General features: G+C 35.5%; 4 protein-coding genes across 8 annotated transcripts in view; 2 read left to right on the plus strand and 2 right to left on the minus strand.

The window, feature by feature from the left end:
- Positions 1 to 5110, minus strand: part of AP-2alpha (adaptor protein complex 2, subunit alpha) — a 10627-nt gene extending 5517 nt beyond the window's left edge. For both annotated transcript variants that reach the window (XM_077429110.1, XM_077429109.1), the window contains exons 1-7: positions 4998 to 5110; positions 2469 to 2545; positions 2171 to 2382; positions 1908 to 2101; positions 1559 to 1790; positions 1218 to 1483; positions 976 to 1144 (exon numbers count right to left, since the gene is read on the minus strand). In XM_077429110.1, the coding sequence (XP_077285236.1) occupies positions 976 to 1144; positions 1218 to 1483; positions 1559 to 1790; positions 1908 to 2101; positions 2171 to 2382; positions 2469 to 2532 (1137 nt within the window). In that variant the 5' untranslated portion in view covers positions 2533 to 2545; positions 4998 to 5110. The remainder of the gene's footprint in view (positions 1 to 975; positions 1145 to 1217; positions 1484 to 1558; positions 1791 to 1907; positions 2102 to 2170; positions 2383 to 2468; positions 2546 to 4997) is intronic.
- Positions 5111 to 15335: 10225 nt separating this feature from the next.
- LOC143910385 (kelch-like protein 25) lies at positions 15336 to 18020 on the plus strand. 2 transcript variants are annotated; one of them, XM_077428831.1, is made up of 10 exons: positions 15336 to 15626; positions 15705 to 15844; positions 15914 to 16089; positions 16204 to 16401; positions 16471 to 16632; positions 16710 to 16865; positions 16948 to 17105; positions 17174 to 17369; positions 17479 to 17665; positions 17739 to 18020. In XM_077428831.1, exons 1-10 carry the CDS (start codon positions 15514 to 15516, stop codon positions 17876 to 17878), a joined length of 1626 nt encoding a protein of 541 aa, XP_077284957.1. In that variant the 5' UTR covers positions 15336 to 15513; the 3' UTR covers positions 17879 to 18020. The 2 variants fall into 2 exon arrangements, with proteins under 2 accessions (XP_077284957.1, XP_077284956.1); XM_077428830.1 differs by having other exon boundaries at positions 15410 to 15626; positions 17174 to 17387.
- A 4667-nt stretch (positions 18021 to 22687) lies between these two features.
- LOC143910524 (nischarin-like) lies at positions 22688 to 25017 on the plus strand. The gene is made up of 4 exons (XM_077429032.1): positions 22688 to 23311; positions 23390 to 23636; positions 23716 to 23837; positions 24223 to 25017. The coding sequence occupies exons 1-4, from the start codon at positions 22868 to 22870 to the stop codon at positions 24829 to 24831; spliced, it is 1422 nt and encodes a 473-aa protein (XP_077285158.1). The 5' UTR covers positions 22688 to 22867; the 3' UTR covers positions 24832 to 25017.
- Positions 25018 to 26950: 1933 nt separating this feature from the next.
- Positions 26951 to 38955, minus strand: LOC143910702 (FHIP family protein GK23746-like). Of its 3 annotated transcripts, XM_077429291.1 has the most exons (15): positions 38595 to 38952; positions 36677 to 36894; positions 36441 to 36595; positions 34995 to 35106; positions 34750 to 34913; positions 34528 to 34673; positions 34356 to 34442; positions 33091 to 33258; positions 32661 to 33017; positions 32067 to 32586; positions 31813 to 31991; positions 31505 to 31736; positions 31280 to 31429; positions 30678 to 30716; positions 26957 to 28734 (listed from the first exon to the last, which is right to left on the minus strand). In XM_077429291.1, exons 1-15 carry the CDS (start codon positions 38745 to 38747, stop codon positions 28457 to 28459), a joined length of 2958 nt encoding a protein of 985 aa, XP_077285417.1. In that variant the 5' UTR covers positions 38748 to 38952; the 3' UTR covers positions 26957 to 28456. The 3 variants fall into 3 exon arrangements, with proteins under 3 accessions (XP_077285416.1, XP_077285418.1, XP_077285417.1); XM_077429290.1 differs by lacking the exon at positions 30678 to 30716 and having other exon boundaries at positions 26951 to 28734; positions 33091 to 33300; positions 38595 to 38955; XM_077429292.1 differs by lacking the exon at positions 30678 to 30716 and having other exon boundaries at positions 26951 to 28734.
- Positions 38956 to 72089: the final 33134 nt, after the last annotated feature.

Consider the following 72089-nt stretch of genomic DNA (forward strand, 5'->3'; position numbering starts at 1 on the left):
TTTATATATAGATAGATAGGTAGGTGGTTTTTACCATTTTTTTTTCATATTAAACAATTAAATATATTTAAAAGGTATTTGAAAAAAATTCTACCGAGTGGGAATCAAACACATGACCGACGACACATTTCTTTTCATTTTTTTTTATTTAATAACTTAAAATGCTGACACCCATGCGATGATATGTCATTGGGTACAACACTAGTTATTATATATATAAAGACGCTATTCTGTGTGTGTGCGGGGGATATTATGTGTGTAACGCTAGCCGAACATAATAAATCGATAAAAAGCCTAAACTTTGTATAAATTCATTCGTCGAGACATTTCCGCGGTGTCAAACCCTGCGAAACCACAAATATCCTCTTATAGGTATATCTGAGCTCAACAGGGTTCAACCACTAAGCCAACGTCGATTCTTCATTTGGGCTTTTTTTTTTATCAATATTAATCGAAATTGCTTACTTCACGTCATAATAATTGTATTTAGCGAGGTTTTGAACCATTTTTTTGTTTTCATATTAAACAATTAAATATAAATATTTTAATTTAAATTAATTATATTTTAACGATATTTGAAAAATAAAATGAAATCGAAATCGCGGGTGTCGAAACCAGATACTTCTCAGTCATTAGGTTATTGCCTTCACCATAACTAGACATACATAACTCCTGAACATATTTATCCATTTAATTGAATATTATATATAGGAATACAGCTTCTTTACGGTTGTCTTCAGAACTCTGCCTTCTTTTTGTCAATATTAATCGAAATTGCTGAAGTCACGCGATATAAAAAAATACGTAACGGTAGTTTTGTTTAGCGAAGTTTTAAACCATTTCTTTTCATATTATCCGATTCCGATTTCGACTTCGATTTTGACTTTGGGTTTTATTATTTCACTATTTTTTTTATTGCATAATTTGTTAGGCATAATCCATGCGATGATATTTCGTCGGGCATGTCACTAGTACCTTCATAGACAGTATAACAACATCCTCATGTTTCTTTACAGCCTCGTGAGAAAACTCCGAAGTTGCAAGGTGACACATTGATTCTAGAGCCAAGTAGCGAAGATTCGTTTCACGGTTACTCAAAAATTGTCCCAGTTGATTGCAGGCACGAACCAGTAGATTGGCTTCGCTGTAACAGAAAATGAAAATTATCAAAATAACACAATAGAACTGAACTAATTAAGTCATAGAATGACACTTACCTGTCGTTATGTATGATTAAGCTAATGGCTTCGAACAACACGGCATTCTTAGCGTTGCTATGCTGAACTTTTTTAGACTTGGGCGGTTCTTGAGCTTTGTTCAGTATCGTTTCTAGACATTCGGACAATCTACCCCTGACGCCGGGTTCATCGGCAGCCGGCGGCGAATAGTTCTGCAAAAGCCTCAACAGTTTAACGGAGAGCCACGGCGCCGGCACGAAGTAATAAGTATAGTCCTGCAAATCGGTATAGCTCGCAGTCACAATCTGAAATAAAATCAAACATTCAATAAATAGAACATAACGACTTTGACGTGTGTTAGTTTTGCGCATTTAATTTACCCGGCTCAGCCTGGAGACGGCCAGATTCACACATCCTTTATATTCGTCTGGATTTTTCTTAACGAGTGCATCGATTAAGGACGTAGCTGCCGTGACGACGCCCATATGTTGATCGTTCAGCAGATGGATGATGCGAGACGTCCATTCCTCTCCCGGTATGATTTCAGGACACGTACGGAACAATCGAAGGAAGCAAAGGGCGGCCGATTGCTTGACAACGTCCATCGTATCTCTACGAATATGATCAAAATACTAAATAGTAATATTTTATAAAAATTTGACATAATAATTCACAAAACGTAAACCTTTGATTATTATAAATAAATATTTTATGTTTCGTTTGACGTACCCTGAAACGAGCAACTTGGGTATTTCAGTGCCGAAAGCTTCAGCCATATCTTTGCTGCCGATATTAGCGATGCACTGAAGAGCAAGATTGACGTGGATCGGATTGCGGGATTGAAGATCATTTTTGATGTTTTGAATGATCAAATATATTAAATCGCTGTTTGTGTTGACGAGGACCGATATGAATAAATATCCCTAAAATACAAAAATTCAAAGTAGACGTTCTGATGAATAAAATAGTGTGAAATTGAAAACCAAACGTACAATTTGCTTTTCAGAATATTTATTCGACGACAGAAGATTCACGGCTTCCATATGTCCAAAGTCGATGTCGTGTCCGAGCAGAAATATGAACAGCAATTTGCAGACATATTTCTTTTTCTGGTATCCGTCGAGGGTTTTATCGCCTTTGAATTTGCTGCGGATGTTGGCGAGCTCCTTATTGATACGTTTGATCTCCGCCTCTTTGCTTTTGCCTATAAAAACACACGGAAAATTTAAACACATCACAGTCGGCTTCAAACATATCAATCGCTAGACGATAATCGTAAATCCCACTTACAATTTCTTATGTCGGATATGAACACAGCCAAACCTCGCATTCCATCTCCCCGGACAGCCGGCATGTTGCCCCTTGACCTGCAAATCGACACATGTAGAAAATTTGTACAAAAAAATTAAACATAATTATATCACGCCCACATCAGTGTGGACCAGTTATAAATTTCTTATCACGCAACACACCTAGTGATAATAATAATAGTGTATTCAATACTTTCGCGCAACGAATAAACGTTTTTGAAATAAAATTGTGCTTATGATCGTGTAATTGTTAATCGTCAGTTTGTAGAGCTCGCGAAATGCTATCAAGAGAAAGCATGAATGATGAAATATATATATATATATATATATATATATATATATAGTTTGCAATGAACAGGATATGTACGTATAAACTGTTATATGTATGTATGTCAATTCATTCTAATGAAACATTAAAATAAAATTTATAATCAGTTTGGTATTTTTAAAACATTTAATATAAAATGAATTTCAGATATGATAGTTAACCAAAAACCAATTATGACTGATTTGAGTCATCATCGAATAAGGATATTATATTAAATTTCAGAATCATAATAAATATGAATCCACTGATGTGTAAAATGTTACCTCACGTTTCAAACACACTCATTCCCATACATATATGTAGATAGTGAAAACTAATACAGTACACTTCGATTTATCAAAATAGATAAGTGAAATCCAAGAAAATCGATTCGATTACTGGCGAATATATGTTTAAATGTATGTAAATGATTTTCATGAACGATTTGGATTAGAAACAAGATGATTTGCTTTCAGGTTAACAGGTTAACCCACATATTGAACAGTTTTTCTTAACCTTTAAAGTATAATCAATATGCTAAAGCAAATGCTAACCAGGGCTGTAGAGTCAAAATTTACTGACTCTGACTCCGATATTAACCTTAACGATTTTAATAAGAACGACTTTTCTTGCCAACGTATGAAATCATTAGTAATAAGAAGAGGTATGTAAAAATGGTAACGATTTTTAAATACAAAAAATTAAAGGAATTTTAAAAAAATCATTAAAAATTGACCCAATTTGTTGAAATATTGGTAATGAATTAAAAGAAATTACATTAATAGTGTATGTGTATGAATTTCATACACAAATCAATGAGAATAAAAAAAGTATGAGAAATAATCGGTTTTGTTCACAAAATATCAAAATACCTACAATTCGATTTTATTTGTAGTGTACTTTTAAAATCATGATTTTCATAAAAAAAATTGGTGGATTTACTTCAGTAAAATTTGAGACTTTAGTTGACACATACTGTAATACTATTACTTGAAGAAAATATTAGAACGGAGTCGGAGTAAGTTGCCTTTTTTTGTGACTCTGACTCTGCTTGAAATGCTCCGACTCCACAGATCTGATGATAATTGAAGATATGTATATGTAATACTAATATTAGATTTTTCCTTTAAAACAAATCGGACAATTATTCCTGAATCGGTGACTAAAAATAGAAGCAGATAAGAAAATGGCATAACATATTACGTTAGAAAAATATATCAAAATATGGTTCATTTATACATGCGATTCTTTTCATTACGAAGAAACTATGCACATATTTCAAATCAAATAAAGAAAAGGCAACTAAAAATCCATAGCAATAGGAAAGTAATACATTTCACTCAATGTTTAATATCAGAAATGTAACGTTTTTTAATATGTGCATGTCTAAATGTGCCAACAGGTGTTCTAATTTTATTTCCGATTTGGCACATTCAGCCGACTACTTGCTCGACTGAAAGGAAATGAAATCAAAAAATTGTACTCAGTAAAACTGACGATATTAAAATATACTGCATTGAAAGTGTATTGATTTTACTTATGTATGTACTGTCATAAGATTTACAATGTCTCTCTGTAGGAAATGGTACTTATTGATTATGACGCGCGGGTGAATTGTTTAGCAATTTTCATCATTCGAAGAACGAGATTGATACAGAGTGCTAATTCAATCATAGAGCAGCCCCGCTTATGTAAAATCGAACGGAAAAACCGTCGATAGGATCCGTGACAGAAAGAAACGTCAAATGGAAAGGGCAGGGTCCTCATTAACCATCTAAGGTGCGAGGTGAGAAAATTGAATAGCGCCACATAGGACGTGCACCGTGCTAGTCGGTATTGTCGAATTTTGAATGACATTTGCCGCGGAACAATGGGCGTTACGGACGAGGGCAATAAGGCGCATAATCGAGTGTCGATCTGGAGTGGTGTGTTGGTGTGTTGGTGGTGTTGGTGTCGGTGTCGGTGTCGGTGTTGGTGGTGGTGGTGGTGGTGGCAGTGGGCGGCCGGCGTTTCCCCGCGGTTGGCGAATTTGTTGGTGATAAGGGGCGAACCGGCGCGCACACACACACGCGCGCACGCAGATAAGGTGCGTGCGGGGCGGAGGGGCGCGAGGGCGGGTGGGGGCGCAGCGGGTGGGGGCGCGGGCGCTGCGCCCTCTGCCACTGTAAGAAATGAGGGGCGATGACAGCGACGAGGACTCACCCGCTCGCCGATTCGGCGACAGCGACAGCGGCAGTGGCAGCGGCGACGGCAGCGGCAGCAGCGGCGACTGTCACCGACACGAACACGGCCACCAACACAACCGTTGGCTCGCGAACTCCGTTGTCTCTTTCGGTGACAGGTGCCTGAAACCTTTGAGCAAGGCGTTGTGCAATCGAACGGCTCAACGGCTCAACGACTCAACAGCTCGACGACTGAATGGTTCAACGGCGGGTCTACCTCACGGCGCCGAAAGTGAAAAAGTCGAAAAAGCAAATATCGGAAGGCAAACATCGAAAATCGAAAGATTTTAAGTCGAAAGATGAAAAAGGTGCATGGTAAGCGGTACTATATATATACCAGTAGCGGCTCGTGAAAATTCATAGTGGTGGGGCTGATCAAATTAAAACAAAAATAGCATGTGTAGGCGGGGTAGCGATGTGTTGACCGTATCCCGGCCTAACGAAACACTGTTGTGTGGTTCAAAGATGGGGTCACCAATGTAGGCGGGGTACGATGTGTTGACCGTGCTGTTGAATGATCAGAAGGTTGCGTAGATCACGTCGGGGTAGTACCAATGTAGGCGGGGTAGCGATGTGTTGACCGCTTCGAAGGCTGCGTGGCTCTTAGTCGGGGGTCACCAGTTATGGTGAGGTTGGAAGTTGACTGCACTGTGGGCTGCTTTGTTGACTGCTTTGAAGGCTGCGTGGCTCTTAGTCGGGGGTCACCAGTTATGGTGAGGTTGGAAGTTGACTGCACTGTGGGCTGCTTTGTTGACTGCTTTGAAGGCTGCGTGGCTCTTAGTCGGGGGTCACCAGTTATGGTGAGGTTGGAAGTTGACTGCTTTGAAGGCTGCGTGGCTCTTAGTCGGGGGTCACCAGTTATGGGGATCTAGTCTTATTGTGAAGGTCTTCTTCACCACCAGTCCGCCATGTATTTTAATGGTGGCGGCGTGTTTCGACCGTTTTGGTTCCACTCGACTGGTAGGGGCGTTCCGCCTGAGTTTAATATAATGACTGCAGGTGCATGTCGTCTGGGTTTCGGGAATGTAGTTTGTTGTTGCGGAATATTCTCGAAGGTTTCGATGACGATGACGACGACGAGATTCCTACACACGCATATGTACTATACTGGGAGGTCTGCAGCCCGCAGCCTATGTAAACGACAAAAATAGCATGCATTTGTACTGTACTGGGGGGGGGGGGGGGACTGCAGCCCCGCAGCCCATATGGACGAGCCGCCACTGATATATACTATGGTAAACGGACTACTAGTCATATGTAAACCAGTCACAGGACAACCGGTCGTTCTAGATCAGTCACACGTGATCACTCGCACACTAAAACTAGTCACGAGAAAACTGGTTGACCGATTTTAGGGTGTGAGCAGTTTTCTCGTGACCAATTTTAGGGTGTGACCAGTTTTCTCGTGACTAGTTTTAGTGTGACGGGTGATCACGTGTGACCGATCTAGAGCGACCGGTTCACATTTGACTAGTAATCACCGAACCATATAATATATATCAGTGGCGGGTCTACCTCACGGGCCCGAATGTGAAACGCCCGAAAACGCAAGTATCGGAAGGCAACGATCGAAAATCGAAAGATCTTAAGTCGAAAGATATAAAAAAGAATGCATGGTAAACGTGACCAATCAGTGGCATGCGGTGAAATTATCTCTCTTTTTGTCATACAGCCTTATTTAATGTGCGCGCGCAGGATACGGGAGAAAAAGCCTGTTCCTCTTGTATCCTGCTCGCGCAAACAAAGTGAGGATATACGACGGGGGGAGAGAGAGAGTTCTTCCGCACGCCACTGATATACATATATACTAACCGTTTTTCATATGTATGCATGGTAAACGAACATTTTCGACTTTTTGACGGTCTCCCCTCAACGGCTCAACGACTGAATGGCTGTCTCATTTGTCGCAGCCAATTTCACTCTCATTATATATCCTATCCTTGAACAATCTTGTACAGACTCCAGGGATGTTCAACTCGAGAGCACCCCGGAAGTCGGTTTCGTAGAAGCTCGTGGTAAGCGTGGGCGGGGCTGGTTTCCTCCAAGGGATCTACAGGTCGTCGTCTGCGGTCTGGTCTCTGCTGCTGTCGGCTCGGCTCGATGTATATCTCTCTCTCTCTCGTACAGTGTGCGTAAGTGAGGGTGATACGGGACAAAGGCGGGAAATTGAATAGTAATGAAAACAGGTTATAATTCTGTTTGTAAGGTAACTGTATTTTATCTATATATATATATATATATATACCCAGAGATCAAGCAGGGGGCAAAAAAGGGGGGGGGGGAGTCCGACTTGAAATTAGCGCGCACGTGTTCAAGAGGTTATGATAACCTCACTCAACCACGTGGCTACGTGATCTGACTTCGACGAAGAGAGACCAGGAATTCCTCACTTCTCACCGGACGTATACTGAAGCTGTACTTCCAGTATCGTCTGCCGATCAAGGCTGAGCTGATCGGGACTCGGTGGTGGGAACCAACTCGGTAGCGAACAGAGATGTTCACTCGACCGACGCGGAAAACGAATAGGAGGCGTGGACGCGCGCTCTGCGCCGATCTCCCTCCAAAACGGCTCCTTTGGTCGTAACGCCACGAAAGCTGACCATGAAGACTTGGTCGGAACATACTCCCCCCGTTGGAAGTCAGAGGATCGAATTCCAAAACAAATAAGAATTAATGGTGCACAAGCGACTAATGAAATACACAAAAACCAAGCAAATAAGCAAAAAAATAACAAAAAAACAAAAAACAACACAACAAATAACCCAGTCAGCAAACAAAATAACATTAGTCCATCGTCAATTTCCCATCCTACATAAGCAGCTGACTAAGCCGGCAAGAAACAAACAAAAAATAGACAAACAAACAACCAAAACACCAACAAATAACCAACACCAATGCTAGGTAACAATATTGTTCAATCGTTATATGTCCCAATCTATCCTGATAGCTCTATTACAAAGCACCAATCAAACCAACAAGAGAAGCATAAAAGAAAAGCAACTCAAAAACTTAAGTTAAAACACATAAACTGAATCCACAACACAGATACAAACAACGCGCCAACTTTAATGTGGGACGTTATGAACGTTCGCCACACCGTTGCACAAATTCACTGAGTGCTGCTCGACTGGCAGTCGAGCTACTCGCCGGACTGCTCGCTTGGTGTTGCTGATGGAGGAGTAGTAGGACCTACTCCTGTGCCCCTGTCTGCCAGGGGCCGCTGCTGCATGTGCTGGTGTGGTAGCACCCTCGCTCCGGGTTGATCGACCAGATCCTCCTGCTGTTGCGCAACTAGTGGTGCGCCAACTAGGAACTGGCCAGGAGTTATGGGAGCTGGGTTGGGAAGGTCGAAAGATGTGAGGGTTAAAGGGCGCGGGTACATTGCGCTTCGGCAAGCGGAATCTTCGTTCCGCGTAAATACGCGATTCGTCCAGGGGACGCGTAACTGTCTTGACTGGACGTCTCGCGCCAAAACAAGATAACGGATCACGACCCGTTGTGTGATGGCAATTCCGAGAATCGCTTGAAACTGTGGGCGCTTCTAGAGAGCCGCCCAATATCCAGCCGAAAGCTGTATTCATCATCGCGATGCGTCCTCCTCTGTCACCGCGTGACTTGGAGGGAACTAAAATGGTATGTTTGCCATTGCGTAACATCGCATGATAGGCGTCGCTGCCTATCACCATATCCACTGTACCGGGAATATCGAATGACGGATCGGCAAGGGGGAGATGAAGCGGCAAATGGCTCCGAATCTCGGACACGTTGCGCGATGGAAGTTGATTCGCGATCTCGGGCATGATTGCGCAATCGAGATCAACACTGGAGCCCTGATTGGGGATGTGCGGTAGAATTCGAATTACCGCGCCACTAGTAATGGACGTCCTATTTGAACCTATTCCTACCAGGTTGACGTCCATCCTTTTCGACTTTAAGGCGAGTCGCCTTCTTAAGTCTTCAGAGATGAGGTTGAGTTCGGAGCCGTTATCTAACAATGCTCGAACCTTGTGCGAACGCCCATCTCCGCCGCGAACTTGTACTTCCACGGTGGATAACAGGACAGTTCGGGCGTGAGAAGGCGATACGCGTCTCACCGAGTGTAAAACCAACGATGATTTTACGGGTTTGGCGTTCTCTGATTTCTTTGGGCTCCGATAATGTTTGGCCTTATTTGAAGGCGAAGTTTGGTATGGAGTTGAGTCATGTAACATGGTGTGATGGGCATGACCGCATTTGAAGCATCTCTGCTTTGTTTGGCACGCGTGAACTATGTGCCCTGGCCTCAAGCAGTTGAGACATAGTCGACGTTTTATGGCGTTCGACCTACGCTCATCACCGCTCATTTGGCGGAATGATGGACAGGCTAGCAGAGAATGACTTCCGCTGCAGTGGATGCAGGAGGGGCTTTCCCCTCCCACATGTAAAGCGGCCGCCCTTTGGCCAGTAGCGGTTCTTGGTCGAAGATTTGACTCGCCTTTTAAGACGTAGTCGGCATTTGCCATCGACTGGCAATGGAGCGTCAAAAATTCGATGAGTTTGTGGTAAGTGCAATCCTCATATTTTGGCGCTTGAAGCTCCCATTGTCGAACCGTGTATCGATCGAGCTTCCTCGTGATGCACATGACCAAAATGTCGTCCCACGTTTCGACCGGGACGCCTAAGTTGGCCAGTGCACGGACATGCATGTTCGCATCGTCTATGCAACGATGCAAACTTGCGTAACTATTAGACGCAACTTGTTCCGCGTCTAATATTGCTCTAATATGGGACTGAACAACAATTTTTTTATTGTTGTAGCGCTGCTCCAGAATGGACCAAGCGCGGGAAAAGGAATCATCAGCTAACTCTAAGCCACTGACTACACGATTGGGTTCTCCCTTTAGGACTGCCAACAAGTATTGGAAACGGGCGATTTGAGAAGTTTCGCCGGCCATCGCGACCAAGAAGCGTTGCGAAAAAAGGGGCCAATTTTGGATGTTGCCCTCAAACGTGGGCAACTCCAACCGGGGCAATTTGATTGCTATATTTGATTGCGGTATGGGTGATTGCGGCACAGGTGTAATGGCGGATGCAGCGACATCTACCGGCGGAATGCCCAATTGCGGCTCCCGCACTCTGAGCATCTCCATACATCGCTCGAGGGCGATAAAATAGTCCGTTTCAAATTTGTCGATGACGGACTCAGAGGCCCGAGCCTCCGCTTCGTCCAGCTCGTCAAGCTGAGCTTGGACCGATTCGAACTCGGACAACAACGGTTTAATTAACTCAAGTCTGATTTTGAGCATGGAAATGCTCAGATCTCCCTCCAATTTGTTTGCATTTTTTGTTAAGCGTGAGCGAATACCTTTACGCGTTTTCCGATGCTCATCAGCCATCTTGTACGCGGTGAAAAGGGTAAACAAAGGACAATGGACACGGAAAACACAAAATGGACGCTGGCGACCAAAAATCACAGCAACAACAGAAAAATGCTAATTACGACCAACCTGGCTTAGACGACGTTGACAGACCAGCTCTGGAGGATTCGGCTATCGAAGGACCAAATGTACAGACTCCAGGGATGTTCAACTCGAGAGCACCCCGGAAGTCGGTTTCGTAGAAGCTCGTGGTAAGCGTGGGCGGGGCTGGTTTCCTCCAAGGGATCTACAGGTCGTCGTCTGCGGTCTGGTCTCTGCTGCTGTCGGCTCGGCTCGATGTATATCTCTCTCTCTCTCGTACAGTGTGCGTAAGTGAGGGTGATACGGGACAAAGGCGGGAAATTGAATAGTAATGAAAACAGGTTATAATTCTGTTTGTAAGGTAACTGTATTTTATCTATATATATATATATATATATATATATACCCAGAGATCAAGCAGGGGGCAAAAAAGGGGGGGGGGGGGAGTCCGACTTGAAATTAGCGCGCACGTGTTCAAGAGGTTATGATAACCTCACTCAACCACGTGGCTACGTGATCTGACTTCGACGAAGAGAGACCAGGAATTCCTCACTTCTCACCGGACGTATACTGAAGCTGTACTTCCAGTATCGTCTGCCGATCAAGGCTGAGCTGATCGGGACTCGGTGGTGGGAACCAACTCGGTAGCGAACAGAGATGTTCACTCGACCGACGCGGAAAACGAATAGGAGGCGTGGACGCGCGCTCTGCGCCGATCTCCCTCCAAAACGGCTCCTTTGGTCGTAACGCCACGAAAGCTGACCATGAAGACTTGGTCGGAACAAATCTTTCTGTCAGGCAGGCGACGACTCACTGATGCTACATTATTTTTTAAATCACCTAAATCAGAGAAATGTTATAATAATAGAAGGGTAAAAGTCGGAATTCTCGACAGGGCGGACCCTTTAAGCTCGGAAGCGAGGCTCGGTCGACCCGCTCCTTCTTGTCATTGGTTGCTCTTTGCGAGTACTTCAGTATTGCCGTGCTATGAATTAACTCCTTTTACGTGATGAAATACTCCGACATATACTGCCTGGTTCGCAACCACTGACTGGTTCAACTGACATATACTGACTGGTTCAACCGTCCGAAATCATATGCGAACCAGGCAGTATACTTTAGAGTATTTCATAAGGTAAACGTCGAATTTTGGGTATTGGGTATTGGGATCCTAATGCAGGCCTTTAAACATATAGAAAGATGTTAATAATCTCATGGATGGCGCGTAGAACCAAAGCTGAGGCACTGGCCCTGATGGAAAAACATGTCGAACACACGAATATTTTTCATATTGCTTTAGACAGAACTTTTATGTGATTTTAGCTCTTACCACACTGTAAAGGATAATGAGTGTCCAGAACTTATATTTTATTTTATTTTTCCAAATATACTTGAATGCATGCAGGCTCTTATTATTTTATGTATTGTTCATCAAAACCTCTATAATTCGAATTATGTCATTACGAAACAAAAAAAAAAACGATCAATATCAACAGAAATATTTATTTTATATAAGACCCTTGTAATCGTGCTTCATAGATACGATTGAGAGATGGGGAATTAATTTATTCATTAATTCACTTGAATTTGGCCAGCGATCACATTGATATTTTCAATATTTTACCATGAAGTAATCAATATTGTTTCTTCGACTTTGATTTCAAACCAGGCGAGGTTGTTAATCTGTTATTTTAACACTACCATTCTCTGGTCGTCAAATAAAATGGTACTTTGACAATCAAACAGTTAAAACACATGGCTGTAAATTGCTTTTAGTTTAGACCATATCTCTGATGTGGCGTCGGACGTTCCTTTGACACTTCAAATGGTCCGAGTAGTGTTTTTCGGGAAGGAGACTGTCATCAATGTCCGGTTCATCTTCAGCTGAGCTTTCCGTCTCCATCCACGACAGTCCTCATCCACTGGTGCAACACATTTGAACCCGCCGTCAGTTATAACTATTTACAAGTTTCACTAAATGGTTGCCTGATACGATTTGTCTTTCTCGTGTGACACTTCTGAAATTGTTCAACGGGATTCGAAACGTCGAAACTGGAGTTAAATGGAAATTTGGAGGTGAAGATAGAAGTTTTACTGGATGATTTAATTTGGGAGAGTGAAACAACTGTTAACTCGCTTCCAAAAGCGTGAGACTCCCTGCTACTGTCGAAGATAATTAACAGACATCTATTGTCTTAGAATCCAGCGATCCTGAGGAAAACATCTATTTAAAATATATATATATATATATATATAAATCCACCGGTAAAGTGATAACACTGTTAAGATATTACAGGCGTTTTAAATTACATTATATTTTCCCTACATTATATTACCCTTTGTTTCGGCACTAGTGATTAAACTGCCCTGATAGTAACTAGTACTTGTGATTGAACTGTCTAACTAGTAATTTGTAATTTCAATTTATATATAATGTAACTAGAAACCTGTGTTTATAATTTGAAACTTGTATCTTGTATCTCAAAATTTGTAGACACATCTCGTCAGCAAAAATTGCTATTTGGAAAATAAAATATAAGTATTTGAGCATCATGTTTATAATTTTTGCCAACTCCTACCCGTCCCCTTACATAACATAAATAAACTTGTGTATTTAAAATTCTAACTACAATTTTTGCAACATCTGCCCCCGTGACAGTTTACATAATCAACTTGAATTGCAAATATACAATTTACTGCAGAAACACACACATCTTTGTTTCTAATAATGTGAGAAATTTCATTCTTTGATTTTTAATAATGTGACTGCCCAAGATGACCTTTCTAAATGGTTCCCCGCGTTTGCTCGACATGATCGGTCGTCACGCCACATCCTTATGCATAACGTATACTCCTGGTATTCTAAAATTTATTTTTTTGAAATCTCCACACTTGTCCACGCACTCGTAAACCGGAAGTAGTATTTTTTTTTAAACAATATTTCATTATTTTATTTTGACCTTTTAAATTACTTTAATCTTCTTGATATTTATTGTGTATAATAAAGATAGTGATTTTAAGAAAAAATAAAAAAATAAATCACCAAATTAAATGAACCGGAAGTGGGATTTTTTCCTCTTGGAAAGGTCAAAAATGTTGTGCCCATTATCCTGCCCACACCCCTGAATGTATCAAGCCGAAAATTTATATTTGTATTCTTTATGTACTAACTTAGAGCTGATAAGGTTTTGGTCAGAATTTGTAATCCGGAAGTAATATTTTTTTTTAAACAATATTTCATTATTTTATTTTGACTTTTTAAAGTATTTTAATATTTTTGATATTTATTATGTATAAAAGTGATAGTGATTTTAAGTAATGAAAAAAAATTTAACAAAATCCGACAACCGGAAGTAGAACTTTTGTCGTGTGCAAGTTTCCATACATTTACGCTCATTATGTATCGAAAATGCTGTCTTGGCTATTAGTATTTCATAATGCTGCCGGTATGTGTGAATGTGTCTGTACGGTTCAATATAGAATTTTGTTTTGTGACTTGCTTATATTCCTCTAATAAATAGATAAAGTCATGGGTTGGTCACACCCAAATTTTATTTATTTATGTACATATATGAGACTTTTCATCCCAATCCGTTGGGCAGCTTTTGAGAAAATTGGTTCTAAAAACTTATAAAAATAGAAGACCTATAAGGGAAGGTACCACTTCCGGTCAACCTAAAATTTCGGAAAAAAACCACAGCGTGATGATATACAATTCAGTGACAGATAACACACACACACACGTACATTATTTAAAAACCATGAATCGATTTAAAATCTCGAGTTCGAATTTTTGTGTTTATAAACGGAAATAAATTGAGTGAGCATTGACACAATGCATTTAGTATAATATAATATTATAGATAAGAGTTAAAACCAGTATCAACAATCCTTCTTCTATTTTCAATAGTCAGTTGTTTTTTTGTGCGGTTTTTCCACTATCATTGAAATTATCTTGAAGAAAATACATTTTTCAGTTATTAATCAATTCTTATGAATTACTTTACTTTAAATTTTATTCCTTTTGAGTGCAAAATATGCATGGAGGATTTGAGTAGTCTTATTTCGATGATCTTATTTTAAGTTTCAAAATGTGTTTTATTTGTGAGAAGACGATTATTTTAATATCGGATGAGTGGTTTTTTCCATGCGGTTTTTCATCATTATTGTAAAAACAAGTTTTTCTGTGGTATAATGTCATATCCGTGTAAACAATCTAACGCTAGCCCTTTAACCCTAAATTCGTTGTAAAAAACTCAAAAAACTGTTTTTATTCCTGCAAAAGATGTGAATATCGCATTAACAATTCAATTATTTGAAATTTCAGAAATCAAAATCCCAATACCAATACCAATCCAGACACAATATCTTTGTTCAGATTGTTCATTTTAGCCATCGCTCGTAAATATTTTTGGTTATTTAAAAATTATGTTTATTATAAAATTGATCAATAGAGGATTCGAGGGAAAAATAAATTCAATCTTCTCAATGATTGAGAATAAATAAATAAATAAAATAAACAAAATAACTAAACGTTACTTTGTTTATTTAAACCTTTGTTTGGAAAATTTACAGTTTTATTGATTATAAATAATGACAAAATATAATTATTAGAAAATAAACCATTTTACAATTTTCACATATACATATGTAGGTAAGAGAAAAAAGAAAAAAAATAAACATTAAAAATAAAAAAGAGATAAAAATAATATAGTACCAATTATACTAATAAAATAATGATATTAATAATAATAACATTAATAACCTAGATTATTGTTATAATAATTAACTAAAAATAATAATTAAATTCAAATAATGCAAATTAGTACACGTAAATAATTAATACATACATATACGTATGTACGTTTCAATGCAACAGCAGGGTTAAGATATACTTATCTATAGTAATAAAACCACAGAACAACAGTGCTCCTAATCATTCGCTACTATTCTTTCCGATTGGTAAGTCTAACTTTATTATGCTCAGCACTTATAGTTATATTGTCTAATTTTCAATGTTTTTTTTTTCAGGAGAAATCTAAGAAAATCAGAAACAAGATGTTCGTAGTGAAATCGATGTCCGATTTTGCTGCAAAACGGGTGGAGTATTTGTATGATGCCATGCAACAAGATAAGAAATGCGACACCGGTTTTACTGTCCGAGGCCGAAAGTATCTTAATTCGAATCCAAAAATATTTAAAATCCAAATTGTTTTGTCAGTTTAAAATATAATTTTTCATAATTGCAGCTTCCCCGCGCACTTGGTCGTCCTAATGGCGTGCAGCGAATTCTTTGGGACAAAGGAAGGTCTAGTGGAGGGGATCTTTTCAGATTTTGACTTCGAGGTTATCGAAGCAATCCTGAAGTATTGTTACACTGGAGAAATAAGTAAGAGTTCATAAAAATCAAATAAAATCAATTATTTTCGTCTTCAAATGTAATCATCTGAAATTTAAGGTATCGACGAAAATCACGTTGAAAAATTAATGGAGCTAGCCAACCGACTCGAAATAAAAATTCCAAAGCAATTTAAAACAGTTGATCTTTCAAACTGTCTGGAAGTTTTGATATCAACGGAAGATTCCGAATTAATAACAAAAGCAATGGATTTGACTCTGACTAATTTTGAGACGGTGAGTGTTGATTATATAAAAAATTTTCTTGAATAGTGATCGTAAGTGAAAGTAAGAAGAGGTTTGTAAAAATATGTGTCACTTAAATATTTTTCAATTCCACTTCTGTTTTAGCTGCACAAAACTCAAGATTTTCTCAATCTGCCAGCGTCCAACGTGATCGAAATCTTGAAATCGGACGATTTGATCGTGCCTTCAGAAGAAGACGTACTCAATGCTGTGAAATTGTGGGTAAATCATGATGATGCGAACCGTAAAAAAGAATTGGCACCGCTGATGAGATCTGTGAGGTTATCCCTGCTGCCGTTGGAGGTATTTGAAATTAAATGAATGTTACAGTTTAGTGATAAAAATAATTCGAATAATGTGTTATGTTTTCAGTTTCTCGTTGATGAATTAATCACGTTACGTCATTCGTGTGCAGAGTGTATTACCCTAATTAGACAAGCAATTATGGATAAGAATGATCGATCTTTCATCCAAAGAGAGGCCCCTCGTATAAAAAAGGAAAAAATAGCACTGGTTGGGGGAAATTATTTTGATGTGAGAGTTTTATATCACAAGTATAATATTTTGATTGTATTTTAAATTAATTACTTTATTGTAAAATGTGTTTTCAGGTGGCAAGTACCATCGATATATTTGACGGACAAAAGAAAAGTTGGACTCTATCCAAAGACATTGGAATTCATAAAATAACTTTTGCGTCCGTCATCGTGAAAGATTGGATCCTTATAATCTGCGGACGTGATTCTTCGAATAAAGCAGTGACTTCAGTAACGTTTTCCAGTGTTGTGAAATACCTGCTTATAGAGATCGGTACCAAATAACATCAATAACAAATTTATTTGTTTTCAGGTGGAATACATTGATTTGAAAAACGGTCAGAAACATCCATTGAAGCCATTAAATCAAGCCCGTTGTGAATTCTCAGCAGTGACACTTTGTCGCGATTCATCTACGGATGTCTACGCCATTGGTGGTTATGGAGATGGCTTTTTATCTTCGGTAGAAAGGTGATTAAATTGCAATCATTTCATCAGATTGATTAAAAGAGCAGTTAACGCTTATTTATTTCGATTAGGTGGAACAGCAAGACTGGGGATTGGAAGATCATCGCTCCATTATTGATGGCTGTTAGTTATCATAGTGCTACTGTCATCGATGACAAAATCTTTGTAACAGGCGGAATTGCGCGTGAACATGCGAAAAATACGAATAAAGTGCAGATGTATTCAGTGGAGACCAATTCTTGGACTTACAGCGCTCAGATGATTCAGGCAAGACATGGTCATTCGGTGAATATCAATTAGTTTTATAAACAACTATCGCAAATAATATGAAACTATCCAAATTAAAATTAACTAAATTTTGATTCCACCATTTTAGAGCATCGCATTCAAAGGGAAACTTTACGTCGCTGGTGGAAATACAACAATACAAAAATCTTTTATTTGTTTCGACAATGTCGAGCATTACGATCCGAATGCAAATGTGTGGACAGCATTCACCAAACTACCGAAACTTGCATCCGGAATCAGTCTCTGCTGTTTCCAAAATAAACTACTTTGCATGGGTGAGTTCTTTTATAACTTAATTTGATTTTATAGGTCTGAAATGTAGAATTTATTTATGGTTTTGATTTTTAGGTGGACGTGATATCGATAATTATTTCAGTGATGTTTGGGAATACGACGAGACGAGGAAATCCTGGAAAGCTTCAAAAAGTCTTAGCAAAGAAAGATATAATGCGGTTGCACATGTCATTCCGTATGATTCGATTATTTGACCGACTGCAGTTTTTTCTATTTTTTTTAAATAAACGTAACATGAAATAGTGATTAAATGTATTTAATGTATACTTTTTGTAATATTTGAATTTTTATTGTATCTAAATTTTTGAATAAATACATAATATGCAACAACTTCTCAAAATATATTTTACTAGCTGTATAACCCGGCTTCGCTCAGTGTTTATAAAATAAACCGCTTAAACATGACTAAGCTAATAGTAAACATTTAATTAAAAAAAAAAAATTTAAAAATTTAAAAAAAAAATCAAAAAAAAAAATTTAAAAAAAATAATAAAAAAAAAATAAAAAAAATAAAAAATCAAAAAAAAAAAAATCAAAAAAAAAATTAAAAAAATCAAAAAAAAATAAAAATCAAAATTTTTTTTTGCCTTCTAGGGCTTCGCCCTCGGCGCCCCCCTGAGCCTTTGCCTTCTAGGGCTTCGCCCCTCCACGCCCCATGAGCAATTGCCGTTTAGGGCTTCGCCCCCATGATCAGTTGCCTTTTAGGGCTTCGCCCCTCCGCGCCCCCATGATTAAATGCCGTCTAGGGCTTCGCCCCCCCTAGTTAATGCCTTTTAGGGCTTCGCCCCCCGCGCCCCCAAGATTAATTGCCGTTTAGGGCTTCGCCCCCCTTAGTTAATGCCTTTTAGGGCTTCGCCCCTCCGCGCCCCCATGATTAAATGCCGTCTAAGGCTTCGCCCCCATGATCAGTTGCCTTTTAGGGCTTCGCCCCTCCGCGCCCCCATGATTAATTGCCGTCTAGGGCTTCGCCCCCCTTAGTTAATGCCTATTAGGGCTTGCGCCCCATGAGGCTGGGCCCCCCGGGCCCCCTTCGGGGCCCCACGGGGCTGCGCCCCTTGTGGCGCCCCCTTTTGAGCCCCATGGGGCTGCGCCCCATGAGGCTGGGCCCCCCGGGCCCCCATTCGGGGCCCCACGGGGCTGCGCCCCTTGTGGCGCCCCCTTTTGAGCCCCATGGGGCTGCGCCCCATGATGCTGGGCCCCCCGGGCCCCCTTCGGGGCCCCACGGGGCTGCGCCCCATGTGGCGCCCCCTTTTGAGCCCCATGGGGCTGTGCCCCATGAGGCTGGGCCCCCCGGGCCCCCTTCGGGGCCCCACGGGGCTGCGCCCCTTGTGGCGCCCCTGGCGGGGCCCCATGAAGCTACTTGCGCCCCCGCGGGGGTGAATCCATTGAATCGAAAAAAACAAATCGGCGCCCATGGATCGAAAAAAAAAAAAAAATCGAATCACGTGTTCGATGACGTCACCGATCTACGGACGACGACGACGACCAAGGATACATACAAAGTCTCTTTCCAAATTATAGATTAGATTTGTCGGTGAATATTTAATGTTCATTTATCGATTTATGTTATTTCTTACATAAATAAATAATATTATCCAAATGAGCTGATCAATAACAGAGTAGCCAAAATCAAAAACATATATTTCATATCTTTAACTCATGATTATAATTATACAAAATTAATACAAAAATTTATTCAATTCACGAATTTTTATACCTACTTCATTTCATATAATTTTTCTTGTTAGATAAAATGATTTTAAATTCCTAAAATTAATTCAAATCGATCGTATCAACATTTTTCAATAACTAAAAATAAAGAAAAGGCAGACTCGTTTGTTAATATTGTATATTTCTGAAGATTTTAGCACATGGCGCTGAAACTTTTATTTTATTAATATGTTTCTATTGTAAAATTCGTTTCAAAATAATGTAACCCCGTGAATTCAAACGATTTTATAGATTTCCGCCCGTTTATTAAATTGCAGTTATTCTCAAACGATTTGTAGAATTGTTTGTCACGTTCTCTTCGACGAAGTCAACGTTTATTTTTCTCATAAATAAACAGTTTTCAAATCCTTTATGACATTTTTTTTAATGCTAGCCCTAGTGATTCTCCAATAATTTTTTTTGATAATTAAATTTTTTTGTGTTTTCAATGATATTTCACTGATTTTAAGGTTGTTTTTACACTTTTATTTAGTTAAATAATATTTTTATGGAATAATTCTATTGGATCTATTTTCAAGCGATCCATCTATGTATTCAGTAAGTATCAACAATTTCAAGAAACGTTTTTCAATTCTTTATATCTTTTTTTTATTTTTATATTCTCCTATATTATTGATTCAAAGTAATCAAAATATTACTTTAACCCTTTCTAATCGTATGTTCTGCAAGCCCTGTAAACTCTGCAAGCTCTGTACTTGTTATGTCTAGCTTAGCTACATATGTACATATGTAGACACGATCTCAAATCAAATCCATTTAAGATAAATCATGAATGAAAACTATTTTTTTAGTATCCAAAATCAACAAGTGAATTATGTACATATTTTACATTTTTTAAAGATCCAGAATTATTCTCAAACTGTCTTCTTAATGTAACCATATAAACAATTTCGTATATAATTCGAAACTCGTATCTTATAACTCAAAACTTGTATACGTAAATCTCGTCAGCACAAAATTACTATTTGGAAAATAAAATATAAGCATTTCCGAATTATGTTGATAATTTTTGCCAACTCCTACCCGTCCCCTAAATTTTTTGCAGTTTCTGCCACCGTGACAATTTACAAAATCAACGTGAACCGCAAATACATTTAATGCAGAAACACGCACATCTTTGTATCTAATAATATGAGAAATTTTATTGTTTGTTTTTTAATAATGTGATTGCCCAAGATGACCTTTCTAAATGTAGCTGTATACATATATATTTTTTGTTAAACGGGTTATATTGCAAAAGTGAATCGCTACCATGATAGCCGTCGCTACGAAAATCGTTTTTTACGAGATTTTTTTTATTATCGACTGTCTAGTCATTCGCGCAATAATATTTGCGCAGTTTTCAGTACCCCGAATTTTCATAGCGACGGTTTGTTTTTTTATACTTCTTATATTTCTCAAAAACATAGATTAAGTCATGGGTCGGTCACATCCGATTTTTTTTATAATGCTAGCACTAGCGACTGACAAAAAAATTTAATAAATACATTTTTTTGGGTTATCAATGATTTTAAATTTGTTTTTCATAATTTTATTTGGCTTATTAATATTTTTAGGGGATAATTCTATTGGACGAATTTTTAATCTATGTTTTCAGTAAGTGTCAAAAACATCAAGAAACGTTTTTCAATTTTTTATATATTTTTATATTTTCTTTAGTATTTATTCTATGTAATCACAATATTTCTACTTGTGTGTAGTAGAGCTAGGCTCTACATGGCTCTGTAAGTTCTGTAGTCGTATGTCGAGCTTAGCTCGACACGAACTTCAAATCCATTTTTAAGATAAACCATGAATGAAAACTATATTTTTTTTATTTATTTTTGTATTCCAAATCAACTATTGAATCTTTGAGAACACTTTTGGTTTGTGTTTTAGATTTTTTAAAGATCTAGTGTTTCTCAAACTTTTGTAAAGCGTTTTTTTTTTCAAAAAACAATTATTTTATGGGGGCAAAAAAATTGATTGTCCTAGAATTATTCTCAAACTGTTTTCTTCTTAATTCAACTACATAAACATTTTCAATTCAGTGATTTTGAAACTTTTTCATTCAAAAAATACTATTTAATCATTAATGATTACGAGACGTCAATAAATATTTTTTTGTAAATTACGAAAGTTTAAGACCAACACGTTAAAATTATGATGTTGAATTCAGTTTTTCAGTTCAGTTCAGTCTTTTCCAACTTTTAATGTGTTCTTCCTCTAGTTAATAAGACATTTCTGATAACTGTGTATAGATATATTTCAATAACAACGGCTTCTGTTACTTGACTTACATTTTATTTGTACCTATTTCATTACCAATAATTCAATAATTTGGGTTACTGATTTGTTTGATTAATTTAATTTTAATATTTTAAATATCTTTTATATTTTCATTACTAATATTTTTATACGATGGCAAGAAAATATACGTAGAGTAAGGCGATGATGCAATCGCGCAACTTGAGTTGATGGAGAATTATATGATATTATCGTCCTCGATTCAAGATAATACAGGCTAATTTTCAAATTTATCTTGGGTACCAATACAATACTAATACAATGTAGCGAACCACATCCATGTAGATCCACAGCCACAACTATGGTTAAAAAATCAAGAAAAGCGAGATTGAGAAAATCATTTTTTTCCAATCTTTGGCAAATATGTAATTGATTTCATTTAATATTAAAATAACTAAATGTCCCGGTTTGGATCTGGCAGCCCTAAACATACAACTTTATTTTAATTCGTGTATTAATAACGGGTGACCGTCACCGCACCGAATGTTAAAAAATCGAAAATGTTCGTTTACTATGCATACATATGAAAAACGGTTAGTATATATATATCAGTGGCGTGCGGTAAAACTCCCTCTCCCTCCGTCGTACATCCTCACTTAATTTGCGCGAGCAGGATACAAGAGGAACAGGCTTTTCCTCCCATATCCTACGCGCGCACATTAAACAAGGTTAAATTAAATTGCATGAAAAAAAGAAAGGTAATTTCACCGCATGCCACTCATATATATTATATAAACATAGTACCGTTTACCATGCACCCTTTTTTTTATCTTTCGACTTCATATCTTTCGATTTTCGATCTTTGCCTTCCGATATTTGCTTTTTCAATCTTTTGACTTTCGGTGCCGTGAGGTAGACCCATTAATAATATACAACTTTATTTTAATTTGTGTATTTAATTCCTTTCCGAAACCACCCGCTGAAATCAACGGGCACAACAATAGTGATTGACATAAAGAGAGGCAGTATGCGTTATCGAAGAGCTTAGGACCAAAATATATTTAAAAAAAAGTTCATTTGACAGAAAAATGACAGTTCGAGATTCAAAGCAATGAGGTCATCACGATTGTGTCGACGAACCTAATCGTCAACAGTTCGATCGTAGTTATTATTTATTACTATGCCAAATATATATTTATGACAACCGCACGCCGTATCGATCCGCAATGTCTTGTTATACACAATATTACAAGGATGACGCGTCGGTGACCGTGTATGACTCCGAAGATGTCGACAATGTCACATTCTACAAGATCAGAGTCAACATCAACAAGGTAACATGGACGCTGACACACAGATATAAAGATTTCGACGAGTTGCATTCTAGATTAGTAGTGGACCACGGCGTTACCAAAGACCTATTGCCGCCAAAAAAGGCCATCAGAAACAGATGTCCCAAGTTTATAGAGCAGCGTAGAGAGGCCCTTGACACGTATTTGAAGAGTGTTTTCAATTATTTGCAACTTACAATGCCTAGAGAGTTCGCAACTTTCCTTGAATTTCCACAGTATGATACACTTTTCATATTCCAACAACTCGCATTGAAATTCTTCATCGAAGGCGACAAACTTTTAGCGAGTGGAGAATTTTTTGAACTTTTTGCAATAGAGGTACAATCGACCATTCATTATTATACACATACATCTGACGAATATTGTATTATTGTATCCAATGATATTTTATTTCAGCTTTTTGCTATAAGTCAACGTTTAAAACAGGCGTGTTCGTCTTTCGAATTGGCCGATAGGAAGTATGACTTTAGTCACGTGCTAGATTTCTGCTCCCAGTTGAAGAAGTTGATTGTTCGAGGTGAAAGCAAACATCTTGGGAATAGTAACATAATTCCTAACACGTTGGGTATTGACATGTCCCCGTTCAAAACTATACAAAAAATTGCCGTCTTCGACTATCCGATGCATATGATTACTTGCACAGGTAAATGCATATAAAAGTTTTTGTAATGTTATGGATTTTTGATATTTATATGATTACGTAACTTTTTTTGATCATACAGGGACACTAAGAGACACATTGAAATCTTTACATGTGAATTTTACTGAAGCTAATAAAATAAGTGATATTGTTCTGTGTGATTTTGTACATAAGGAAGTTTCCGATGATGACAACGACAATTTGGTATGTTTCAGACATTATTTAACCCTTTGAATGCTGACCAACGCCGATCGGCGTTTTGCCAACAAGTCCATGGGCCTGAAAAACACTAACAGGCGTTGTATTTTAAGCATGTACAAAGTAAACAAGAATACTACCCGCTAAGCCTTTTCAGGTAGCATTGAAAAAAAAATGCATTGAACATGGTTCGTGTAATCCGTGTCATTCATTTGTCAACGTTTATAAAGACTGGTTAACACCGGAATTTCTGAATTTATAACCATAGCAGAATTTTCTGATGGAAATCCCCAACTGCTAAGACTTTCAACAGAAAAGACGTCGGCACTCAAAGGGTTTATGTATTTTTATTTTATCTTTAAAATTTTAATTATTTTAATAATATTTTTAGATATGGAAGGAATTGCAAGAAGTCAATTTTGGATGTAATTATATAATGGAAATAGATTCGAGCATAAAATTGTTACCGAAGCTGCAAACATTGACGATGCGTCAAAATAAATTAACGGACATTTCAAATTTGTCTAGCTTGCCTCAATTGTCGTATTTGGATTTGAGTGAAAATTTATTTTCAAAGTGTGAAGATTGGCATTCGAAATTGGGAAAGATATCCACCATCAATTTGTCGCAAAATAAGATATCATCGTTGGCCGGCTTCAGCAAATTGTACTCGTTAGAAAATTTAGATCTTAGCTGCAATGTTATATCGGACGTGGAGGAGGTCCAACATATTTGTAAGCTGCCTTGTTTGGAGAATTTGAGATTGACTGCAAATCCGGTCGCCTCGGTGGTGGACTATAGAGTGAAAGTCATCGAGCAATTCAACAACAGGATGAGTGACATTTGTTTAGACAGTGAAAAGCCTTCTGAAAAAGAATTGGACACGGCTAGGGTCCTCCAAGCTCTTAGGATTGTCAAAGAGGGCAAAACGCCTAATTTTTTCAATAGTAATGACCATGTGTATTCGACGTTTACGGCACAGGGAGGTAGCGGTCTTTAATCACAACTGATAATCACTCTTATCATTTTTACTAACGAACGATTGATTACACATTGATTGGAACGCTTTTGAATAAAAAATTGTTACTCTTATGATAATACTATATTATATTATATTACAAACCCATTCTATTATACACAATTAGCTAGGGAGTAGGAGGAAAAATGCGCGATTGTTATTGGTCAATTCAAAATACCCAGGAAGTAATGACTTGCATACACTCTATGTGTAAATTCTAAACTTATGACTTGCATACACTGTATAGCATTCAAAATATATATAAAAAAATGTCACAAATAAAATAAATTATATGATATGTGTATGCTTATAATGCGAGCACTTTTGTTCCGTATTAGCACTGCGCAATGTGCACAGTGTGCGTTGCCTTTCTGTATGCACCAGTGCCGGCCTTACATCCAATGGCGCCCTCGGGCAATTTTTTCTAAACACCCTTAGAAAAAAATTTCGCCTTTAGCACTCTAATCTAAAATTTTGTATGGCTTTTGGCGCTCTAATTTTAAATTTTAGAGCGCCTTTGATGCATCGTGTGGCGCCCTCGGGCGCCGCCTGACTCAGCCCGCCCTAAAACCGGCACTGGTATGCACTAGGCATCTACATAACTACTTACTGTTCATCTACTTACCGTGAATCAGATTTAAACATTGGCATTTCAATCTTAAAATCATTTTAACCACATTAACACAAGTAATGCTTTTGGCATCCGACTTTCACTGTCGTAAATGCGCGCGCCATTTATATAAATTGCCATTCGCGAAATATTTAATGTTTATTTGTACGCCAGAAACTTTTAAATCTGTATAAGATACAAAAAATGATTTGACTTGCATAATTCGGGGTCACAGGAGATTTGTTGTGTACTTGCATGCATATGCTTGACACGTGTCATGATGTGCAAGAGTTTATGTTGATGATATCTGTCCCGAAAAACTAAAATCATCGACGCGACTCACCCATGAGACGCTGGCGTATAATGTGAGTCAATGCGTGACTCACGGGTCAGTCTCTGGCGTGCAAAGGGTTAAATTGTGTGAGATTCGTAATAAAAGTTACTGACCAATAGCATTCGAGACGTATGTTACGCCTATCGCCCAAGTGTATGGAATGAATTATGATTATACTCACTATAGTCTTCATGTTTTTTTTTTTAATTATATTTATAAGTAATTATTATTTATTTATAAGTTGAATAAGTATTTTTTTTTGTTGTAAATTGAATCTCAAACGTTTACAATGTAGTTCACAATTGTTATTTTATTTATTTTAGTTAGCTCAAATTTGACATATATGTAAAGTATAGATGCGCATGCTATTTCCTTTCGTTTGGTGCCTAAAAATAATATTTTTATATATTATATATTAGTGTTCATTTTAAATTTGATTCTCAACACAAATCTTCCAGTATCTGTGGGACGAAATTAACGTTTTCACATTTTTACTTAAAATTTGCAAATTGTGTTTTAATATACAATTATCAAACGAAATATGTACAACAATGTTATAAAAACTCGAAAGTATTACTTTAAAATTTTTAAGCGAAGATATTTGGTGCTGGTTGACGGTGTTTTGAACAGATTTTACGTGATAATACTTGTAAAATAGAATTAGCGTAGAATTAACCTGATGAAAAAGTATTTTTATACATTAATTATTTATAAATCATATTTAAATAAATGTTATAATGGATACATTACCTGGTTTGATTTATCCATGTTTGATACCCATAAATGTAGCTAATAAAAATATATACATATGTTACAGTGAAACTGATATTGTCAGTTTAATTATATTTTCACTAGTGAGGTTATAATTTCACTGACACGCTCTATTCTGAGTTTTTAACTTTTTATCTTACTACAAAATTTGAACATAACCCTAAGCAAATAGTAAATTGTGCATCCGGGGATTTTCAATTCAGCATTGGAGTGGGGATGGAGAGGAGCGGGGTTGTGATGTGGGGTGGCGCGATTCGTGTCGGCAACGCACTATCATCCAACTATCAAAAATTTTAATTTCACTAATTGGGGCCAGGGAAAATTTAATTGGATATGATTTCACCGCTGTTATAAATTCACTGAGACAGATACAAAACAAAACAAATAATTTGAAACAATATGATTTATTTTTGTTAAAATATACACAATAAAATCCATATCAAGAATAACGCAAATATTTTTCATAACAAACAATAAATTTTCACCATTTCAAATAAAAATCACTTCAGGCGTCTCTCGAATTTTAAAGCAAAAATTTTCAACAAATTCACAATGTGTTAATTATAATCATAACAATTGAAACATTATGTAAGATAAGGTCATCGTTTAAAACACTTCCTACATCCAAAGACATAATAAAACACACTCGGATGTTGACTACGACATAAAGTAGTGGAAAATTTATCACACAATAATTATACTTTGTGTGTGCGTTAAATGTTAAAATGTAAATACGAGTGGCAAGATTTTATTTGTAAGTATACATAAATGTTTAAATAAGACAAACACAATTGACATTTGTATTCTACATACATAAGTGTATAATGGATGCTCTATATTCAAGTGCATGTTGTCAATCCTAGAAGACACTTGTCGGACTTAATACATTTTAAAATATTAATAATCTCTTTTAAAAGTAGTGAATATGGTTACACACAATGACACATTGATTAATTAATAAATAATTTAAAATATTGTTATCAATCAGTATGAAACAAGTCGCATCCAATCAGTCAGAAATGTACGGACATATAAACATGAAATTAGAATTGAAAGTATAATTTCTATATATGTATGTAATATGTATAGTACATCACAATTAAATTGTAATTACTAATAATAATAGCTTTTAATAACAGATACGTATCTGTTTAATCACCATAAAATTAATATGAGAAATATATTTATGTATAAAATAGATACACAGCACTGTAAGGACAGTTTTCTTTTACAAATAAAATATATAATAGTTAAAAAGAAAAGCAGAATAAATTCAACATACACATTTGAAACATCATATGTTAGTTTTAATACACAGAAATTAATTAAGTTATTGTATCAAGTAAAGAAATATATATATATAGTATTATATACAGACGCACACAATTAACTAAGAATTAATTTGTAAGTAATCACAGAAAGTATAAAGCATAGGAAGGAAAGACCGAAAACTGATTAGACATATTGTGAAAGAGCCTTCATTTAAATACAAAGGAGTAAAAAAAAATTAATACTATGATATTTCGTTTGGTGCATTCTTTTAAAAATGGCATCCCGAATACAACCATCTCTCGTGACTTCAATCTGTATGATCTATATGAATAATATTTACCGAAGTAAAATATTAAAATAATAATAATAAATGACTTAAGGCGTGTGAGAAACTGGGTTGATTCAATAAAGTAATACGCAATCGCTTACGGACTAATTAAATATTTTAGAATTAACAGAATCTATTTACAATTAAAATCGTAAATATTGTACGAAAGCACTTTTGAAAACGTGAATAAAAATTTATATACACAAACATGTATATATATATGATAAATTTTGCATGTATTTTCACAACATTTTTCACAACGTTTAAATTAATACACACACACATACGTTAATCATAAGTATTTAGTTTGAGCTATTGTCAAATCCATTAGTTCATTAGTAGAAGATTCGTGTATCAAATCGGATATGGAGCAGACGACGTGCTCTTGAGCCAACGCGCCGAGTTCTTTAATCCACTCGTCAAGTATCAGAGCGTTTAGAACGGTCCTTCTAGTTTTCGTAGAGTGCCAAAGATTGTCTTCGGTCAGTGAGCTTTGAATCAAAGTTTCTGGCGATGACCTCGGAGGTGAATCGATTGCTGTATTACTGTTCGGGGACGAACTTAAAATACCTAAAAACACAACGAAATGACAATTACACAATAATAAAAGTACAATTTTCGTATCATTTCAACATTACAATACTTTCCCAACCTCCAACGATACCTAAAATAAATTATTACATTAACAACCATTCATAATAATAATAATAAATAAAAAATAGTATCGTATTATGGCTTATCTCTTTTAGGCCTACTAATACTTAAATAATATAGGTTGTGGCTATTTGCAGGTACAATCTGCGAATTATTGGCTATTTACAGGTACTATATCAGCGAATTATTGGCTATTTGAAGGTACGATATCTGCGACAGGCGCAAAGCATTATGCGCATGCGCGTGAACTTTAATTTCTTATATTTAATGTATGCTAACTTGTTTAATCAATCGTTAATTATACATGAGGCAAATAAATTTCGCACATTATTATAATAGATTTATATCATTTAGGTAGTTCGCGGCTTGTACTTGTATGTAGGTATTATACGTTGTATATGATAATAATTTTCTAAAAACTAATAATATTAACTAATTTGGTTTATATTTTTTACTCTACGTCACTTTTTTAAATTTTAAGAGGTTTAAAACAAAATTTTAACAGTAAACACGCTGACAGTGACAGTTCACACGCATGCGCAGAAGGTTTTGCGCCTGTCGCAGATATAGTACCTGCAAATAGCTAATAATTCGCAGACATAATACCTGCAAATAGCCAATAATTTGCAGATATAGTACCTGCAAATAGCCACAACCAATAATATAATAAAAATAAATAAAGCACACGTTATGCATTCAACAAATCACCAAATTATAAAAATAAAAATTCAAAAGAAGACTAAAAATAGTCGAATCATGCATTTTTGTTATAAATAAATTTATTGTAATGAATAGAAAGGGCGAAACAGCATTGGTTAATGTCTAGTAAAAATAAATTACTTCATCTTCATTATAGTTGGATGCAAACAGGCCCAACGAGAGGGGGGGGGGGAAAGCTGGGGTAAAGTTCCAGGGCCCGGACTACTGGAGGGATCCTGTGTCAGGGCGTTCGACTGATCCATATTAATATGTTATATTATTTTACATAAAAATATATATGTATATTTATTTAATGCTAAATGTTGATTATTTTTCAATCCGCGCATTATTTGTCTTCATGTGAAACCATACCTGTTATATCATACTTTCTTATTCGATTATTAAAAAAAATAATATTTAACATACATGTGGTAGAGAATCCTGACAGATGACGCTGTTGGGATGTGGCGGTTTAGGTGAAGACCAAACACGTGCGTTTTCAGTCATGTTGTTTATTAAGATGATACGTGCGGAGGCTTAGCGACCAACCGCGCGGAGCGCAGGTCCAACTGCGACTAACCATCACATCTCTACCCCTTTTCACAATCAGTTGTAACATACCCTTTCTTAGCCATAGCCCATACATCAGCCTTTCGTTCAATTCCAACCCCACATACATATAGGTATTTTTCTAATAATTCTGATAGATTTTTCGCATATTAAAAATATATTTATAAACAATCTTTTTTTTATTTTGTCCGGGATTCTTCTAGGCAGTCCTGGATGCAAATATTAGACAGGTCATCACTGGAATACTTAGTATATATATATATATATATGTATGTATGCAGGCCTGACGAGACAGGGGGGAGGAAAGGGGGGAGCCAGGGTAAAATTCTAGGACCTGGCTTTTGCTATGTATTTACTATAAATCTATCTATAAGATGTAATTTTTTTTTAGTTTGTCATAGGGCAGGGAACTATTATTTTCCAGGGCCCGGGATTCCTCTCGACTGCCCTGTACATACATATGCACATATGTATGTATATGTAAGTATGCGAATATATAGCACTAAATCGGGATTCATGCAATCATGCGAGTATTGAAAAATTCGAAAAAACCATAAAAACCACTAAAATAAATTGAATAAAATATTTACCGTTGGTAACATATTCGTAAATTGCAGCTATACCCGAAGCTGGCGAAAAAGAAAAAAATTGCAATAGGTACACAAATTTACAAAGGAAAATTTCTTGTATGTAGTATTTAATAATTATTTTCAAGTTAAAAGATTGAAAATAATAAAAGTGTCAAAGTAAGATATGTATAATATAATCAAACTTCAATACGAATTTACCTTATTATTACAAGTTATCATCCTTGTGTAAAAAAATGGTGAAAAGTGAAATGAATAAAAAATGACAATCAAAAGTGGAAAATATGATATTTGAATTGTATATTTCAATTTATGAAAGCGAAATTTCTAGGTGGAAAAAAATGCTTTTAAGTTAAAGAAGTGCTCAAAATGCATGACAGTTGTTAAAAAAATGTTTGTGACAAGCATGGAAATTAGTCAATGAAGTTTTTTTCAGTATTCAAACTTTACTAAAAATGTTAAATTCAATAGTACATATATTCATGAGACGATAAGCTGTGCAACTGATGTCAAGATTTTATTTGCTTTCATAAGAAAAAAATGTGTTAAAAACTGTGAACGTTGATATTTGAAAGCGTCTCATCGATAAAAACAACGCAACAAACCTCCGGAAGTGATCTTTCTACTAAACATAGACGTGATGCTGGAGGAGAAACTTCTCCGTTTGGGTTCGTTCCGTTTGAACGGTTCACTAACACTCATCGGTTGTACATTGGACGGCTGTTCCCAGTTACCGCTATTCGGTTGAGACGTATCTATCAAACAGACAACAGTTTATAAGAAAGATTTGATAACAATGAGAAAAAAACATAAAAAAAAGCAATACATACCACCACTAGTAAATTGTAAGCTATGCGTTGAAAACTGTGAAGACGATAAGGCATTTTTTCCCAATTCAGGGTTGGTATTTTTTGTGCTAGTAGACTCTATTGCATTCTTACGTGTGTTTGCTAGACGTATTTCTCTATCGATTAAAAATGTTTGAGCATCTTCCAATAAACGATAGCATTCCGGATCGTTAAGGACGGACTCGTCTATTTCTTGTTTAATAGATAGTAAAATCTATATGAACGTTATAATAAAATTTAATATATTGAATACAATGTTAAACTAATTGATGTGTATTTTTAAATCAGACCTGATACAGAGATGTGATTGTCGGCTGGAGCACAATCCACGGACATAAAAGGAAAGATCTCAAAAGTGGTAAAGGATAAGTAGCAAGTCTCGTTAGAAGGCCAGTTAGCCTTAAATTTACATAAACATTATTACTAAGCATCTTACTTAATTTTTCTAAAGTATTTGTTAATAAAGGCCCTGAAAATAAAGAAATAATGGAAAAAAGCGTACGAAAATCAAATGAAATCTTTAAAGAGCAAATTAATATTTTACCTATATTGACATTGTTGGGGTGACTGGTTACGTGCGAATTTTTAGACAAAGCTACCGGTAAACTATTGTGCGAGATTTTGGGCAAATGCTCGACGTCGGAAATCTTCCAAAACGAGTTTTCGGCAAACTCCCCGTTCTCAGCAGTCGACTCTTCGTTGTCGGGCGAGCTGTGACTGTCGTCGCCTTTGTATTTGAAGCTTTCGTATCCGCTGCTTTCTCCGATCGAATGCAGGCTATCCTCTTCCTTGTTCATTTGCGTGTATATATTATCGTTCGACAGTTCACCGCTTCCGTCCGAGGTTTCCTTGACTAAGTTTGAATGCTCCAATTGAAATTTTTTCACTACCTCTATGATTGTATTGCTATCGGCTGGTTTCGGGCTAATACTACTACTACTATCACAAAAACCGTCATACGTTGAACTCCACTTAGAGCATGACTTTTTACACGACAGGATCTTACGGCGAGCTTCGCATAAATAAGCGTGATAGTTACCATACAGCGATTCGTTTGCATTCAACTGAAAACAATCAGAAAATTAGCATTTTATGCGTACTTAAAGTTTAATCGAGAATTTTTATACAATTTACCAACCCCGTAGGCACTTGATGTGGGCGATAAAGAGTTAGTCATGGGGATACTTTCTTCGGTAACGGAAGTAAGGCTGCTCATATTTTGGTCTACACTACAAATTGAGAGCTTCCGACTCCCTGCAAAGCTATTTTTTCTAAATAAAAGAGGCACCTGTGGACGGTTGCTGCAGCAATCTGGCGATAGAGATAACAGCATGGTTGTTCCTTTACAATGGACGTCACAATCGAGCGACCTATGCCTGTGTGAGACCATCAGATGATTGCCATCTATTAAGTATTTCAGCACCAATTCAAGCATTAGATCTTCGCAATTGAGATCGATCAAAGTTTCCAATAGAGAAATCGTCACTATGGATAACTAAAATAAAGGCAATCAACATCAAATTTGCAATCGAACGTTTCTAACCTACCGTACTATTCGACTCACTTACCCGCGGGTCTCCGTTGATGAATGGTATTACGTTATCTAATATATTGGTTTCGTCATAGTTTTTGTCCATTAAAAATCTTACCAGAGATTTTAGCAAGCCGGGATCACTCACCGATCTGAGCGATAGTTCTAAATATGCGATGGCAGCAATTTGTTCCTCAACGCCACTCTGCAATGAATGTTGTCTCGTAGTGGTCTGCCCCCGTTTTTTCTAGGTTGATGAAAGGGGAACAGGTGGAAGGTTAGTAATGGAATCCTATTGTATATTTTAAATCCCGAAACCATAGACAAGGTGAAAAAATCCAAAATAACCATCACCATGTTTCCAAATCCAAATGATTACTAGCAAAACTTCAAGATACACATTATGATACATCACAAGGAGAACATATATGGCATTGAATTCAAAATTAAATTACTCTTAGTTGATCAAAGATAATTTTGATCAACATTTCACATTCGAGAGAAAGAACTGAGGAAAATATTTGATTGTTACAAATGCTTCAGTGATCTTACTGTAAAGAATATTTATTTCGTCGACTAACTTCGGATCAAAACTTATAGTAAGTAGTATGAAACTATTTATATAGAAATAGTGTGCAGAAATGTAACAGTGAAAGATTAGAAAGCTGATTTATTTACAAAACCAAATTTTTTTTGATGATATTGTCTAAAAATTTTCAATGATTTTTTTTGAATATACATATACATAGTATTGTAGAAGAATAATTAAACTTCATCAAATTTACTAAGGAAAAAATTACAAGGTTTTGGGGTATGGAAAAGGAATACATATATAGGATTGGAATCAGTTTTAAGGACAGGAAGTAACCAAGAAAACAATTGGGGCAACAGTGTATGTAAATTTGAAAATGAATGTGCAATTTCAATATGAAAATGAGAGACCTCAGTTTGAAATTGCCAAGAAGTCTTGTACACAATGAGAAATAATTGAAAAAAATATACAATAAATTTAAGTCTATACAAACAGTATACTTGAACATAAGAACAACTAACTTTTTACCTTTCGCAATTTAGACATGTGAATATTATACAGTGAACATATTGAATACTCAATAAAAATTAATACATCACAAATACTCGACAATTGCAAAAACATGACAATTACAAAAAAAATTTAAACCCTGTGCGTCAACTAAATGCGAGTACAATACGAACTTTTTGCCATAAAATAACATTTCAAATCGCAATGTAAGACAATAGTGAAAGTTATCATATATTATTCAAGAAAAAATGAAAATTTACCTGTAAAAGTGCAGGACCCATTACCGGTAAAAGAAAACCTTGATAGACAAAATGGAGCAATTGGTGTCTAATTGATGGATGGGAAACCTGAACAGTTGAAAAGAAGGGAAGTTAACACGAAAATTATACTTACAAACATACACAATGTTTAAAAAAAAATCAAAATATTTACTTGAGCGACGGCATTACAGAACTCCAGCGAATTCATGAAAATACCGAGTTTATTTATATCGTTCACATCGTCCGGCGTCAATCGGTGCCAATCGGCTTGAGCTATTTCAATTTTTCGCGGAAGCGATGAATACAATGCACTGAGACCTGAAACAATAATAAACAGATCTGTGTAGATTTCAAATCGAGCATTATTCGTTGGCGTCGACGAAGCTTATTTTACCTCCGGCTAATACGAGACAGACATTCGAACGGTTTTCGATAAATTCAGCGACAAATTTATTACGTGCTGAAAAAGCAGCGCATAAGAGGAGTGCAGCTCGAGCTTGCTGTCCGGAAGAGTCTTCTCGGTGGACGTGCGTTAGTAAGAGTGTGACAGGAACAAATCTTTAAGCGATTCAAGACGATAAGCATTATAAAAAAATATGTTTAAAATGAAAGGTAGTGCACGATGAATTGAAAACATACTGCGATTGTTCTTTTCTGTCGTCCTGGGGCGGCGGAAAGAAGAAGAGATCTACGAAGTGAGGATTTTGCATGAGCACAACGCAAATCTGTCCCAGCAAGCAAATCAATTTACCTAAAACGTTTCAAGGATGAAATTTTGTTCTTCATTTGCATTATATCAGTTTCCCAAACTGGCCACTATGGGAATAGGAGGCATTGAAAAGAAAATGGGAGATAAAAATATGCTGAAACATTCTTCAATGTAGATTAAAGTTTCAATCAGTATGAATGAAAATAGTTGACTGGGGATTTAAAGATTTTTTAATATATTAAGTTTATTTGTTTCGATTTTTTAATTTCATTGACATTAATTATGACAATTATGTGTCCATTCTTGAGGAAATCAAGATCAAGAACAGACTCTCCATGATCTGCCTGAGACTAGTAGAAAGAAGAGATAATAGCCTGGAAAAGCTGATTGTGGTGAGTGGTGTGGACGGGAGGAGAAGAGGTAGATCCTTGAGCTGTTAGATTGACCAAATAAGAGCAGCGATGGGCTATTTTTTTTATAGTGGCAGCGCTCTGTGTGAACTAATTTAGGAACATTAAGTGGTATGGAGGGAAAAATAAGAGGCAGATCCTCGACCTGCTAGGCCAGAGCATCGCAACGTGAGTGCCCCAGCTCTTTTTGTACAATGGGCACCACTTAAGAACGCGTGTGAGGGAGAAAACCGATGTTAGTTAACGTTTTGTCACCTATGTATGTAGGGACTAGCTAGCGACTGCCGATGAAGTACATATGTATGTACGTAGCTGACAAACTGTACAAGTCGTAAGCAATGTGTGCTACGAATATAAAGAGGTTGCATGGTTCTGCACTAGGCCGATCAAATACGAGCAGTAAGTCTCTTCTATGGTGGCAGCTCCCTGTGTGACCTAATCTAGCAACAAAGGAAAAGCTGCTTGTGGTCGGTGATGTGGAGGAAAGAAGAAGAGGTAAATATTTGACCCACTAGATGGACCAAATATGAGCAGCGACAGGATTTTTATAGTGGCAGCTTTCTGCGTGAACTAATTCGGGAACAAATTGAAACAGCTTGGAAATACTGGTTGTGGTCACTGGTGTGGATAAAAGAAGAGGTATATAGATCCCCGACCTGCCGGACTGATCAAATACGAGTAGCGATGAGCTCTTTTATAGTGGCAGCTCTCTGTGTGGCCTAATCCAGGAACAAATGAAAAGAGCTTGGAAAAGCTGCTTGTGGTCGGTGGTGTGGAGGCAAGAAGTTAAGGTAGATCCTCAACTCACTAGGCTGACGAACTACGAGCAACGATGGGCTCTTTTATGGCAGCAGCCAAATCCAGGAACAAATGGATTTTAGTAAATTTCAGATGGGTAGGGAACAGTGAGTAAAAGTTTGGGAAACTGTTTTATATTGTAATACAAGCAAAAACGCAAATAAAAACCTTCTAAATCAGGAGTCGTAATATCTACACGAAAACTACATAATAATTTCAAAAGTGGTCGAAGAAATGGTTCTGCACATAATAACTGCTTTCCAAAGTGTTGTACAAGTAAAGAATATAGTTTGATCTGTTCGAGTCTTACAACATTCATATACCTGCAATAAAAAATAATAAAAAATTAACAATCCAAAGTAAATATGAACTAAGTATTAAATATGAATGTTTTGCAGTCTCACCGTCCAGAACTGTTTCCCCATTCGTATAACTTATCTAGTAAATTTTCGCTGAGCAATTGGTCGAGACAAGGCCCGCTCGACCCGAACGTTGCATTCGATGACTCATTGGCATCATCTTGTCCAGAAATTTGACGAATCTCCAATAGGAGTAACGTCGCTAGGTATTCTAAGTGATTGACGACTGCGGAAATGTCGTCATGACTAGGCACATGTGCACCCTAATTAAAAAAAAAGAAACATTCAAGTTATTAGTAACATACTCGAACACATTCTAAAGCATTTCATTCATACAAAGTAGTGAGTAAAGCAAGTGAAAATATGAGGAAGAATGTTTTCGAAAGATATGAATCATGCTGCAATTGAAAGGAATTTTTCGAGCAGGAAAAACATGTTGCGAAATTGCCATGTGCTTCGTATTAGCGAGACGCTGCTTCCAACACGTTTATTTTGATACATTTTACATATATCGACGATAGAGACATTGCAGATTATTCCCAAATTGTCTTGGCAGCGTACCATTGATTCATATCGGTAGAAATACATTGCACTATGCCTTTTTAATAAACATACATACATATGATGATTCCATATATGTACAATATACTAAATAGGCTTTGCAAATTAGTCAAAACTTTGCAAAGGACACGGTACAGTATCTCTCAGTGTTGAATATAAAATGTTTCATACCAATGATGCACTGCCCCACAAATTGGTCGAGCAATAAAATTATCATAATAATTCTTATTAAAAATATGATTTTAAACTAAGATACATGCATAGGGTTGTCTGGCGTTCCGATTAATTGGGATTGTCACCAGTTTTAAGTCTTGTGTCCTGGTGTCCCAAACAAACCTCTCAGGACGCTCAAATGTCCCGGTTTACTGCTTTTTAAATTCCTACAGAAGTTTTTAACCTAGAATTACAATAAACTATAAAAAAAACGTCGATGTCAGAACCAGACAGTCTGGTAAGCGCTAAAACAATATTCAACAATGAATTTGGTTTCTTCGTTGTAATTGTATCACTTTTCATTTACATATGTAACATACGTCGCAATCGGCATTATATCTATAGAAAAGTCAAAGATCTGATCACCGGGGGTGTTCCGGTTTGACTTGCATGAAACCTGACAACCCTATAGATCAGTGGTTCTTAACCTGGGTTCGATCGAACTCCAGGGGTTCGGCGGAAATTCAGCAGAGCCAGGTTCAACAGCAACTCTCCAGAACAACAAAACTCTCATAGTTTTGGTGTCGTACAAATGGTAACGTACCCTGTTATTGTTAAGAAAGCTCTGGAGATTTTCATACCGTTTGTTACTACATATCTTTGCAAGGATGCTGGACATAAAAACGAAGATACGGAACAGACTTTGTTGCGAAAATGACACGAGAGTGGTACTTGCCAAGGTGAAGCCGCGCATTTCAGAACTGGTCTCTGAACGGCAACAGCAGAAGCCACACTGATTTGCAGTAAATATTCATTATTATGTTTCTGTTCTTTGAACACAGTGATGCTGATGCACGGTTCATTCTGTGCACCAGTAAAATATATACCTACATATGTTTTGAATTTGAAAAAAATCATATTTTATTTTTCCAATTAAGAAGGGTTCGGTGAATGCGCATATGAAACTGGTGGGGTTCAGTACCTCCAACCACGGCTATAGATGCATAATTAAATGATGACATTTCGCCTAGTACATATGTACATACATTTGATTCGAGCGTACGATTTACAATCAACAAGTGTGCGAATACCAAATATATATACCACATCCTGTTACGGAGGATTATTGTAGTAGAGCGGCACTTGTATGGCAACATTAGTCGGTCAGTCGGGCATACATAATAGAGGAATGCGCAAAGTGAGTGGGGGGGAGTGGGGTGTGGGGTGTGGGGTGGGGAGGGTAGAGCACCTGTTGTTGGTGTTTGATGATGAGCTCGGCCTGCCTCCAGTGGTGGCAGAAGGACTCGTAGCAGGCGGCGGGGTCGGCGGCGGGGGCGGGCAGGGCGGGCCGCCTGAGGCGAGAGCTCACCCTCAGCGGGCTGTTGCGCAGCCAGCTGCTCATCCTCTCAACTGAACGCGCGTCGACTGTCGATGACGAGCGTCGACTGTCGACTGTCGACTGTCGAATGCCGAATGCCGACTGCCGAATGCCGGAATGCCGAGTGGTGGTGAACGAGGGCCGCCCCACTGATAACGTTATCAGCGGCTGACGGCTGGCGGCCGACGGCTACACACGAACCACGCAATGACATAAGCTGACCATAGACAACGCTGCGCCGTAAACAACCACAGACACGAGCGCCCCACTAGATGGTGTCAATTTCAGGTTACGCTTTTGATGTACAGCTGTCGTTCAGGCTCTGTGGAAATGTGGGGCGGGGTATTCGTTCCGCGTTTTAATATTTCATGTTGTTTTGTAATTTGTGTAGGCATATAGTACTATTGAAATGATCTCATCAGGTCACTGCGACACATATCCAGGAAAGTCATTAACGCATGGCACATGCTCGCCTCGTCAAAAGGTCGACACGTGTTTCTATACACGTATCTGGGAAACAATGGAAGAACACACTGAACCCATAAAAACCACGAACTACGTCCAGGCGTATGAACCCATAAAACCACGCTCGCAGTATAACTAGGGCAGCGCGAGTACCAAGAACAAAATATGTGCACACGACACACTTCAACCCAAAACGTTTATAAAGCAACGCAGCAACCTTCACCGGCAGAGTGAGTCTCTGGAGTTCAAACAGATCACTTCTCCGAAGAAACCTCTTCGTACATACAATAACCATTGTACCAATTGAACGCAAATAAACGATCCTCTTTCAAACTACACAACACGTGTTTCGTTAGACCGGGATACGGTCAACATACCTTCCCTGTCTTACATTTGTATTGTTATTTTTTTTTATTAAAAAATATTACCTCATTAATGTCTGTTCATACTTAACAGCACTGCACGGCTTCAGCACTGCACGACTCCGTTTCAAATATGTCATTTTATTACATTTCTATTCATATCTACCTACACGTCGCGGTCACGTCACGTTTACAGCAATTTGGCCGAGTGCAAGGCAAAATCGGCTTACTTATACATTAGAGGCCATGACGATACGGCGCAATATTGCTTACGTCGTATTGTCAAGTACTTGCAATATGAAGGCATATACGTGCATTCGTAGCTACGCGTCAGAATACAAGTCAGCAAAAATGTTTCGACGTTTATCGAACGAAAAATTATGTATAATCGCGCTGTTGTTGAAAGAAGAAGCTCAAGAAGGCAATTTAAAAGCACGGAGGCGTTTTGATGTGCATCCCATGTTAAAAAATAGAAAAACCGAAGGAGCGTTTTGGACAATGCATAAGGAGCTTGTGGATGATGGACAATTTTTTTTTAAATATTTCCGTATGAACCGATACCAATTTGAAACAATACTGGATAAAATAAAAACACAAATCACCAAAAAAATCTACAAAATTTAAGGAAGCATTGTCAAAAAGTCATTGTCAGCGCCAAAACCATGTCGAAAGATTGAACAGCTGTCAACTGTCACTATCGATAATTGGTCCAAAACAGCAAAGCGGCAGACTCATGGCACGTAATTCGCGTGTATATCTCCACGATGGCCAAAAAGACGGATACGATACAATGACGGATGTTGCTGTAAGGTATGAACAGGAAATGTCGGGTACTGCTGTAAGCCTGCCGTGGCGTAAACGTGACGGTTGGTATGAATATACCCATACAAAATGTACCAAAGAATACTTTTCGTATGGCCGAATACCTGCTGAAGTCGGTACGTGCTAACTAGGTATGAACAGACCTTTAAGGTCTGTTTATACCTAGTTGGCACAACCCGTATCCTGCAGGTGTCCTGCGAGTGCGGGTAGTATTCTTTGGTACATTATATGGACGTATTCATACTCGATGCGGTGCAAACGATCGAAAAGCGCCAGACAGACTGAACCACAGATTAACGACACGTGTACCTTATGCGTGCGCACTGCTCGCACTTACACTAAGCGAAATCTACCCGAAGTCCCAACATACCTACCCTCTATATGTACGTTCTGTGCTTTTGATACTTTAGTTCCGAATTTTGCCTTAATAAACTCGCCAGAAAGATCCAACTCAATTTTTAATAATTACCATTTTAATAATTGCATCTGTACACATTGAAAGGTTACTCGTCATCTGATGTGCAATTTTTCATTCGTGAAGTCGAGAATTGCGTATAAAGCTGCCATCCAGTTTATCTGTCGTTCAGTCTGTTTGGTGATTGTCGAGCGCTTGCACCAAACCTGTTCTTTTGTTGTCAAGTGACATTCTGTCCACGGACAGATCTTAATAATTTTATCATCAGTCGTATTTGACGTTTGGTGCTCGACGTATGTCCGATAAAAACTTCTCTGTTTGTTTATATTACTAGCAAGATGGGCAAGCATCGGTAAAAATTGCACAATACATTCAAAAACACACACTAAACAACATGCGATACATTTTTATAAGTAAATTGATCCAATTGTATTCCGTTTGATGTAGCGTATTTATAAAGACGTACCGCGTAAAATTGACCACAATTATTATTAATTCGTAAGGGCCCCTCTATTCTTACTACATCTCTCTGGTAAAAACCACGGCTGTGGAATCGGATCAAAATTTATGACTCCGATTCCAACTTGAACGATTTTAGTTAAATATAAGTGCCCGTAATCTACCATTATTGTAAATTAAAAATCACCATTTTTGGAAGAAAAGCGATGAGGAGGGGGGAGGGCAAACTCAAGGACTGACCCGGGCGATAAAAGCCTAGCTACGCTAATTATTTTTTTACAAAAAGCATTCGAAATATATTTAAGGTCAGTATAAAGCAAAACTTATTACTGTGATTTTCTCCAGCATATGTCAATAAACAATTCAAAGACAATTAACGGAATGAATTTCGCAATTGGCTCTTAGCTGATACCAACAAGATAATAAAACTCCAACCTTAAGCAATGACCACTTGTAAGAAAATTAGTAACGTGTATTAAAAAAGGTCTTAAGAAATATTGCACTTCCAACAATCTATGTAAATAGGAACAAGGATGACATTTTATGTGAAGGTGTTTTTATTTTCAATCCTACTCCAAATATATACACATAGCTTTTTTTTTTAAAAGAAGATGCCGAAACGCACTTCTTGTTCTTGCACTTTCGAATCCATCCATATTTTATTCTCTTCATATTATCATTTTCATTTTGGTCAATTATATAAATATGGATTGTGATTTTATATTCACGAATATTGTTTCGTCTAATTGCTTTTGAAACATTAAAAATGCTGCTGAAAAAAGGTGCCGGAACGCCGTTCCACCGCGTTCTTAGGGAAAATAGCTCTGTATATACGTACATATAGGTATAAATCTAGATATAGATATACGTACATATACATAGGTTTAAATAGGTATAGATCTACATACATATGTGTATCGCGTTATATTCGAGGTGCGTATACATGGGGCTACAGCTAAATTATTAAAGTAGCTAAATAAGCGGCAATTATTTATTGATCAATCATAAAATTATTATTTATGACCATAACCTACAGTCGTAGATCAATATCGTGGTAGTATAGATTTAAATCAGCATGAAATTAGGCTGTCGACTGAGGGAGGACAAATAAAAGTGAACATTTTTAAATATATATTTCTTTAAAAAAAAAATCACAAATAAAAAATTATACGTATTTGCATATTGATTTACTTTTTACTTCCACTTTATAAAATTAACAAACATGGCACGGAATTTGATTAAAAATAAACACTCGACGGTAAAATTTGAATTGTACAATTATTTATTGTCAATTAAAAAATTAAAAAGGTACTCATTATCAGCGGCAACTACGGTTATTTAATTTCCCTCAATGTTAAAATTTAACAACGACACCAAATATAATCACAAATTTAATTCACAACGGCATATTGTTGAATTAATACAACGCAACCGCCAAGACAACATCCGCCGAAGCCATTGGAAACATTTCAATTAATCTCGAGAAGAGTTAAAACTTGTCGCGAAGAAACTTTGCAAAGGAAATCTCATAATAAGTTGCTCTCTGTTCTAGAATAGAGTTCGGGACTTTAGTCTCAATAATCAACTTCGACGAGCGAAACAGATACAAGTCAATTTTGGTATCGATTTAAACTCGATCCAATTCGTACTCGTGATTCACATCTCCATTTTTAGCCGTATTTCTTTCTCAGAATTTATAACTTTCGTCACAAAATGTCCATTGTACAGAACTTATACACAGGAGTGCATTAAAATACACGTACTCCCCGATGAACAATATTTGAAGATACGTGTGTCTCGTCTGGGGATCACTGTCGACTTTTCCGTGTTGCAAGTGGAACTTTTCCGAGATTTTCCACACAACGCGACCGCAGCAGGGATGAGATAGGGTTGTTTTTATCTATTGCACAATATAAACAACGATCTTTATCGTGGTTTTGAATGCATCTCGTGTATTTTACACGTGAAAATCTCATGCAAAGTTATAAACAAAATAGTATGCTAATTTTTAAGCCGGCGGATATACTGCGTAGTAAAAATCCTTATTTCGCGTAGAGGCCACAACAAACACCGGAATTGATCCCTTGAGGTTATAAAATACAGTAGGCTTTTGGCATTAGTTACACACCATCCCTCCTAAGTCCTTTTTTATATTTAAGGGGAGGTTTTTTTTTCTATTCGCAGCAGAATAGACGCGAAGAAAATACGAAGTCGAAGGCAGCAATTTAAGCACAAAAATAATTTAATAGGGTAGCTGACTGCGAAATAAGAGATTATTTTGCCGTATTTATGCGAGGATGTCGTACGGAAAAAGGCATACCTACATATATATTTTTATGAGATTAAGGTAGAATTTTCCCAAATTACAAGTGTTATGGCAAGACAATGCAATTTAACTGAGTGCAACGTACGAGTATATAATTCATATATTTAAAAGTTATGCAATTTTATAAATACAAAAAAATATATAACTTTCTTAAATACTTGTGTTATTTGCTTAAAGTCAAAGGAGTTTAGCGTTATATTTAATTAAAACTATTGTATTTACCCAAGAAGAAAATTTAACCCAGACAGGACCGTTTACCTACAAACAAAATATGATTCGTAATAGCACCATGTTTTTAATTACTTTATAACACTTTTCAATATATTTCAAAGGTACATATTACATACATACATACCTTTATACATACATATAGCCCATCTTGGCTAAATTTAATCTTTGTATAATATAACGGATATTTTATTGGAACCGCTACAACAATAAGTTTAGATAAATTGGAAAACTTCGATAAAACCATTCAGATATTGCCAGCATAGCGGTGGCTCTTACAGCATAAACTCTGGTTTAAGAAGACTCGAAAAATGAACTCGTACTCTAAGTTGATGAGGCTCTTCCCATGAATCTCACGCATACACGTGAACTTAGCCTCACTTCTAATCTTAATAATAATAATAATAACTTTTATTCCAGACGATAGGGAGAATAGTGCAATCCCTAACGTCCATATAAATATATATACATAATAAATACAATATTATTGAAAAAAAAACATAAATAAATATATAAATAATAATAATAATAAACTATAATAATAATAATAAGAATAATTAATTAATCAATCAATTTAATGTCTATTTAAGGCAGTCGGTGGAGTAGTTCCATCCATCGAACATACAGTGAAGAGTGCAAATGAGAAGACGCAGCAGCGAGAAGGCAATTAGACGATAAAAATATACGAAGACGTAGAGAGGCCTCAAAGTGAGGCACATGCCCTTCCACAAACATTTGCGACGCGCTGCAACCCCTAGGTAGCCTGAATAGAGCACGGAAGCAGTTGTTATATTGTACCTTTATCTTCCTCATCGTCTCCCGCTTATATCTCGTCCATAGTTAATGCTTTGGTACGAGTTCATTTTTCGAGTCTTCATCAACTCAGAGTTTTGCCGTAAGGTGGACCCCCAGCAGGGATAAGCGTTCTCGTATTCATCGAGAAAATCGAATATTTTTTTCAATTCCTACCGGCTACTAACCAATGACCTTTCTAATGGTAAACAATCGCACAATCAGCCATACTGGGGCTGTAATTTGTCATACTAAGAGCCGCATGCGGCTCCGGAGATAACGGTTTCCAGCCACTGCTTTATACATACGTATGCTTTATCCAGCAGCATAGCTCGGTCGTTAAGCTTCTGCCTAACACCGAGAGACGCCGGGTTCGATCCCATGAGCTGGCCTCGATTGAAAAGAATTTATATCGGCAGTGCTGCTGGTCAGACCTGGATATTTGTGACTCCAGGTCGATCGTTTCCTATCAAAGTTTGCCAATTTCTCTGATTTCATTGTTGAAACGGTTCCCGTTTAAAATTGGCTAAAAACCTTCCTACCTACTATGTCACCACTATTTGAGTATGATTAATGTACAATAAAATTTATGTACAATTAATAGATGTCTCGTCTATATAGGCCATAGGCCTTTCTGGTATAAAATGTAATAAAAACAAAACTAAAAATAAATAAACGAAATAAAAGGAGTAATGGATGATATATCCGCTAGGAAGAGAGTCTACCATTTTCAAATATAACTTTTTGGATGAGGTGGTCGGTAGGGAGTACTGGCGGCCATGACACCAAGACAAATGGTCTCTGGGAGGCGGCGGACAGCCATTATCGAGAGGACCGTGGCTCGTGCACTCCCATTTGTGCTGCGATCAAACTTTTACGATTCGCCAAGAATAAAACCCCATCGACCACAAGAACCCCGGATGTTAATAAAAAGGGACAGCCGCGAAGTATTGTCGCAGACCTTTTTACAACCACGACTCGTTTCACAGCCGTCCCTCGCCGTATAAATCTAATATAATTACTGGAGACGCTTGTCCGACAAACTGACGACGACGTCACGATCCCACATTTATTGTCTTTCATTACTCGATATCCCCGCTCTTCTACCTAGGTGTAAAGGGTGTGCTCGATTCCTCGCATTTTACTTATGCGAGGAAGGGTGCTTGAGGCTACGATGGGGGTGCTGTCTACTGAAGTGAGATGAGTATTTGAGATGGGGAAGGACGATGATTTAGTGACGGCCAATTTTTTAATGTAACCGAAAATGAGATGCTATTATGTTTTATACCCCGTATGAATATTTGAGGGCTGTCTCGAAAATTCGAATAAATTTTTCGGCTTAATAATGTACATATAATATTATAGTACTATTTCCATCAAGCTATATACATATGTATGTACATTTTATTTTATTTTTACATAGATATATACGGTGCCGGCCTTACACCCAATGGCGCCCTCGGGCAATTTTTTCTAAACATCCTTAAAAAAAAATTGCGCCTTTGGCGCTCTAATCTAAAATTTAGTATGGCTTTTGGCGCTCTAATTTTAAAATTTAAAGCAACTTTGACGCATCGAGCGGTACCCTAAGCTATTTGGTGCCCTCAGACGCAGCCCAACGCAGCCCCCCCCCCCTTAAACCGGCACTGGATATATACCAGGAAGGCTTGACAGGAAGACCCCAATGCGGCCAATACATAAATCATTGTATTTCCAGTAGCTGAAGAACACGAAATAACAATTAATTAATCACACAAATAATCCATTGAGACATCTATGAATTTCTAGATTTGTACATAATTTTTACAAATTGTATATACAATAAATACAAAAGATTTGTGACAACAGGAAAGATGATTTTTTGCCCAATTTTGAGGAACCGTTTCAATAATGACCAGATAAAATTGGCAAAGTCTGATTAGAAACGATCTAACCAGCAGTAAAGCGGATCGAACCTACTGATCACATGGTGCTAAACATACACGCTAAAATTCGTGCATCAATTTCTTTCCGAAACCAGTCGTTTCGCTTTCGATTCTGGATTCTAGAGGTACACATACACACACACACATTCATTCATCATTTCGAACGGGTTAGATTGCCAAGTGTATAATGTGCCACTTTTTATTTCGATTAATATTACGTGCGCGTGCGCCTATAAATGACCTTACATAATACTTATGTAAAATTAAACTTTATTTTTATTCGTGTTTCAATTCCTTTTCGAAACCACTAGTTAAATAAAAACATTAAATTAAATATATTTAAAAGGTATTTGAAAGAAATAGGACCGCGTGCGGATCGAACACACGACCGACTGATTTAATTATTTTTTTTATTTATTTAATAACTTGATATGCCATAACCCATGCGATGATATTTAATCGGGCACAACACTAGTTATAATTATATTATCGAAATATATGTTTCCATTATGTGTCACAAGCAGATGCAACGGTTCACTTTTGCGGTAAAATCAATATATTCAAGTCCGTTTTAAAATTTATAAAGTCAAGTTTCTTACAATGCCATTCCGTCATAATTAGTGGTATGAATCAGTACCGACCTTCATATTTAACATTGGCAATAAAATTGCATCGAAGCATGTGCACATTCCCACCCGTATAAATGCTAATGCGCGAACTTGAAAATATATACGAGGATATACATATGTATGTATATATACGTATATGTACATATTCGTCGGATACAATCGCACATATTGTGAATTATCATCGAACGCGATTTTTTGTCCTCATGCAAATGTAGTTATTGTGTTTGCTTATAAAGCGTGTTCCGGTTTCCGCATTATGAGCTCGCGGGCAAAATAAATCGCATACGTATTCGAATTCAGTACCAATTTCCGCCGCAGATTTTTCATGCATTGAAAAATATAGTCAAATCTGTGTTTGCGAACGCGATGCAAAGTTGGCGTTTCAACTACGATGTGTGCAAATACTTTCAACAATAGGATATTCAAATAAAGAATTCGCCCGCTCGAAAGCTTAAAAAAATGCCACATTTCATACAAAATGTTTGTATTATACTATATGTAATACACCCGTGTACTTTTCAAATTCTAACGAATGACGTTTCAGCTGCTCTTTTTGAGAATGCGCTCATTGTTCGCTCTCTTTAGTATGTCTGTACTTGGAAGCACTACAAACGATTAAGTGCCTACTAATGGTTAATTTAAAGTGGGAATTTACAACTTCAAGTGTCTCATTTTGTAAGTAGTTTGCACTGTCTTATTTTACGTCATTGTGTATGCTTTTGAGATGGTTTTTACACACAACTTTAGAATTGATAGAAATATGTAGAACAAACTATCAACTAATATTAAAAAAAAAATACATACAGATTTTTCAGTACTATTTCTTATTTTTCTATTTGTACATATGTTACAGTGAAAGCATATTTCAAGTGAAAATATATTTTCGTCAATTAAAGCAGTGAAAATGTATCAAACAATGAATTTACAACGTATTATATAGATCGTACAAATTTTTTTGAAAAATCTGGATTTTTCCTTCAACTTTCATTCGCCTGAACAACGCCGGTCAAACTTTTTCCGTATCACATTTTATGTACATACATAACTTCAGTTTTCGAAAAAAAAAACCTATAAAATTTGTTATAATATCGGTATTCTAACTTAACGTAGACTACAAAATTTTTTCACTTTCAACGCAACGCCAAGTAGCGCCGGGCTTTCGGCCAACATACATACATGATTATATAGTGTCGTAAACAGTGTCAGTTTTCTTTTTTTGCCCCTCTTATTATTTTCCACGTTGAAAGTATCCTTTACAAGCGAACAAAGGGGAACGAGATCGCTTTCATCGTAATCTGCGCTCCCACACTTTTCCCGGAAAATCCCTTGAGGTTTATATCTATTCTTATTTGCGGAAGTGAAAATCGGGGAAGAGGATTAAAAAAGTTTCACACTGGATGATTACATTAACTATAATATATAGAGATTTAAATTGTTCGTCAAAAACAGTTCGTCTATTGATTTAGCATCGCATCTAGAGAACTATTGATTCTAGTCTTCTAGAGTTACCTTAAATTTTGTTTCTTGTACCATCGATTTAATAGTGGCTGTGAAAAATTATGTAGAATCTTTGGAATATAATATATAAAAGTTTTATAATATTGCTTCGTGTTTCATTCTCCTTCTTCTTTGAGTGCATATTCTACTGAAGGTTCGTGAAAATCATGGAAGCTTGTATCTTGAAAGCACTTCATGGAACAAAATCCTCGCTGTAAGATCTAAATCTTCTAATCTAATCTTCCCCTTCCTGGTTTCAATTTTTTCCTTTATAATGAGTTGCAGGATCGTAGTCTTGTTAATAGTACATACATATTTAACATACATATTTTATATGTATACATTTAAAGCCATGGCCTAAAGTTTATCTTACAACTCAATACAGGATTCGGAACAAAATCAATTTAATTTTTTTTAAACATCTAAAGTTTACCTTTTCATTAACACCTGAAATTGTGATATACTCGTATTATTGGTTTTATTGTTAAAATAGTGTTGTTTATAGGTTTCTCTCATCTGTTCAAGTATGAATTGAAACCCACAAAGATATAACTTGTTCCTAGAATGGACCATTGGCTTTCATTTGGAAATATCTCTAAGGTCTCCTATATACATACATATGTACATAAATAGATAGGGATTGGGTCAACGACCATCATTGATTAAGAACAACGAAGGCAGGTCATTGTACTATTAAAGCTTTATGCCCAGGCTTAAGTTTTTGTTTGAAAAGAGTCATTTCATCTTCATGAATAAATTGTGTGCTTGTTCTATGCAACGTTTTATGTTTTGTTTGTTGGTGTTATATGAATATCTTTATAATTATAATTAACCAGCAGAATTAACTAGTGGTTAGCATATCTTGTTATGGTCAGTGTGGTTACGAGTTCGAGTCACAATACTTGCTGCTGGCGAGACCTAAGTTTGTGACCAGGTCGGTCGTTTCCTATCAGAGTTTGCCAATTTTTCAGATTTTCATTGAAACGATTCCTGCAAAATTGGTTTTCCCTCCCCATTTCTTGAGTTTTTATGATATATCACAAGGTACGCCGGGTTTCTCTCCATAGATGTTTCTGTGGATGATTATTGTATAAAAATTCGTATTGTTCAGAACTGACAGCGCGAAAGCGTGGGACTACGTGCCGAGACCCAATAAGTGCTGCGAAGCCTTTAATTTGGACCCTCCACGCACCCCTTCGCGACGATAGTATTGTATACGATGTTTGTAATGCACTTTGCTATGTTTGACCATATATGTCATGTATAATTTCAAATTATGTATATAATTCGGTGTGTTTCTTGATCTATATAGTCCACTCGGCGCATTGGAGTGATCTGTAATGACGAGTGTACATAGATTGATTGAATAAAATAAGAAAAAATGTAATGTGTATAGTTTCATATTATGAAACCTGAGCATTCTTATTGATTATGTTATATACAAGTTTTTTGAGTGGTGAGCGGTACTGTGCGCGCTGAAAAATTTTCCACGTTCATTATTCAATAACACGAAATTGCTTCGTAACAAGATTGTCGCCGTGTACACTTCCGGTTCGTTTTATACCCCGTTTTTTATGTCGGGACGTGGATGGTAGTATGGTGTCGGGCGGATGCTGTCGTTTTTCAATTTATCGGACCTTCCATAAAACACTTACCGCAAAGAAAGGGCATTTTTTTTCGTCGACAAAAACACTCGTCCGTTTGTCAGTCAGTCTCTTTACTACTGTGTATTTTTTTATTCGAATTTTACCGTACGTATTAAATAGAAACGAAATGGTGGCGGAAAGCGGGGAGGGAAATAGAGCGTTTTTACAAATCGATTACAAAAGCGTTTGGCGAAAATGGTACGTCCGGTCGCAAAAAATCCTCAAGATATCCGAAGAGCGAGAATTTGAACGGCCATAGATTCAATGCGGTTTTATTTCCTTCGTTTATTTTTTTATGTTTTTTTTTCACATGGAATAAATCAATATAGCTTTGGAGGCGAACGTAGTGTTAGTATGTACATATATATGTACATATATATTATATGATAATACTATATTAATGGATGGTTTGCCTGACGCATGACAGATGTTTGACCCTTTCATGAAAATTCGAATATTTAACTTTTTCAAATTTAGATATTTATAAGAAAATTTTACCCTAATGCGCTTTCTATTCCAATAATATACAATGTATACATATATATGTGCACCGTCTGTATACCAAAATTTAATTGTTTATTTTAGTTTGCACCATTGTGGCATTACATGGTCTAATGCACTACAATGGTCAAAATTATTTATTTATTAATAGTTTTGGACAATTGTAGCATTACAGGAAGAACCTAATGCGCCACAATGGCCTACATTTAACAAAGATATAAATACAAGTAAAATTAGTAAAAAACAGAAAAATTAAAAAGCAGAAAACATGGTAAAATAAAATAATAACAAAAAAGTAACAAAAGGAAAATAATAATACAATTAAAATAGTACATAAAAGTGTACAAAAGAGAAAGAAAAAGTAAAATAAATAAAACAAAATATGAATAAAAAAAAATAAAATCACAGCGAGGCCCAAATGGAAGAGAAAAGATTAAGATTTCACATTATAAGAGAGAAGAGGAAAAAAAAGTATACAGAAAAAAATACATTAATAAATAATCATTAAAAATAATTGCATTAATAATAGTAGATAGAATAAAAATATCAAATAAACAGAATACATATGTAGTATATATGTAGAATGTCTTGCATTTACAGCCAGCAGTAATATATGTATGTATGTTTGAGAATCAGCCGTAAATACAAAGCATTCCCGTGAGGCCAAAATGGAAGGCAGAAGATCAAAATTCCATTCATACATCACATATAACTATAAAAATAAGGATGAATTTGATGAATGATGAATCAAAAATATGTTAATGAAGGTAAATAGTAAGTATTGACAGGAATAATATTAAACGAAGAGCAGGATTTACGAGAATAATTGGAATGGAACAATGAAGGGTTATAGAGAGATCATTGTAGATATTAGCCACAGTGTAGTGCACTGGTAGAGCTATTGTATACCAGTAGAGAGGTCATGGGTTCTAATCCCGGCCAAATACGCTGCTGACGAGATCTTGTTGTTATTAAACATGAATCGATCTTCTCCTTTTAGAATTTTCCAAATTTTTTAGCTTAATTTTTGTCACGGATTCAATAAATTGGTACCCACCCTCCCCCTCAGTTTCTTTTAATCAGTAAATTTAAGTTATTAGCATATTGGATTTGTTGAATCTTATCAAATGCTATTTACATAATGTATTTCTCGCAAATTTGCTGTATATATAAAAGTTCTTGATTGTCATGTCTCTTGTTTGTCATGTACAACATATACCGTAAAAATTAGATTACCTTAACACAATCTACTTTAAATCATCGAATTTAGAGAGTCTTTTTTATTAATATTATGTATTGGATGTATTATGAGCATTTATAAGAATTGCAAATAGGTTTTTGAGTTTTTTTTCTTATAATGCTGTACATTAATATTAGAATAATATAATACTATGATTACTAATAAAAATAAAATAAAATTTTAAAATAGAAAATAATCAGTAGCTATTAAAATATGTATTATGAACATATGTACATATGTTATTTAGTAATAAAAAATCGAATGACCAAAAAGAGTTCTAGAAACTAATGTACATATTATAGTAACTATACGAGCATATAAAATATATTATATATTTAACACGAGAACTTTTTATTGTTTACTAAGAACAACGTTCAAAATTATAAAGAAATTTAATGAAATCCGCCAGACTTTACTTATTGACGCCCGATTGTTACACAAAATATTTATACTTTAATTAAAATAATACAGACAGACATTTAAATAACAACGAAATTCTTACGGGACTTTAAAGTCCTTATTTTTCCGAACAAGAAATTGAAAATTCGGTCATTATACATATTACGAATTCAAATTATATTTAATTACAACAAATATGTATAATATAAGCCGATTTAAATATACGTACATTATATAAGCCGATTAATAACTGAACATTATTCAATATTTACTGTACAAAAAAATCAAACCATCAAAGCATCACCATAATAGGCTTAATATTATCATATTATTAAATAGATATAAGTATTGTGAACATAATTTAGTAATAATAAAAGGCATTTAAAAATCAAAATCAAATATTGTAAAAATTGTATATTATCACTGATACTATGATTTGTATGTCACTATATTTGTATGTCATTGTGAGTACTTTGAAACTTTATTTTGGAAAGGCTTTGAAAAGTGTATAGTTACACTGTATATTGATGCATTGAAAAAGAAAGTCGATAATTTAGATAATATAAGCAATGACGTATACAAAAAGCGTCTAGCTAAGATATTTGTATTTTGTCGAACGTAGATTTCAGACTGTAAACGGGATAACTTACGAAGGAAAGTCGCGATCGCTTTTAAATTTTCTTTTATAAAAGAAAGTATTTTTAAAAAATTCAAAGTCAGCACACTCCTTTTCATTTCAAAAACTCTACCTATAGAAAATACTGTGATAAAATCGGCCGTCGCAATCTCACTGCTCCACGTCCACGTAGTAAATTGACGATTTTACCAGACATAATCAAACGTGATTCAATTCCTAACGAAGGGATCGCCGCGTCAGATTTAACGTCGTTATGTTTTGCATATGCGATCTGGATGCTGGCGGGACCACGAATATGTCATGTGTCCTTTATCTCGGACCCCACCGGACCCGGCTCGGTAATGGTCACCGGATAGCGAGAGGCCCTATTAGGTAAAACAGACCCATCCACCCGTGTCGTATCGATCTTTCACGTGTCATGAATACGTAGGTATGTACATATACATATGTACATATAAATATATACATTCATATATAATACGGATGTTCGAGGGTCATTTTTTAACCCTTTGAATGCTGACCAACGCCGATCGGCGTTTTGCCAACAAGTGTATGGGCCTGAAAAACGCCGATAGGCGTTGTATTTTGAGCATGTACAAAGTAAACAAGAATACTACCCGCTAAGCCTTTTCAGGTAGCATTGAAAAATAAACTGCCACCTCCGGTTGACGGATGCTTACCAAATTTTATAAATAACTTGGTATTAAGCTTAAAATTCTAGATATGAAATTTCAGTTCAATAAACCAAAAGGTTTCTGATAAAAACATAAAAAACCTCGATTCTCTAGAGTAAAAGTACTACTTCCGGTTCAGATAAAAATATAAAAAAATATAAAGTTATAAAAGTTATTTTTTTTATTACATGCAAAAATGTTTCAGCCCGATTCAAATAGCGGTTTGGGAGATAATTGTATTCAAAAACTTAAAAAAAAGAGGATACCTATAAGGGGAGGTACCATTTCTGGTCAACTTAAAAATTTGAAAAAAATTTACGTCGTGTCGATAAGAATTTCAGTAGCCGATACTAAGTTTCAGTTTGATAGGAGTAACGGTGTTTGAAAAATCCCCAAAATACACAGACACACAGACACACACACACACACACACATTTTTTCTAGATCATGAAAAGGTGATCAGTAATCGATTCGAGTTCGAATCAGTCAAAATCTCGAGTTCGAATTTTCGCATGATCACAAAACTTCATCTATTGTTACTACGTACATAGTTAAAGTAAAAATGCATTGAACATGGTCGTGTAATCCGTGTCATTCATTTGTCAACGTTTATAAAGACTGGTATACACCGGAATTTCTGAATTTATAACCATAGCAGAATTTTTCGATGGAAATCTCTAACTGCTGAATATTTTAGATTGTGGCTTGACATTTAGATTGTGAGTATTACATTTTAACAACAATGAATAACTGGTTTTGGAAATAAACATTCATTAATAGACTTTATTTGTTTATTTTATATTTTTGCAAGATATATTAGAGTTTAAACACATCCTTCCAAAACTGAAAATCCTCGGTTTGTTTGGAATAGCTACAATTTTTATACCTGCTATCTATTAGATTTCTAAATAATTCCAGTTGGAAATGTTGGCGAAATTTTCAGCGTGACAGGCTTTCAATAGAAAAGACATCAGCACTTAAAGTGTTATGTGAAAATCGTTTGCATAAACAAATGTATATTAACAAATAAAGTTGACGCTTTGGAATGCAACTTAGTCGTAAACTTGTCTTAACTTGTGTCGTTTTCAGTTAATTTTGAGCTATTGAGTGTTTCAGAAGTTGTCGACTTCTGCGCCAAACTGTCACCGACTGGTCCAAGTAATTGACGACAGAGCTCTTCAACGACAGATCGCCAGACTAATTTCATGATTTTTAATTTAAATAGAAGTCAGAACAAAATTTCCGCTATAAAAAAAAATTAATTGACTGATGCAATAATTCTGCATCGCGTTTAACGAAGGCGTGCTGTCGTTAAAATCACGACGAACATATTTTTCGCGTTGTAACGATCGTTCAAACTTCGTCAAAGCATACCGATGACATTGACTGATGACTAGTGAAATGCAAAGTCATCGAACATACATATTTACATAGTAAGTTCATAGCACATGGTGACGTGTGTGTACTATGCGTATGTATGTAAGTGCAATTTTATGGATTTTAGGATAAAATTTGTATAATGTTATGTCATGTAGTTTATATGTATATTAGTAAAAACATATAATATTAAAAATGCAGTAATAAACAAAAAAAAAAAAATTGGATGTGACCAACCCACGACTTTATCTATGTATTTGAGGAATATAAGAAGTATAAAAAGCTAAATTCGATAGTGAAAAATACATACACGTTCACACATACCGGCCATGAGAACGTTTTCGATACAAATTGAGCGAAAATGTAGGGAAATTTACACAAGACAAAAGTTCTTCTTCTGGCGGTCGGATTTTGTTTAAATTTTTTTTATTACTTAGAATCATTATAATTATTATACATATTAAATATCAAGAAAATAAAAATAATTTAAAAGGTCAAAATAAAATAATGAATTATTGTTTTAAAAAAATGACTACTTCCGGTCTATGAATTCTAGGCAAAACCTTATGAACTCTAAGTTACATAGTACATAAATAATACAAATATAAATTTTCAGTTTGATAGGTTCAGTGGTGTGGAAAAAATCGTGTGGTCACAACATTTTTGACTTTTCTAAGAGGAAAAAATCCCACTTCTGGTTAATTAAATTTAATGATTTTCTTTGATACGAGGATTTTACTTGAATTTTCTATTTTATTTTATTTTTAACTACATATTAATATTACTATTTTTTTCACATTTAAAATGTCGAAAAAAATAGTGGATGAAAAATCGAACAAGAGTAAAATGCCACTTTCGGTTGAAGGGTGCTCACCAAATTTTATATATAACTTGATATTAAATTTAAACTTCTAGATATGAAACTTCAATTCAATACACCAAAGGTTTCTGAAAAAAGCATACAAAACCTCAATTTTCTATTAAAAGAATTTCAGTCTGATCCGTTGAGCGGTTCGGGAGATAATTGGATCTACATACATAAAACCTTAAAAAAGAGGATACCTTTAAGGGGAGGTATCATTTTCGTTCAACTTAAAAAATTTCACAGTATTGATTAGCATTTTAGAAACTGATGCTAAGTTTCATTTCGATACGACTAACGGCGTTCACATGAAAACGTGATCAGTCATCGTTTCTGAGTTCGAATCAATCAAAATCCCGAGCTCGAATTTTCGCATGATCACAAAACTTCATCTATTATTACTACGTACATATGTACATACTGTCATGTTCTAAAACGCAGTTCGTATATTTTTTAAATAACTTGGTTAACAAACCAAGATTTCTTTATTATCATAAAAACGTTACATTTATGTTATTGGTAGATATATTCGAAAACTACAGATTTAATTATGGAACGATGATGAATTTAAAATGAGATACGTAGAACTTTGTTTCACTAAATATCTTTGTCCTGCTGTTGTGCTGACCGTCACTTGTGGGGTCGATATTAATGACTACCACTATCGAAGTCTCGATGGTTATGACCAACTTATGTGATCGAATCGTGATCTATATAAATGATTTTTATCTTTTGGGTTGGGCAAAGTCCGGCACTCCTGTCTTATCTGACTATCCCATTACAGGAATTTTAATGGACTTGTTACTCACGTATGTATATAAATGTGAGAAGTGAATTTGATTATTGTGGGAACTACATTGATAAACGAGGTACATAACAATACATAGATAAAGTAAAAAAATGTATTATTAATATATTTCCATAAAATATTAACATCTTCATAAATTGAATAAAACGAAAACTGTTTCTTTGAAATTTTTAATTAACTAACATTTTATCGTGTTTTAATGAAATTGTGTGCTTCAAATAAATATGTATGTAGACGGAAAAGATTGGTGAAAGGAATTAATTAATTTTTTCATAATAGACTTAAAATAGCATCAAATTAAAGATTTTCTTATATAAGAATTTGTGTAGTAACAAATAATATTTAATTAGTTTTATTGTTTAGAAACAAAGTAACGGTTTGGCGTGAAATTTTGTATGAAAAATTTGTTACTAGTCAAAATGTTACGATCCGAATTTTATATTTATTGTACCGCGCACACATATAAAGTAAGCGCCTATATAATTTCGCACACTCGATATTCGCGAAAAGATGATAGAATACCGAGGCGTTCGCCCGCGAATATACGCTAGATCGATTGCGCAATAAAAGTCGAAACGGTGACGCAATAACGTATTGCAAAAGATATAAAATGTGTTTCGAATTTAGGGGGAAGATCCCCGAAAGACATTCGCGAGAAAAGACGATTTGGCCGAAGATTACGACGAAAAACAAAACGATGATAATAAAATGGCAAATGGCCCGCGCCTACACTCTCATATCCTTATTTCGTCACGCTCTTCCCTTTCATTAAAAATATAATACAACGGTAAAATGAATAAAAAACGCAGTCGATTTAAAAAAGAAAATGGAACCAAAATTCAATCAGATTGAATTTTGGTTCCATTTTTCATTATGATAACACCATTTTTTAAGCATACAAATTTTAACTCACCCTTACAACATGCATCAGCCAACATAATATAGATTTATTATTAACGGAAAATTTTATATGATCAATTTAACATTGTAAATAGGTTGTTGAGCTGTTTTTCTTATCATGCCGTACATTAACAATAGAATAATACATATAATACTATGATTACTAGCAAAATTAAATAAAAATTGTAAAATAGAAAATGATCAGTAGATTAGTAGGTTTTAAAAAAGATATAAGATGTATTGTGAATATAATTTAGTAATAATAAAAAGTATTTAAAAATCAAAAAATATGATCATGCAATCCCTGCGCTGCAAACGATTGCAAACCAAGCGGGCGCATGCTCATTTCGCTGCATTCTCATTTCATACTTTTGTCTCGTCTTTGCAACCCCATGAATATCTTGTCTTCGTACATGCTGAAATTCAAACAGTTAAAATTCAGTCGAAATGAGCATGCATCCGGGTGGTTTGCAATCATTTGCAGCATACCCATGTATTTATTACGCTCTATAAAAACAATATTTAATCTCAAAAACAAACTTTTTAATTATATAATATAATGGATTGTCTTTATCATAATAAAATCCAATCAGATCCTTCCGTAATCTTTCATTATTTCATTTTAATCCCTGATCTACCAATTTTACCTGTAATTCCTTTTTATATATGTATGTAGATTTTCGAATTCAAAAAGTGGGCTAGCTTAGCAGGATATGTGTAAAAACGCGTTATGAAAATAATTGTTTACAAAAGGATACAAACTGAACAATGAAGGGCTACGAATAGATCAAGAGAACAATGAAATAAAATCTTTTTTTATCAAATTTTGGTAAAATATTTTTGAAAATTTTACCCTTATTAATAAGCTAGCAACCGTAGCCTTTTATATATCACCACCAACAATTTTGAAATTTCTCTGCATTATCGTGGATACTTTTTAACAATCTGTATATAGGTACTTTGCGATTAACTATGCAACAGCTTATGTATGTTTAAAACGGTTTAACCTAAGGCGATAGCCATGTTATCACCCTAGGGCGATAGCCATGTTAAAATCACACTATCGTATATACAATTAACTTGCGTTTTTTTAAACTGAAAAACAACAGAGGTGAATTTTTAACCCGAGATTTTAATTTGGGTACTCGCCCCATGGGGCACTCGTATACAACTAGCACACATTGTGATGTTAATGTCCGAGCCGGGTTGAGTATTTATAATGTAACTTGTGTACATATAAAGTCGTATTTATTATTATTATGTTGTCGTACATAGTAGGCAGTGAATTCGAAATTTAACCGCGTGTTGCAAAACGCGAGACGCGACTTGAAATATCGTGGTTATAATCTTTGAATTGCGCCAGACAGACGCTTAGGGATATCCACTTTATGTGTGTGTGAGTTTTGATCTTGATTGTTACGGGTACTATGATTTATACGAGTGTATTACAACGTATATTACTTGATACTGGGAAATCTTGCAGCCCCTTTTCCAACGGAAAATAAAATTCTTCCTTACGAACATATGTAGATATGTATGTATGTATGAACGAACTTTCCAGCCGTCAGGCTTTGAAGTTATTTAAAACTGTGAGTTGAGGTTTTAGCGGTTGTGTTAAGTCCTTGAAGTTTTTGCTATTGATAGAGTTATTAAGTCGTTATTATAGAGTTAGTAAATCGGAGGGAAATCGTGTATTGTTGTCGTTTGTAATTGTGTGCGTCGTAGACTATAATCGGGATAATTTGTATCATCTTGATAAACTGTGATATATGAATTGTACGCTACTGGAAGTGTACACGATTAGGCCAATTTCGTAACGGTTTACAGCAAGTAATGGAAGGCTATATTGCCTCATATGAAGAGTATAATAAGTATAGTATGTAGGTATTGACGCTACATATATTACTAGCAATAATTCTACAAACAAATTGATGTTTTATAGTCTTAATTTTTAATATCTAATATATAATTTTGAAAGAAACTTTGTATGTATGTATGTATTGGTTTGTAGAATCCGTGATGTTAAATTTAATTAAAAAGCAAATGAATATTCAAATAAATTTAAATAAAATGTTTACTATGTATTAGATAAGCCATGTTTAAGTGGTTTGTATTACAAATACCGAGTGAAACCGGTAAAAATGGACCCGCCATCGTCCCCTTTTTCACAATTCTCTCGCTAGAACTGTGGCTTATAGCAATTCTCCCATTCCTCGTGGCCTCCATTTCTTAAATTCACTGGACGGTGCCATTCACATTTGTCACATCTCTCGTCATTTTCTGCACCACTTCCTAGGTTACGGAGGTCGCTAGCAATTATAACTGTTGAGTTAGTTTGATCAGTTAAGAATTTTTATGTCGTGTTTATTTATTTTTATTTTTTTCTCTTCTTCTATTTATGTATTTTTACTTGTATTTCATGTACTTTTTTCTTTTCTTAATATTTTTAGCACACTCCCGCTTTGGAGCAATCTGTTAGACGAGTGTGCTTGACTAATTGTTGTATAATAAAAGAAAATAAAACCACTAGTATGTAATATCTCAATTATTCGTAATTTTTGGATATTCGAATATCCAATAAAAATTTATGAAATATTCGAATATTCGAATAATATTCGTATTTTTTTTTCGACTTTCACTAGTAGGTATTGATTTATTTAAACAGTTAGTGCAAAAAATCTACAAATTGTCAGTAATTTAATTAAAATAATTATTAGTTAATTATAATTAATTTAATAAATCATTAATTACTTTAAATTTTTGAATTTTATGAAGCATTACAAAAAAATAAACGTTTTTTGTCGTATTTCCGAGAACATCAATAGCAATTATTTGTAGTTAAGAAAAAATTTTCGAAACAAAATAAAGGCGCATGGAAAAGGACCGTGGATTGTTGGAACGGCGTTATCGGCACGGTCGCTCAGGTGTATTGAAAGAAAAAATGTCTACCTATATATATTGCTCAAGTGTAGATTTTTTTTCATTCTAACATATTTTTAAAATTTCATTCGAAATAGTATTTTACGAATTTTCGATGGATTATTCGAATATTCGTATAGACGAAAATCGGACGAATATTCGAATATTCGATTGAGATCCCTAATCTCATTGTAATCACATGTTGATTTGTTTGTGCAACGTTAAAACTAAATATTATTTCAATGAATAATGAATAATGCATGTTAAAAAAAAACAACAACAACCTTTTCTACCGAATTCGCAAGTATAAGATTAGGTTTTTGGATTTAAACGCTTCTAAAAGTTTCTCAACGTCAGACTTTAAATCATAAAATTACCCAAGCAAAGTTTGCGATTTTTTTCAGTATTTTCGCCGGGAACTATACTCGTATTATGGTAGTTTCGAAAGCTGATGATCTCGAGCTTATGCTAACCAGCTTTGAGCAACGAGCGCCACGAATTTATATTTATTTATTCAAAAACGGACATCTGGAAAAGTCGTCCGTAAGCCGGCAACCTCAATCGAGTTAAGCTCAAGTAATTATTTATTAATTTTGTAATTTAGCTATACGAAACACGAGATTAAGTCTCCCCTCCCACATTCTCCGACATCCGCCCAGTGAATTTTCCACATCCCTAATTTCAAATATACATATGTATGTGTATGGTTTTCGCGCTCTGGTGCTTTTCAAGGTCCCGGAAAAATTCGCACTGGGCGATCCGAGTCAACGAATCGCCGGAAAAACTCATCGGGAAAGCGTACCAGTAGTAATATCCGTTTAATTCTACTAAATAGACTCGTGGGGGAGGGCTGGGGGACTATATAAGAATATTCCACTATGGAGACATAATTGAACGATAAATCAAGCGTCCGTGATCGGATATAATTAATTATCGTGGCGGTTGTGCACGGGACAGATAAAATGCTGCAATCGGGCGATTAAGCATATTATATTATACGTCGAATAATATCATAATAATATATCGGGTGTATATTCGATCCCATTTTTATGCAAATATATTATTTTACTTCGACGTATTGTGTTGTATTATCGGCTTGGGAACTGGAATGTTCGAGCATTCGGAACAAAGGATGGTACGGAAGTTTATAATATGATAATCGAAACGATTCGAACGGTTGAAAATTAATTTATCACTGATATTATACTGATTATACATACATATGCTAATAGTATTTTGGAATGGCATGCAATTTAAAGGTTTTTTTTAAAGATTTTTATTCGAATTGTATGAACATGTTGTACAAAGTTAATGTTGCATCATAGAGCCTGTAGAAAATACCAGTGGTATGCCGTTTCTTTTAAAGCGGGGGACAAGGTATGGATAAAAACAATATTTTTAATATTTGAATTATAAATCTATCTTGTGATGAGTATAATTTTTCATTTTCATGCTAACAGAAATATCCTAAGTATCCTTAATTTCTCACATATTGTTTGTATTCAAAAATTAATCTTATGAATGATTTGTTGAACAATCGATCAAGAATGCAACATTCCAAGGCCTCGTTATTTGATTGCAAGAATTGGTTTGATTTTTTCTGAGGGAATCGTTTCTTGAACCGAGTCCATGCCATATTTGAACTTAAGGAGTTCTGTGTAAATATGTGTTATTTAAAAAAAAAAACAAATAAAATAGTTACGAATGATCTATGATAGACACAAATCAGATTAGTTTTAGTTAAAATTCCATAAACGCTCGAAGAGACGAGTAAATTTAAATATGTTTTGTCTTCGATGGAACGCCTACACACAACAATTCACTAGTACCGCAAAAGGAACAGAAATGAGACGATGAGTCCGTGACAGCAAACTTTGCGGCGGACCATACCATAACAATCCACTTTCACTACCACTATCTAAGGTAGGGCCGATTTCGGTTTCTGAACTTCGATAATCCGAGTGAACACAGGAACATACTATATATTTTTAGATTATTACTTTATCGTAAAAATATCAAATATATATGTTATTATACATATATTTATAATATTTGCTTGCATGATAAAAATTTATACAAACTTTACTTTGTTATAGAAACAGGTTTAATTTATATAAGAAGTAGGAGTCATCGTGACGACCCAATTTGAATTGTAATTTTTGTTAAAAAAATACTTACTCATGGCAATTGATAATTATATATATATTTATATACATACATATAAGGCTTTTATACATGTGCCCGTTGATTTTACGAGTGGTTTCGGAAAGGAGTTGACACACGAATTAAAATAAAGATATATATTATATATAAATATAATGTAAAGTAATTTATAGGAGCGCGCATTAAACGCTCACCTATCCAACCCGTTCAAAATGATGAATGAATGTGAGTGTGTGTGTGTGTGTGTGCGTCTCCGTGACTATGATTGGCTGTGTCTCCACACACTCGCACATACAAACATACATACATACATTCCGTCCGATTTTATATATATTATTTTATTTTGGATCGAAGTTATAGTGTGTATTTGGTAAGTTTATGAAAGCCTATGGTATGTAAATTTTTTCCGAAGTTTGATTTTATCTATAGCTCTATCGCACTTTTGTATTATAGTTAAGTTTACATCCACTGATTTTTCAACTCCATAGCATTCGTTGAATTTTCCGACCGTTTTTTTGAGCGCTTTTCACATTTTATGAGTGCATCAACAATTCTCATTCGCACTCAACTATGCGCTTCCCGCGTAAACAATCCGCATTTCGTCGCACTACGTATATTATGCACGCGAAAAAAAATAAAAAAAAACTGAATATAATATGTACTCAAAAGAGATTTTTTTCTTTCATGTTTGTTGCTCGGAGCATACAACGTTTTATTTTACATCATTCACTCCGGTAATCGCCGCTTATTTCGCGAAGCGCGTGGATGATGGAGCTTTTTTTTTGTCGGTGGCCATTTTTTTCCCTTCATTTCTTCGGGCAATATTTTCGCGAAAAATAGACGCGCCGAATGGGAAAAAATATGAGCGAGGTGTATATATTTATATACATACATATCGTGTTTTTTTTCCATCCCTCCCCGGCGCCATCGTTTCATATTAGGAGCTCGACGGGATAACAAGAGGAAAAAGCGGGGCCAAAGTGAATGATCACGATGCGTGGCGCTTCACCAGAAGCGATCGGTTATAAATTATCGACGGGGTTCCGTTTCCGGTCGTCCGGAAGTGGGAGGTGGGGGTGGATTCGAAAAATCGTTCAGATTCAAATCGCAGGTCCTCGGGAAGATAGATAGGAGCGGGATAGACGGTTGGGTATAGGGCATTAGTCATGTCCGGTGCAGAGCTTCGCTATCTCCCTATGTCTGTGACGTTTATCAGGATAGATCTGCGAGATGCAGGATACGTGCATGTGCAATTCTGGGATTGTTGCCGTTTATATGTACATACATACATACATACATATGTATATCAGGGTTGTGAAGCTGGAGCCAATTTTTGGCATTTTAGAGTCGTTTAGACGAATTGTCTTACAAAAGAGCTACATTAGTATGAACTAATACTGACATATGTTACTAATTGCTCATTTCATTTAATTCTTGAAAAAATATTTAGATCCTGGACGGAGAGTCAGTAATTTTTTTTCTAGGGCTGTGGAACCATGAATCTGAATCATGAATCTGCGCGGCGACATAACCGCGCGCTGACAAAAATTCCCAAGCAAAATGCACTCGGCGACAAAACCACGCCAGAATTAATGAAAAAATTAAAATATAAATTTCGACTTTGAGTTTCGTGGGAATGTTCAAAATAAAAAATCTTTCTTCGAAGAAATAGTCACCTACAATGTACATACATGTATCATATATTGATTCCATAAATTTTATGTGATTTTTTTTTTGGTTAATTTAAAGCTGATTGATCTCAATAAAAATAAATATTTTTGTATTTATTTATTTAATTTATTATTTATAATAATAATAACAATAAAATTACCAGTGTGACCTGACAGGTTGCCCCAAAGCGTCACACTAGTTTTACAAAACAAAAGAAAGAAAATAACAAAATAAAAACAATAAAAATTCCAATCATTCATTTCACTCAAATAGTCTCGTGTGAAATCTCAAGAACCTAACCAGCTCATCAACATGACAATTGAACAGGTCCAAATGCTCATCAATCACATTAAGGAACCGGATAGCCTTTACAAGAGACCATTTATTGACAGCAGACGTTTTCGCAGGAATAGGTTGGATAAGTAAATGATGACGCAAAGCTCTACCGCATTCAGGCGCCGAAAATTTAAATTCCAATAAAATCGAAGGGTTCTCGATTCTTCCCTTTAATACTCCAAAAAGATTCTTCCCTTTAATACGTCAAAGCCTAGCATACCTTATAAAAAGGCAGTGGGAAATAAATAGGGGTAATATTTATATTTCTTCATATAAAGGCATCTAAGAATTTTTTTTTGAACTATTTCTATCAAGAGAGAGAATTTAATTTCAGTGGGACTCCAAATTACAGACCCAAACTCCAATATGCTCGGGACAAGCGAACAATAAAGTAACACCATTATACTTGGATCTTGGAAGTAGTGACAATTGCGCAAAATAAATCCAAGCATTTTGGTAGCCCTACAGCACATATCAGAAATATGAGTCGAAAATTTGAAGTCATTCCTAAACATTATACCAAGATTAACAGTTGAGTCAGTTCGCGTTTACTGATAGTTCTGTTTTATACATTTTAAAATTTATAAGATAGTTCATATTATAGGATTAAGTATATCTATTGTATGTATTATATGTGTACCATTTTTATGTAAAAGTTTCAGAAAGAAAAACAAGTATGGTTTTGATAAATGTATGTATGTATGTATATATCAGTTTTATGGATTATGCTCCTTGAATCAAAGTCAAACACGTATTTTAATTTTTTCATATATTCTGGCACGGTTTTGTCACCGAGCGCTTGTTGCTGTGGTGGTTTTGTTGGCACGCGGTAGTGAAAGGGTGCTTTTGTCTGTCACCCAAAAGTCGGGCACCCAATCCGACTACGACTCCGATTTTCAATATAATGAGTTGTTTCTCATTGGATTAATTTTCGAATATTTCCGACTACTAAAACAGAGTGCTGTATATAGTTCGGTGGTTGCGTTTATGCTAACCACCGAGGGCTGACCGGGTTCGAGCCCTGAGATGACCTCGATTGAAAAGAATTTATTCAGAGTATTTCTGCAGTGATTCTGATCAGACTTGGATATTTGTGACTCCAAGCCCATCGTTCCCTATCAGAGTTTGTCAATTTATCTGATTTAATTGTTGAAACAATTTCTCATCAAATTGACAAAACCATTCTACCTACTATTTGTCCACTATTTTAATGTGATTTCAAATTTGTAGTACATAAAATTAATATAAGTACAAGTTTCATACCATAGGTGTCACTCAAGGGCAACCTGTAATAGCATCGTGGTAGATTATACATTTATTAAAAAATAATATTTATAAATATATACATATGTATCTATATAAACTAAGCTGATGTAAAACATTAACATTAAATAAAACTTTTGTATTTTTTTATTAATGAATATATATGTACATAAAAATCATACATGAAATTAATAAAATGTACGCAGTTGGCGTAATGGGTTTGGCAAATTTCAGGCCTCTCTTCAATTTGACCCAAACATGAGAAAAAGGTATAATGAGTATTGGTGAGTAATTTTTAGTCAATATATCGGAGTCGCTCGAGTTTTTAACGACTCTGAGTCCAGCCAAAAAGCTATAGCTCCACGACTTCAGTTATACAGCCCTGCTTTTCTCGCGAAATTGTCAAAACAATTTCCGATTTCATGAACTGAATACATCAGATAGCAATTTGATATGGGACATATAAATTCATATACACGTGTGTGTACGTTAGAGATGAGTTTAAGAATTAATCTAAAACCATTAATCTCCTTTATTTGTTCTAAAAATGTCTGCAAAATGGTTGCACTATATAAAAAATTGTTATATGCTGTATTAGCGAATTAATATCCAGATAAAGCTATGAAGTATCAGGGAAAGTAGATGAGTACAAATGTATGTGTGTATGAAATTACGAGAAATAAAAGGAATTTTAAATGAAAAAGGTTTTAGAAGTAAAACATGGTGAGCTTATATGTACATATTTATATGGTCAAAAGGTTTTCATCCCAGCTCTGACCGAAAGATCAAAGACTGATAAATAAAATGTAATCATTTTCGAATGTTCTAATGGAGTCCACAGATGAATTCTCTCATAGAAATCTGTAGCTGGTGTTATTGCCGTAATATAAAATTTGGCACATTGTTTGATAGTATTTTGTATTCTTGAAAGATTTCAAAGCAGAATAGTATCAAAACCACATATAGAAATAATATTCATTTCATACAACTCATTCATTAATAATGTGTTGTACAGCATTAGAGCCAGCATAGTAGTTTAAGTTGGCAGCTGGAACTAAATTTGAACTGTAGTTTAATTTAGAACTATTCAGAGACTCTACATACAGCCCTGGTTTATATATTTACATATCAGTGGCGTGCCGTGCATGGATGCTGTGGATGCTGCGCATCTCTTAAAAATTACGTCACAAATATTTTCATACCGTTTGTTTTCTGAATTTCTTAGTTTCATTTCCTTGTCATTTATTTTTTTTACGTGTTTATGATATATACGACCTTTTGTGTGATTCAAAATTGACATAAACGAGCATCCCCGTTGAAAGGGCGTAGCCTTCTGCGCGACCGGTACTTGTTTCCCATCAAGCTTGTATTACCATGGATGCTGAAGTTCTCTACAAATCTTTTGCGCATGCGCACAAGTGAACTGTCACTCTTGCGTATGCGCAAGAGTGAGACGACTCTACAGTCGTCTCACTCGCGTGACACTTGCTCTGGAAACAAAATCTCCTTTTGCGTATGCATGGACTTGATTCACTTTTTTATGTATGGACTTTCGCTTAATTCGTTGATTGATATTTCATACGATACGTCCTAAGCTATTAACTTTTATTATTTTATTGTAATGTATTACGTCCTAAATTATTATTTATTATGGCCCTAAATATGTATAAATAGCCAAAGTAAAAATGCAAGTGGATTTATCGCCGTTGTTAATAATAATTGCAATTGTTTAATTAAAATGTAATGAAAAGGATATTTGATTCTCTACCATATAATGAAAAAGAGATTATTGTTAAGACCCACACCAATATTGAAAACATATCAAAGACATTTTAATAAATATAAATATGACAATGTTTGGAAGAATAAAATAAAATTAAAAAAAAATAAACTGATCGTGTTTTGGACAGCATCCTCTGGTTGAAAAGTCACCGCACGCCACTGGTAAATACATATGTACATATAACATATGTATGTATGTGTTGTCGAACATGTGTCGGTTTTTGGTACCGCGTGTAAATATCGATTATTGAATGTACATATGCTGATAAATTATTTTTCCGTATGTAAATGTGGGCATGTTGAGGTTTTGAAAGTTTAATTTCGGATTATGGATTATGTATGTGGGTCTGTGTGCTAGGTCAGCGGTTTCGAATCGGTGGTTCGCGAAGTCCCGGGGGGTTCATGTGAACCGACTCGAACACTGTATGAGGTTTTAATAATGGCACACGAATTATATGTAATTAATATTAGAGATATCCTTTTTATGGCAACTTACTATATGTAAGTCGGTCGAACATGTACGTCGTTATGGCCAAGTTAGTTACTAGGTTACCTATCAAAGTTTGTACCATATTTTAGTACATACATATGTACATAGTTTCGCTTGTCCGATATTTGGATCGGATATAAGATAGTTGAATTGACTTAAAGTGTATTTGCGTTTGCAAAATCGAAATCGTAATTCGTGTGCTAAAATTGGTGATGAAAAAATCGGTTATTTTAAAATTAAACTAACAATTAAATCGGTCATTGAAAATTATGACGAAATTTTCAGTATGAAAGTTAATCAAAAAATGTTCATTTGTTTCTTCATATGAAATTGAATTTGAATTTTTCTTTTCGTTTGAAAATAGTAAAATAGTGCTTGGATAAAATAATATGTGATTGTGAAAAGTGATTAAGTGAAGTGTTGTGAGTGAATAAGCTTGAAAACGATCGTCAACGGCCTGCAGCTCTAATCCGAAAGGTGTTAGATGAAGCGTTTGGAGATAAAGAGTGAGTAATATTTTAGTCTGGATGTAAGCACTATCTATATGTATGACATAGTATGTACATTCATATATAATATAAGGTGCTACTTTAGTAAGCGGTCTACCTTAGCATGCGATCTACGACCTGTTTATTATAATTTTTGTTTTTTCCTGCCTCCCTTATAGTGTTATCGAAGCATTTCTATCAAAATATCGTCAGCAGCGAAGAAAATACCGACCCTAACAACCTAATCTTAAATGAATAGGGCCAATCTTAACTTAACCTAACCTAACCCGACCCTTAAATAAATAGGTGTTGGCTGCTAAGTTTTATTTCATCAATATTTTCACAAAAATTATAATAAACAGGTCGTTGCTACGATACAAAAAAAAAAAAATAGTGGAATGCGATTCAAAGGTAGATTGCATGCCAAGGTAGACCGCATACTAAAGTAACAATACTTTTTCTTTGCACGGCTTTGGTTACGACTGCAATTGAAATGTTAAATCTAACTAAAAACCCTTACAGATTTTAGTCCAAGCATAGCTGAGTATATTCGCCAGTGAATTCATCAACATCGGAATGCTTTGTTTATTTAGAATAGTGTCATCTGTGAACATACGTATATAATATATAGGTATGTACATTGTATGTACGTGTGTAAGTTTCACTCGGGTTTGCACAGCTTCCCATTCTACCACACAACGGGTTGCTTAAATAATAAAGTCTCTATTTGGCAATGACTAAATGGCAAAGTTGGAATACGTGTAGTTTTCTCCGTGCATACGGAGTACCATTTCATCATTAAACGACGCGATAGTCCACCGTGACCCAAATTTTAGAAGGAGCCGCAAACATTTTCAGCGAGTACATGCACACATATGTATGTACATATAGGTATATTTTAACGGTACGTACGATTTCCAATTGGACGTCCATTGTCGCGAAGTTGCCGAGAAAATGGAGACTTTGTGCCAATGCCGTTTGACGCACTGTGTAATTTTATCGCCGAAGTTCTGCAAATCTGCAATTGCCCTCTGAACCGTGCGCGATAGAACGCGTTTCCAAATGTTTGCACGCGCGCTTATCGTTCCGTTTAATTAAGTGTCGAATAATAATCATCAACGATTCAATAAAGTCCGGCTTTTATCTGTAGCGCTACTGCACATATTGTGTATGACCGGTGGATCTTTTTTAATTAAATTCTGTCGGACTTGCGTCATAGCCTATACAATTAAATGAGCTTATCTTGTAAAAATGTGTATGTAAGTATATAAATATATTTATTTTTAGTATAAAGATTTTGATATGCTTTGTTTTACAGGATGCATGGTGTAAGTCACGCTCATGTTAATACAAATTAAATTTATAGAACTTTAGGTGAAACATTACCAGCAGTATGGCTCGGTGGTTGCGTTTATGTTTAGCAGGTAAAGCATAGATGCATAAAGCATATTGGTAATATAAGCGCGCGATATAATTTTATTTCATTTTGAGTTGATAAAGAACTATGGCGATTAAATATTGGGTATATTGAGGATATACCCCGCATCGCCTTGCATTTCGCTGGCTCAATGTGAGGTGCCCAACTAATTTTAAAATATTGTTAAATAATAGAAAATGCTTTAAAATCCCAATATTTATAAAGCCAGCAGTATGGCTCAGTGATTGCGTTTATGTTTAGCACCAAGAGATTACTGGGTTCGATCCCGTGCTAGTTTTTAATACTGCTGGTTAGACATGGATATTTTTGACTCCAAGTCGATCGTTTCATATCAGAATTTGCCAATTTATCTGATTTTCATTGTTGAAACGGTTCCTCAAATTGGCAAAAATCACACTACCCGCTGTCTCAAATATCTGAAATTGTTTTATGTACAATATGTAAAAATTTATGTACAAGTCTAAATCCATAGATGTCCCAATGGATTAATTAATTGTTACTTTCGTGTTCTTCAGCCTCTCGAAATACAGTGATTTATATAATAATAATTAAATTATAAAAAAAAGTTTTTTAAAAAACTACCTCTTTTATAATTTCTATATAAAATTATTATTTTGAATAAAAATACCAATAATTTTATTTTACTACCGCCATCTATGTTTAAAACTAAAAAATGGATAAACGTCAGGCACTTGTCAGAAATTCAAATTTTAAACGCGTCTAAAACGATATTTTTTCTCCATCGTAATGGCGAAGGATACATTTACTTCAGTCTCCGTGACGGGCCGGAATGTGAAATTACCGAAAACGCAAATATCGGAAGGCAAAGATCGAAAATCGAAAGATCTTAAGTCGAAAGATCAAAAAAAAGGGTGCATGGTAAACGGTACATACTCACTTAATTTGCGCGAGCAGGATACAACAGGAATAAGAGGAACAGGCTTTTCCTCCCGTATTAATGTGCGCGCGCAGAATGTATGTATGTACATATGTACCGTTTACCATGCACCCTTTTTTTATATTTCGACTTAAGATCTTTCAATTTTCGATCTTTGCCTTCCGATATTTGCGTTTTCGGTAATTTCACATTTCGGCCCGTGAAGTAGACCCCATTTACTTATATTGATGACCAAAATGAGCAATGAGGATAAGAGGCAAATTTTTTCCTGAATTGTAATCGTAAGTGAAGTATAAAAGAGGTATGTAAAAATGCTGCAATGTTTGTAATTAATTGTCTAGGAAGGCGCATTGGGGTCTACCTATCAGGTCTTCCTGGTATATATCTATGTAAAAAATAAAATAAAAATGACATATACATGTATGTTATGTATGTACATACATATGTTGCGAATAAATCGTCATCTCTCTAATCACATCTTTACTCAGCGAAAGCGGTTTATTTTCGATATTTTGAAGCTTATAAATCAACGGCGTATTTTTGTGAGGCTATCGGTCGGTTACATACATATATTATAATATTATGCCTATTGAGGTGATGCTTTGATTTGTTGCTTTGATGGTTTGATTTGTTGTACAGTACATATAGAATAATATTCAGTTATTAATCGGCTTATATAGTGCACGTATATTTAAATCGGCTTATATTATACATGTTTGTTGTATTCAAATGTAATTTGAATTCGTATTGTAATGACCGAATTTACAATTTCTTGCTCGGAAAAATAAGGACTCTGAAGTCCCGTAAGAATTCCGTTGTTATTTAAATGATTCTCTGTATTATTTTAATTAAAGTATAAATATTTTGTGTAACAATCGGACGTCAATGAGTAAAGTCTGGCGGATTTCATTAAATTTCTTTATAATTTTGAACGTTGTTCTTAGTAAACAATAA

Source organism: Arctopsyche grandis, chromosome 4 (assembly GCF_051622035.1).
Source record: "Arctopsyche grandis isolate Sample6627 chromosome 4, ASM5162203v2, whole genome shotgun sequence".
Classification (NCBI taxonomy): Eukaryota; Metazoa; Arthropoda; class Insecta; order Trichoptera; family Hydropsychidae; genus Arctopsyche; species Arctopsyche grandis.

Bases quoted from the DNA above. Each gene is read 5' to 3' on its own strand.
- LOC143910385 (XM_077428830.1), top strand. From the start codon at position 15,514: ATGTTCGTAGTGAAATCGATGTCCGATTTTGCTGCAAAACGGGTGGAG. The intron at 15,627-15,704 runs GTATCTTAATTC...TCATAATTGCAG, and splicing joins TTTACTGTCCGAGGCCGAAA to CTTCCCCGCGCACTTGGTCG. The intron at 17,388-17,478 runs GTGAATATCAAT...CCACCATTTTAG, and splicing joins AGGCAAGACATGGTCATTCG to AGCATCGCATTCAAAGGGAA.
- LOC143910524 (XM_077429032.1), top strand. From the start codon at position 22,868: ATGTCTTGTTATACACAATATTACAAGGATGACGCGTCGGTGACCGTG. The intron at 23,312-23,389 runs GTACAATCGACC...ATTTTATTTCAG, and splicing joins TTGAACTTTTTGCAATAGAG to CTTTTTGCTATAAGTCAACG. The intron at 23,637-23,715 runs GTAAATGCATAT...TTGATCATACAG, and splicing joins GCATATGATTACTTGCACAG to GGACACTAAGAGACACATTG.
- LOC143910702 (XM_077429290.1), bottom strand. From the start codon at position 38,747: ATGAGCAGCTGGCTGCGCAACAGCCCGCTGAGGGTGAGCTCTCGCCTC. The intron at 33,018-33,090 runs GTAAGTGAGTCG...CCTTTATTTTAG, and splicing joins TCATCAACGGAGACCCGCGG to TTATCCATAGTGACGATTTC. The intron at 28,735-31,279 runs GTTTGTTGCGTT...TTGTGTTTTTAG, and splicing joins TAGAAAGATCACTTCCGGAG to GTATTTTAAGTTCGTCCCCG.